At 41.0% G+C, this 72089-nt stretch overlaps 1 protein-coding gene and 1 pseudogene across 4 annotated transcripts; one reads left to right on the top strand and one right to left on the bottom strand.

The window, feature by feature from the left end:
* Window positions 1-24446: 24446 nt before the first annotated feature.
* CD1D (CD1d molecule) lies at window positions 24447-32996 on the bottom strand. 4 transcript variants are annotated; one of them, XM_023214149.2, is made up of 7 exons: window positions 30667-30884; window positions 29664-30007; window positions 29104-29370; window positions 28515-28793; window positions 27720-27998; window positions 26833-26938; window positions 24447-26739 (listed from the first exon to the last, which is right to left on the bottom strand). In XM_023214149.2, the coding sequence occupies exons 2-7, from the start codon at window positions 29722-29724 to the stop codon at window positions 26718-26720; spliced, it is 1014 nt and encodes a 337-aa protein (XP_023069917.1). In that variant the 5' UTR covers window positions 29725-30007; window positions 30667-30884; the 3' UTR covers window positions 24447-26717. The 4 variants fall into 4 exon arrangements, with proteins under 4 accessions (XP_023069917.1, XP_023069915.1, XP_023069916.1 ...); XM_023214147.2 differs by lacking the exon at window positions 30667-30884 and adding an exon at window positions 32765-32996 and having other exon boundaries at window positions 25980-26739; window positions 26833-26941; XM_023214148.2 differs by lacking the exon at window positions 30667-30884 and adding an exon at window positions 32765-32993 and having other exon boundaries at window positions 25980-26739.
* On the top strand, window positions 32861-35446 carry LOC111543949 (annotated as a pseudogene).
* The last annotated feature ends 36643 nt before the right edge of the window (window positions 35447-72089 follow it).

Genomic DNA, 72089 nt, shown 5'->3' with positions numbered 1-72089 from the left:
AAAATACATCTCTTAATGAGATGAATGATATTGAAATTATTTTCAGTTAGTCATATATTTATGGATGAATGTTACTTATTGCTAGAATAAGACAGGGTTTGACACCAACTCTTTTCTAATTTTTTAATTTTTATGGAGGAAAGCAGAGAGATATCGTGTTCACATGTTAACATATAGCAATGAAAGCATTTGAAATACAACGTTACATAATTTCTTGAATTCCACCTAAGTCATACCTCAAAATTCACATAATGATGTATCACCAAAAATTATTTTTAATAATTTCACAGATGAAAACTCACTTAGATCTTGTTTCAGTTTTTTAAATTGAGAAAAGGAACTCCAATTAATTTGAAAAGGGGTTTATTATCTAGCTAACAGAAGAAACTACTTTTTCATCCCCATCAGCAATGTTTCAAATTGTTCTTTTGTTTAGAACCCCTGAAGTTTAGTATCATTCCTTGACAATACACCAGAATAAGATCCTTAGGGATAAGCTATATGCTTTTCCTCATGCGAAACCAATTATGAAAAGGGTCAAGGGAAGTTAGAAGCATCAAGAAAATTACCCAAGCATGTCAATTTTGGTGAAGAGTACGTATAAAATTTGGAAATTGATCCCCTTAAAACTATCCATCCCTATACCCTCTTTCAAAGTTTTTATGTACCTACTAGGTATATATAAAGTCTTTATATACCTACTAGAATATACTTTGGCAGAGCAACGATTTGTAGGCCTATGAAGATCCACAGAGGAGTATCATGCAAAATGGAGAATTCATCTGGTTCTTGTCCATGTACATTTATGGTATCTCCTTGTTCTAGACACTGAAAGAATCTACCTATATTTTTCTAATGAGCTCTGCTATGGTCTTTGTGCTTGAGTTGACTCCTTCCATGAAACTTCAATCTGCCTTCTACCACCTCATGCTCTTAAGAGATTCACAAGAATCTACAAACTAGCCTGGACCCAATGGGCTTCTATCACTTGAGATTGGCTTCCAAATATTCCATATAAAAGATTTTAGACTTCTATCAATAACATAAATGACTAGAATACTTAGTTTATACACAATAACTAAGAAATACCTTTTGAGAAAATGATAAAGGAGATATTCCCAACCAGAAATCTAGATTATCCTTATCCATTTAAGGGGTGAAAGTGTCACAGGATCTTTGGGGTGTCAATTTTCTGGCTGGAATCTTCTGTGGCCAATGGTACCTTTGTCCAACTTTTGCTCAGAGACTGCTGGGCTCATTCCACCCACTTGATCTGGCAGGCTGTATTTGGCTCACACTACCAGTCTGGATCCCACACCTGCCAAGGGCGAGCCAGGTGCAGAGTGACAAGGGGTATGTGAGAGAGTGTGGGATCCAGCCACTGTACACAGTCAGACATGCCAGCTGCTGCCATGGGGTGGGCAACTCCAGGTACTGGCATGGATGCCGGCTTTCTGCAAGGCTGCGACTGGATCAGACACACTACAAGCAGCTTCCCTGGCTAGCACCAGGGAATGCAGTGGCACCTAGAAGGTTTGAGACACCAGGAACTGCAGGACCCCAAAAAGTAATCCACACTCCTGGCATGGGAAGTTCTCAGGTCTGGGCTCCTGAAGAGCCACAGCTCTTCTCTCCTTCTCTTCACCCACAATGTGGCAAGTAAGTGGCATGTCTCAGCTCCATTTGTGTTACAGCTCTTTTAGCCTTGCCATTTGGTGGGTACTGAGTTTTTGTCCTACAATCAGGAAGAATGAGATATGCAGACAAGTGGAGGATGAACAAGATGAAGATGAGCTTTACTGAGCAATAGAACAGCTCAAAGGAGGGCAGCTCCTCTCCATAGCCAGTGTGTGCCAAAGGTGTTTTCACCTCCCAGCAGGGGGTATCTCCTCTCTGCTGGGTAGGTCATCCCCACAAGTGTCCAGCTCTCAGCAGAGAGGGTAGTTTATCTCTGCAGCTGGTCGTCTCATCATCTCCTCAGCTCTCAGCAGAAAGGAGACCCTGGGGTGGGCAGCTCCTCTCTGCAGCTGGTCATCTCATCATCTCCTCAGCTCTCAGCAGAGAGGAGACCCTGGGGTGGGCAGCTCCTCTCTGCAGCTGGTCATCCTGTCCTGCCATCTCCCCATCATCTCTACATCCTCTCCCAGAATCTGGCTGAGTCCAGGGTTTTTACCGACCTCAAAGGGAAGGAAGTGCATGCTGATTGGTCCATAGGTGGCCATGAGCACGCCCAGGGAAAAGCACCACGAGTTCCCCCTCTGGTCTGTAGAACTGGCAGACCATCCCCCAAGCTTCAGGCCTTCTGTTGCTTGAAGGTGGGGCTTCAATGGGGACCCACCCCCTTCTGCCCAGGAGCCTGTCTGCCTCCTGCTGCCATTCATGGGACCCAGGCTATTTATGCCAAGAGGCACCCAAAGGCCAGCACCAGCCTGTCCTCAGCTCTCCCTTAGCCTCCCTCCCATGTTTGTCAGAGCCCAAAGTCCAGAGGAAGATGAGGCAGCAGGGGGCTGGTATGTCAGGGTGACCTGAGCATGTGCACCCTTGGCCAGGCTGTGACAATGTCTGGGCTCAGAGCCACATTGCTCTGAGATCAGAGCAGGCACTTACAGCAGGGAAAATGCAGGCAGAAGGAGCAGGCACTTCTGAGCCTGCAAGGGCTGGGGGACCTTCCCAGGACCCCAGGAGTGCAGAGATGCCTGGGTCCACAGATGCAGTTTGGGCAGCTGTAGTTATGCCCAGGAGGGTAGGGCTGTTGCCTGCTCCTGGCTCCTGCCAGCTCTGTGGAGTGCTACATCACTGCAGACCCAGCTCCACCTCAGGGCTCCTCTCTGCCTGCTCCTCTGCAGCCAACCACGTTGCTCCCCTGCTGGTGGGTAACTCTGCCCAGTACCGTGGCAGTGGTTCCCAGGGCAGAGGGCTTCATGAGAGGCTCCTAGGGATGGGCCCCAGGGACTGTCTGCCTCCTCCCCATGCCCTCCCCACAGCGGTGGTGGGCGAGAGCAGTGACGGGGTGCCAGGATCCAGAGTGGTAGAGCCTCCGGGCCTGGGAGCATGTCCCGCCTGGTTGCACAAAGATGAGGGTGGCACAGTCGGCCATCACTGGGATACAGGCACAGGGAACCCACCACCGTAATTGCTGCTCCTGCAGCCGCTCTTGCTGCCACCAATCATGCCTCCCCACTGCAGCTGGCATGATGGCAGTGGCCGCTCCAGGCAACCCTCCACTGCCATCAAAAGGTTATGAAAATGACTTTCCATAAGTAACATGTTGCTAGCTACTCAGCGGCACAGCCAAAATCAGCTCATCAAAAATTTGAGGATAAATGTCATACATTACATAAACAAAATTAAAAACAAAAATCATACAATCACCTCAATAGATGCAGAAAAAGCATTTGACAAAATCCAGCATCCCTTTATGATGGAAAACCCTTGACAAAACTGACATGTAAGGGACATAAAGTAATAAAAGTCATCTATGACAAGCCCACAGCCAACATCATACTGAATGGGGAAAAGTTGAAAGCATTCCCCTTGAGAACTGGAACAAGACAAGGATGCCCACTTTCACCACTTCTATTCAACATAGTACTGAAAGTCCTAGCCAGAGCAGTCACATGAGAGAAAGAAATAAAGGGCATCCAAAACAGAAACAGGAAGTCAAACTGTCACTGTTCACCAATTATATGATCATAGACCTAGAAAATCCTAAAGACTCATCCAAAAAGCTTCTAGATTTGATAAACGAATACACTATAGTCTCAGAATACAAAATCATTGTACACAAATCAGTAGCACTATTATATACCAACAATGACCAAGCTGAGAACCAAATAAAAAATTCAATCACTTTTATATCAGCTACAAAAAAATAAAATACTTAGAAATATGTTTAGCAAAGGAGGTGAAAGATCTCTGCGAGGAAGACTACAAAACACTGCTGAAAGAAATCACAAATGACACAGACAAATGGTAACACATCCCAGGCTCATGAATGGGTAGAATCAATATTGTGAAAATGACCATGCTACCAAAAGGAATCTACAGACTCAATGCAATTCCCATCAAAGTACCATCATCACTCTTCACAGAGCTAGAAAAAAAAATCCTAAAATTCATATGGAACTAAAAATGAGCCTGCGTAGAAAAAAAGCAATACCAAGCAAAAAGAACAAATTTGGGGCCATCACGTTACCTGACTTCAAATTATACTACAAGACTATATCTATAGTTACCAAAACAGCATGGTACCAGTATAAAAATAGGCATGTAGACTGATGGCACAGAATAGAGAACCCAGAAACAAAGCCAAATACTACCAACTGATCTTCGACAAAGCATACAAAAACATAAAGCAGGGAAAGGACACCCTATTGAAGAAATGGTGCTAGAATACCTGGCAAACCACATGTAGAAGAATAAAATTGGATCCTCATCTCTCACCTTATACAAAAATCAACTCAAAATGGATCAAAGTCTGAAATAAAAGACCTGAAACCATAAAAACTCTATAAGATAAAATCAGAAAAACTCTAAAAGATAAAATCAGACATTGGCTTAAGCAAAGAATTCATGACTAAGAAGCTAAAATCAAATGCAACAAAAACAATAATAAATAGAAGGGATATACTTAAGCTTAAAAGCTTCTGCACAACAAAAGAAATGATCAGCAGAGTAAACAGACAACCCACAAAGTGGGAGAAAATATCCATGGATTATGCATCTGACAAAGGACTAACACCCAGAATCTACAAAGAATGCAAACAAATCAAGAAAGAAAACAAATAATCCCATCAAAAAGTGGGCAATGGACATGAATAGACAATTATCAGAAGAAGATATAAAAACAGCCAATAAGCATATGAAAAAAATACTCAACATCACCAATGATCAGGGAAATGCAAATTAAAATCACAATAAGATACCACCTTACTCCTGTAAGAATGACCATAATTTTAAAATTAAAAAAAATCAGATGTCAGCATGGATGTGCTGAAAAGGGTACACTTTTACACTGCTGGGCGGAATGTAAGTTAGTACAACCACTATGGAAAACAGTATGGAGATTTCTTAAAGAACTAAAAGTAGAAATACCATTCAATCCAGCAATCCCACTACTGGATATCTGCCCAAGGGAAATAAATCATTATGGGAAAAAGACACATACATGCACGGGTTTATAGCAGCACAATTCTCAATTGAAAAAAACATGAAACCAACCTAAATACCCATCAACCAATGAGTAGATAAAGAAAATGTGGTATATATGCACCATGGAGTACTACTCAGTCATAAAATAAAATGATATAATGGCCTTTGCACTAACCTTGATGGCGTTGGAGGCCATTATTCTAAGTGAAGTAACTCAGGAATGAAAAACCAAATATTGTATGTTCTCACTTATAAGTGGGAGCTAAACTATGAGGATGAAAAGGCATTAGAATGATATGATGGACTTTGGGAACTTGAGGGGAAGGGTGGGAGCAGGGTGAGGGATAAAAGACCACATAATGCATACCGTGTACACTGTTCAGGTGACAGGTGCACCAAAATCTCAGAAATCACCATTAAAGAATTTATTCATGTAACCAAAAACCACCTATTACCCAAAAACTATTGAAATAAAATAAGATAAAATGTGAGAATATTTAATGAGAGTTACAGAAAAACTATAAAGGAAAAACCAAATGAAAATATATAAGAATATAAAAAAGTATGAATATACAAGGACCAAAATGTTATTCTTAACGGAATATATGTCTTAGCTAGTACAGCAGATTTCTCTTTCTTTGCCTCTACTCTACCAACAAATTCCCATATGAAAGCTGAAGAACCATAGTTCAATATGTTTGGTCACACAAATTCTGAATTCTTCCACTACACATTCTCTCTCCCTCTCCCTCTCACTTTCTACCTCCTTCATTCGCTTTCCTTTTCACATATGAATTCCAATCTTCATCCACAATGAAATAGCAGTTACCTGTATATAAATATCCATCACTGGACAGGGATGAGAAATTCACATTTCTTTGGATGCATGAGCACAACAATCACTGAAGCCATCATAAAGCCCAATGGCATATTTCCCCTTAATTGAGAGGACAAATATATACATATATATCTTTAAAGACTCAAACCACAAGAGGTTAGTATCACATGGCTAAGAAAAAAGAGAATTTAAAAGCTACAGAAAAGATAAAAATAGTTGCTTTTAAGGCCGGGCGCGGTGGCTCAAGCCTGTAATCCCAGCACTTTGGGAGGCCGAGACGGGCGGATCACGAGGTCAGGAGATCGAGACCATCCTGGCTAACACGGTGAAACCCCGTCTCTACTAAAAATACAAAAACTAGCCGGGCGAGGTGGCGGGCGCCTGTAGTCCCAGCTACTCCGGAGGCTGAGGCAGGAGAATGGTGTAAACCCGGGAGGCAGAGCTTGCAGTGAGCTGAGATCCGGCCACTGCACTCCAGCCCAGGCGACAGAGCAAGACTCCCTCTCAAAAAAAAAAAAAAAAAAGTTGCTTTTAAAAAGAAAGGATTTTTTGGCCACCAATTACTCTTGTAGAGTTTATGCAGAATTCTGCTAACAGCCATGATGAACTAATTAGACCTGGACTTAACTTCCCACTATAAACAACTAGGAAATGACAAAAAAAAAAAAAAAAATGAAACAACTGTTTTCAGATGTTAACTAATAGTCAGTGTAAGACCATGATCCATTAGCGAATAGAAACAAACAAAATCAGCCATGTGACAGCTGTAGTTTAATGCATAGACGCACTTTCCAGATGACTATGTTGGAGGACAAAGAGTTTCAAAGAGAGCATGACATGCGTGCTGAGTTAAGGAGATAGAGAGGGAGTTTGGGGAGGCTGTGGTGACTGTAATTTGTAAAACAATGTACTGGAAAAGGGGCACTTACGTACACAAAGACTGCATAGGACTTCCCTTGACTCTGTTGATAAATACAAAGCTGTCCACACATACTACAAAATTCCACTCAGTAGAGTGGTGTTATCAAGCTGGTCGCCACTATGGAAAACTGGATCTGACCTCACTGGAATCCTCTCATGAGCAAAGAAGATCTTGCCTTAGAATTGTACACCTGAGGGATATGAGAGGAACACAAAGCCCTGACTCCCGTCTCCTAAGAGTCACGGATTGCCCATTGGGTCTTAATTCCCCCACACTCGCGGTTTTTAGCATTCATAAATGCTAAGTAGCTTCTCACAGGTGTCCCAACCACATTGTGAATAAAGACTTAGTGCAAAAAAGCAGGGGATATGCAGTGAGCTGAGCTGAGGTTCTGTAACCAAGCGCTTCACCAAGGGCTGGAGGAAAACAAATGGGCTGAGGTGTAAGGCAGGGTACAAGAGATGTCTGCTACTATCATGTTTTAAGGTCAAACAAAAAATATATAGACACAAAATAAAAATCAAATTGTTTTCCCTAGGAAAACTTCAATACGCCACAGCCTGTTCAATAACTGTTTAACTTTCAGTGCCACCTAGTGGTGACATTCACAAACTTCATGTCACAGCTCTTTAATGGTTTCAAGGGAAAATTCTCGTAATATTTTATGTGGCTCAACTTCACTCTATTATGAGTTGAAAATCCCGTGCCTGATGTAGAACACTCACCTGCAGCAACAGCTGTTCATCTGTTGGGACCCTTATCTTAACTCACCACTTTCAGAAAGGCAGACAAACTCAATTTGGTGCTTGTAAGTAAACTATATTGATGTGGGGAGCTTTGTAGATAAGACCTTAACTGTATACGAAGGATTTCAGCTGCCACTGGGCTACTTTCCCCCTATTTTATCTCAAAGTTACAGTCATTGTTAAATGAGATCTCCATATTGCATTTGTAATCTCAAAATCCTAATTTCTCTAGCCTCCTGGAGTCACCGTTTACTTAAATCTCCAAATTAAAGTAAAGCAAATAATTCCATTAAGCCAAGTTAATTCTATTATTCGAAAACCACAATTAAATAATTTCTGTTTTTCTCATTTTATCTTTGTTGTATTAAAAGTATATTCATTAGCATCAACTCTTTTTCATATGAAAAAATTATTCATGGTAAAAAAACACTAATTGGTGAATCAAATATGAATTTCACCTATACAAAGGGTTTGCATTTGTCAGTTTTCTTTTGTACCCATTATTTCTTAAAAATTCAATTTTTCCAGATTTCCAAATTGATTTAAATGCTTGTATATGCTATTTTATCCATTATAATCCATTATAAATCATAGTTTGTGTTGGTTTTGCTGCTATTCATATTTATTTAAAGTTTTAGATAAAGCGAAGGCAGCTTGTTAACTCATTAATGCATTTCTAATCAAATTTCTATGATTGTCCTTTGTCCTGAATTGGTTTGCCATATTGCTAATTTGGTTCTCTTACCAACTTTGCAAATTGTATACTAACTATGCAGGCTAGGGACCAAGTAAAAAGCATAGAATGGAATTAAATGTTCTTTGTTGTATAGAGAATGATTATGTCACCTACAAATAAATGAAGTAAACTTATTATTTTCCAGTTTATGACTTTAACTTCTTGCCTTTGCCTAATTAATTCTTAACTAATGAGATTGGGACATCCAGGACAGTGCTGAATAGACATGCAGAGCACATTCTTGCCTTGTTCCCAAGATAAGAAAAGTGTATAATATCACCATTAAGTGTTATGTTAGCTATAACTTTTTGTTGCTGCTTTTTGTCAAATTGAGGAAATTCCTTTTTATTTCTAGTTTACTAGTAGCTTTTTGTCATAAACAGATGTTGAATGGTTCAAAACTTCTATTTATCTGTTCAAGTAAACATACGATTATTTTCCTATAATTCTCTATATTCTCCTATGTTTTGAATATAGGAATTATGTAGGAACAAAATATAGGAGAATATAGGAATAAAGTATAGGTGAATTATTGAGATTAATTACACTTTAATTTTCAAATATTAAGCCAATCTTTCTTTTCTGTGATAGACCCCATATAATCATGATTTAATAACTTTTTATATATTGCTAAATTTTATTAAACTTTTTAAAGATGTGTGTGTTTAACTTTATGAGTAATATTATTTCGAATTTTCTTTTTTTGTAATTTATTTATAAAGTTTCAGTATTAGGAATATGCTATCTACCTAAAGTAAGATTTTAAGTAAGGTTGATTTTTTTTTCTTCTTTAAATGTTTGATAGAATTCACTAAGCCTTCTGGGTGATGATTTTTCTTTATGAGAGGAGTTTTTAAAACAAAATGTTATTTTTTATTATTTATTATTTTATTTTTATTTTATCTTACTTATTATTTATTTACTATTTATTTGTTATTTTAATAGCAAATTATCATCATAGAGCTATTCAAATGTTCTTTCTGTCTCACTTTTAGTGAATTGAGTTCATTAAGGAATTTTTTCACTTAAAAGTACATTTTCAAATATATTGGTATAAATTGTTTCATTAAATTTTCAACCTATCTCTTTAATAATAGGATTTGTGGTAATATTCTTTTTTTATTATTATACTGGTAATTTGTTATTTTTCTCTTTTTTCTTGATCATTCTTGCTAGGAAGCTATCAATTTTATTAATCTCAAAACTAAACATTTGGTGTTATTGATTTTCTCTATTGTTTGTTTTCTGTTTTATTGATTTATTGTTTATCTTTATTATTATCTCCTATTTATGTTGGGTTTACTTTGCTCTTTTTGTTCTTGCTTTGTAAGGTTAGCTCACTGATATTAAACATTTCTTCTTGCTGTTGTATAACATGAATATTTGAAGCTCTGAAGTTCCTGTTTGCACCATGTTTAAAGTATAATTCGATATGTTGTGTCTTTATTATCATTTAATTTAAAATGTTTTCTAATTTCTTTTTTGAATTCTTTACTAACCCATGAAATATTTAGAATTGTGTTGCTTAATTTTTAAATATTTGGGTATTTTTTAGATTTCTTATTGTTATTGATTCTAAATTCAATTCCACTGTGATCAGAGAACATACTCAATGATTTCAGTCCTTTCATATTTATTTAGACATTTTTATGACTCAGCATGTGGTCTACCTTGGTAAATGTTCTATGTGTGCAGGAAAAGACAGATATATTCAGAAGTTATCAGATGTAATGTTTAATAGGTGTATATCAGGCCATATTGATTGGTAGTATCGTTGAAATCTTCTATATCTTTATTGATTTTTGTTCAGTCTATCAGTTGCTGAAAGAAGGTGTGTTAAAAATCTCCAACCATGTTTGTGATTTAATTTTTACTTTGTTTCTATTAATCTTCTTATCATTAATTTTGAAATACTAAGTGCACTGACATTTATAATTTTTATTTCTCCTTTGTGAACTGATTAATTTATTATAAAATATTCCACTTATTTACTATTTTCAATTATTTTCCGTCCTTCTTTTATATCTGAATTGATAACTTGTGTTACTTCTCTTCATCCTGAGAGACTTCTTTGAGCATTTCTTAGTAGGTCTACAGGCAACAAATTCCCTGCACTTTCATTTTTATTTTCAAAATGCCTTTATTTCACTTTTATTTGTAGAGGGTATTTTTGCTGGATGTAGAATTCTAAGTTGAAGGATTGTTTCTTCTTAATTGTTTGTTCTTAGCACTTTAAAGATGTGTTTTATTCCCTCATCTCTGGCTTCTATTTCTAATAAGAAGTCAACTGCCATTCTTCCCATTGTTCCCCTGGATGCGCTGTGTCTTTTTTCATGGTTGTTTTTAAAATTGTCTTGTTATCATGGGTTTTCAGCAGCTTATCTATGCTGAAAAGTTTCTCTATGCTTTGCTTGGTCAGCAGTTTGATTATGACATGCCATGGCATAGTTTCTTTGTGTTTATTCTGTTTGAAATTCACTAGGATTTCTGAACTTATAAATTAATATTTTTCAATTTGGGGAAAATTTGGTCATTATTTCTTAAAAGATTATTTCTGTACCAGTCTAATTATTATTTCAAAAAGTTGTAGACACTGTATAGATTTATAAATATTTCAGTATTTTTTTCTCTATATCTTATTTTGAATAATTTCTATTGACCTTTCTTCAAGACAATTGACTCTTCCTTCTGCATTACTTATTCTGCTGTTAAGGCCACCAGGTATGTTTTTGTTTTTCAGAATTCATTCGATGAGTTTATTTTTTCAATTTTTATTTATTTTATAAGATTCTTCATATATTCATCCATTCATTTCATCTTTTACTTATAATTTCCCATATATATTTATAATACTAGTTTTAAAAATCCTTTTCTGCCAGTTCCAATGTCTGGGTTATCTGTGAATTTGTTTCTTTTGATTTGTTGTTTTTTTATGGGTACTATTTTTTTTACGTCTGTGGTCATGTTTTATGGCATACTGAACACAGTATTTACATCTGTGGTCATGTTTTATGGTATACTGAACCTAGTATATGGATAACAGTGAAGACTGAGTTATACAACTCTTTTGCTTTGTTTTTATTTCCAGGCATGCACAATCTCTTCTACATGTGGCTGCTACAGTAGGAAAGTGATTATTCATATTTAACTGAGTATCAGGTTAATCTTGAACTAAGCAGCAATTTTTAAGATTGAATTCATCACTGGTTAGGCTTTCCTCCTGATGCCACAGCTGATTCTACCAAAGCCTAGTGTTTTGTTTGTTTGTTTGTTTTTAAGACGGAGTTTCGCTCTTAGTGCCCAGGCTAGAGTGCAATGGTGGGATCTCATTTCACTGTAACCTCCGCCTCCCAGGTTCAAGCGATTCTCCTGCCTCAGCCTCCTGAGTAGCTGGGATTACAGATGCCTGCTACCACGCCTGGGTAATTTTTGTATTTTTTGGTAGAGAAGGGGTTTCACCATATTGGTGAGGCTGGACTTGAACTCCTGACCTTGTTATCCACCCGCCTCACCTCCCTAAGTGCTGGGATTACAGGCATGAGCCACCACGCCCGGCCTCCAAAGTCTAATTTCTTTTATCTTGTCAATGTTTAATCCTGGAGCCTAGAGTGTCTTGGACCTGAGTTTTGCCTTTTTAATCAGTAGGAGCAGAACTCCGTTCCCAGGCACCACAAGAATATGTAAAACTAGGAAGTTGTTTCTGCTTTTTAGCCCCACCCTCTTCTCCGTAAAATGGGAATGGGACACCAGAAAGCAATTTCTGAGTTAAGTATATTATTGCTGCATTTGGGAGTCTTCTAGACTCCAATGTCCCTGCCTGGCCACCAAAAGTGCCAATAGCTCATCTATCTCAGTCTTTGGAAGGCTTTCTTCTCCACCTTTGCCTCCACAAACTGCCACTGCTAAAAGGTCACTCATAGAGGGCCCACCTCTCTGAAAATCAGTCCTTCTGGACTTTTCTTGCAACTACCAATCTTCAGTAGTTTCATAAATGAGTATAGTTTTATAACATCTGAGAGGTGGGGTTTTTTTATGTTACCATAGGAGCAAATATGTTTCACATCCTTTCACACCCTACACAGAAAATTGTATATTGTGTTTAAATCATAGCCAAACTGCAGAGAAAATTATGGTTTCTTTGTTTTGTTCATAACTGATCTAATCTTTCTCATAATTATCTCCTACTAGGCTGAAAGGATTATAAAATGTAATTATGTTTAAAATTCCATGTGATCTAAAATTCCATCATTCTATCGTGAGCCCAGGAGCTCCTGCTGCATAAAACATATGCTAATCAATAAATGTGATACATCACATCAACAGAATAAAAAACAAAAAAGTATGATCATCTCCATAGATGCAGAAAAAGCCTTTGATAAAATTCAGTATCCCTTCATAATAAATACTGAAAACAAATTAGGCATAGAAGGAACATATTTCCACATAACAAAGGCCATATGTGACAAACCCATAGCTAACATTATACTGAATGGGGAGAAGCTGAAAGCCTTTCTTCCAAGAACTGGAACAAAACAAATATGCTCTCTGTCACCACTCCTATTCAACACAGTACTAGAAGTTCTATCTAACGCAATCAGGCAAGAGAAAGAAATAAAGGTTTTCCAAATTAGAAAAGAGGAAGTCTAATTGCTCCCTCTTTGAAGATTATATGATCTTATAACTAGAAAAATGTAGAGACTTCACCAAAAACTCACAGAACTGATCAACACAGTAAAGTTGCAAGATACAAAATCAGTCAACATGCAAAAGTCAGAAGCATTTCTATACACCAACAACAAGGTAGCTGAAAAAGAAATCAAGAAAGCAATCCCATGTATAATAGCTACAAAAAATAAAATACCTAGGAATGAATTTAACCTGAGGGGTGAAAGATATCTAAGGAAAACTGCAAAATATTATTGAAAGAAATTGAAGATGACACAAACACATGGAAAAAACATCCCATCTGCAAGGAATGGAAGAATTGTATTGTTAAAATAGCCATACTACCCAAAGCAATATATAGATTCAATGTAACTGCTATCAAAATACCAATGACAGCCTTCACAGAAACAGAGAAAACAATCCTAAAATTGGTATGGAACCACAAAAGACCCCAAATAGCCAAAGCAATACTGAGCAGAAAGAACAAAGTTGGAGGCCCGTCACATCACCTGACTTCAAAATATACTACAAAGCCATAGGAAGCAAACGTCATAGTATTTATATAAAAACAGACACACGAACCAGAACAGAGAACCTAGAAATAAGTCCACATTTACAGCCAACTGATTTTTGACAAAGGCACAAGAACATACATTAGGGACAGGACATTGTGCAGTAAATGGAGCTGGCCTATTACTATTTGGTAGGTCCTTGGGCTCTACTTCGTCCTTTGCATTGAAAACAGTGTGAGATCAATGTGTGTGTATGTGATTTGGTTGTTGGGTTGGCTTTGCTTTTTCATTTTTTATTCTCCTTATTTTAAAAGTACATCTTTTCCTCTCACATTTTACTAAATTAATTTCTGCTTTTGAAAAGTTGGGTCTCAAAGTGTAAAAACTAAGCCTTCATTTCTAATGTGGATGTGAAAGTGATTCAACTTTATTCATGCCTTATCTTACAGCTTTAATATCAAATAGGTTAGGAACGCCCAGGGGAAGTAATGGGGGAAGGGAGAAGGAAAATGTTTCTGAATGAATATATTTTTTGTTGTTTTGCATGTTTAATATACAAATTCCTGGAGAGATCATGGCCTTTGAATATGCATACAACTTTTGAATTGTGCCTACTTAATTTATAGCAGGATGCTTTGGTGTCCAAAAACTTCTGACTTTCTGGGATTATGATAGTAATTCCCAGCCATACTCCAACTTAATTTTGCCAACCATAATTGAACACTATAAATTATATATTAATGTTTTATAGTACTTGTGTAGTCTAACTGTGACTTTAATTATGTTTGCCAATTATCTGTTTGAAATCAGTTTGTATCTGAACAGCTATTGAAACTGTTAAGTTGTACAGATATTATTCATGAGAGTTTGTACTGTGCAAGGTGCTTAATAAAAAAACAAAAGGTTTGACCTTTGTCCAATAAATCACTAAGTAATGTAATAAATCAAGTATAGTATGATGCACTAAAATAAAATAAAATATGGTGCTGTGAAAACTTGCTATCCACATGCAGAAGAATAAGACTAGATTCCTATCTCTCACCATATACAAAAATCCAATCAAAACAGAATAAAGACTTAAATGTAAGACCCGAAACTATAAAATTACCAGAAGAAAACACAGGGGAAATGCTTCAGGACATTGTTTAGGCAAAGATTTTGTGGCTAAGACCCCAAAAGCACAGTCAACAAAAACAAAAATAGACAAAAGGGACTATCTTAAACTAAAAGGCTTTATTTGCTCAGCAAAGGAAACAATCAACAGAGTGAAGTAACAACCTGCAGAATGGGAGAAAATATTTGCAAATTATTCATTTAGTAAGGGCCTAGTATCCACAATATACAAGAAATTCAAACAACAGCCAAAAAAATAGAAGGAAGGAAGGAAGGAAGGAGGGAAGGAGAGAAAGAGAGAGTGGGGGGGAGAGGTAGGGAGGGGGGGAGGGGGAGAGGGGGGGGGAGAGGGGGGGGGGGGGGGGGGGGGGGGGGGGGGGGGGGGGGAGGGAAGGAGAAGGGAGGAGAGGAGAGGTAGCTTTCCAGCCCCAGACCCAGAAGGGAAGGAAAGGAAAGGAGGAAAAAGGAAAGGGAAAAGGGAAGGGGGAAGGAAGGGGGGAAGGGAAGGAGTTTTCCAGCCCCAGACCCAGATCCGGACCCTACAGCTGCCGAGATGTTGATGCCTAAGAACTGGATTCCCATTTATGAACTCCTTTTTTTTTTTTTTTGAGACGGAGTTTCGCTCTGTCCTCCAGGCTGGAGTGCAGTGGCCGGATCTCTGCTCACTGTAAGCTCCGCCTCCCGGGTTTACGCCATTCTCCTGCCTCAGCCTCCCGAGTAGCTGGGACTACAGGCGCCCGCCACCACGCCCTGCTAGTTTTTTGTATTTTTTAGTAGAGAGGGCGTTTCACCGTGTTAGCCAAGGTGGTCTCGATCTCCTGACCTCGTGATCCGCCGTCTCGGCCTCCCAAAGTCCTGGGTATGAACTCCTTTTTAAGGAGGGAGTCATGGTGGCCAAGAAAGATGTCCACATGCCTAAGCACCTGGAACTGGCAGACAAGGATGTGCCCAACCTTCACGTCCTGAAGGCCATGCAGTCTCCCAAGTCCCGAGGCTACATGAAGGAAGTTTGCCTGGAGACATTTCTACTGGTACATTACCGATGAGGGCATCCAGTATCTCCGTGATTACCTTCATCTGCCCCGGAGATTGTGCCTGCCACCCTACGCCGCAGCCATCCAGAGACTGGCAGGCCTCAGTCTAAAGGTCTGAAGGGTGAGCGACCTGCAAGACTCACAAGAGGGGAAGCCGACGGAGATACCTACAGGCGGATTGCTGTGGCCCCTGATGCCAACAAGAAGGCTGAGACTGGGGCTGGGTCAGCAACCGAATTCCAGTTTAGAGGCGGATTTGGTTGTAAAATTGGAGAGGATTATTTTGCGTTAAACTTACAACCCAAAAAAACCTTAAAAAAAATCTCATTAAAAACTGGGCACAGGACATGCATAGAAATTTCTCAAAAGAAGACATGCAAATAAACAACAGGTATATCAAAAAATGTTCAACATTACTAATCATCAAGGAAATGCAAATCAAAACCACAATGAGATATCACCTTACTCCAGTTAAAATGACTACTATCAAAAAAAAAAAAAAAAAAAAAAAACGCTGGTGAAGTTGTGTAGAAAATGGAACTCTGATACACTGTTGATAGGAATGTAAATCAGTATAGCTATTATGGAAAACAATAGCACTAGTCACAATAGCCAAGATATGGAAACTATCTGAATCCATCGATGGATAAATGTATAAAGAAAATGTGGTGTGGCCACACTAATATGTACAAACATATGGTTATATAGAAGGAATAAGTTTGGTGTTCAATACCATAGTAGGGTAACTATAGTTAACATATTGTATATTTCAAAATAACTAGAAGAAAAGATTTGAAATGTTACCAGGCACAAAGAAATGGTAAATGCTTGAGGTGATGAGTATGTTAAACACTCTGATTTGATCATTATGCATGTATACATGTATCAAAATATCCCATGTACCCCATAAATACATACAATTATTATGTATCAACTTAAGAACTTTTTAAAAAGTCAATAGGAGAGGTTATTCTTTAGGAGAGGGACAATGAGAAGTAGAAAGGAAGGGATACTAATTTTCTTTTCTGTAAGCATTTGTTTGAATTTTTAATCATATGTATATTACATGATTTTTGTCAATCAGGACTTATCTGCTAAAGAGGCACAATTTATTTTCTTTGTGTCACTAATGAAACTAGCTATTAATTTTTTTTAAAGAAATGGATAAAGATGTCTAATCAATAGCTTCAGCTTTTATCTTTAAAAGCTAGCAAAAAAAGAACAAACTAAAACCGAATTAAACAGAAGAAAGAAATCAATGAAAAGATTAATAAAACCAATAAACCTCTAGCCTGACTAATCTGTGGAGAAAAAAAGAGGAACAATACAAATTATCAATATCAGAAAAAGTTATTCAGGTTATCTATTTTTTTTTTTTTTATTTTTTTTTTTTTTTTGAGACGGAATCCCACTTTGTCACTCAGGCTGGAATGCAGTGGCGCCATCTTGGCTCACTGCAACCTCCGCCCCACAGGTCCAAGTGATTCTCCTGCCTCAGCCTCCCTTGCAGCTGGGACTACAGATGCCAGCCACTGCGACTGGCTAATTTTTATATTTTTAGTAGAGACAGCATTTCACCATGTTGGCCACGCTGGTCTTGAACTCCTGACTTCATGATCCACCCGCCTCAGCCTCCCAAAGTGTTGGAATTACAGGTGTGAGCCACCACCCCTGACCATCTGTTTCTTTTTGAGTGAACTTTGGTAGTCTGTGTTTTTCAAGGTGTTTATTCATTGAATCAGATTTGTTGAATAACTCTGTATCTATTAAAGAAAGTGCATTTGTAGTTAAAAACCTGGCTAAAAATGTCCCAAGAGTGCATCTAAATATTAAAACCAAATATATATCCAAAACTGAAAATGAAAAGTAGTCTGAGAAATGTGGTTTTACCTTCCCAGTTTCAGCAAACCGATTCATAGCATCCACGACCCTGTATTTTAGATGAAGTATTTCTTCACCTAGATTCCAATAATTTGGAAAAGAAAAGAGAAAATGGCATCTCCACAAAATAAACTATTTTTCCTCCATTTTGAAAAGCCCTTGAGTGACCCACAATTGATTAACAGATTTTGGAGCAAGACAGCCAGCACACTGATCAGGGGAGCTAACAAAGAATTGATAGATTCCAGGAGGGTGAGGAGTAGAGCCCAAAAAATGGTCTCCAGGGACTTAGATACCAAGAATCAGGAAGATGTGCTATGGTAGTACAAAGCCATGCATTAAGATTTTGCCTATCGGCCGGGCACGGTGACTCACACCTGTAATCCCAGCACTTTGGGAGGCCAGGAGTTTAAGACCAGCCTGGCCAACATAGCCAAACCCCATCTCTATTTAAAAAAATACAAAAATTAGCCGGGTGTGGTGGTGGGCGCCTGTAATCCCAGCTACCAGGGAGGCTGAGACAGGAGAATCACTTGAACCTTGAACCTAGGAGACAGAAGTTGCAGTGGGCCGAGATTGCACCACTGCACTCCAGCCTTGGGGGACAGAGTGAGACTCCGTCTCCAAAAAACAAAAAAAAACGATTTTACCTATTCTTTTGAGGTGATAACCAAGAGTAAAAATTTTGTAAAATTTTAGGAAAGTAAAGGAAGTTATTATCAGAGTCATATGGTATCTATTGTCGTAATGTTGTATCATACTTTCATATTAATTTAAATTATGATATTGTATTTCATCATGCTAAGATGTTGCCAACTGTAATTATGCAAATATTTTATGTACCACTAAGAAAAGAAAAAAACTGTCAATTAAACCAACACAGTATTTTTTACCTCTTTGTGTTTTAACTTTTCTTTTTAGGTGGTCTTTTGAACTTTTTTAAACAAACATATTAATTATGTGTAATTTTTGTGAATAAACAAAGAAAAATGTAAGAGAAATAAACTGGTTACAGATTCTCAAAACTTAGTAAAGTTGTTCTAGTTCTTTCAAGTCTAAGTTAATATATCTAACTCATTTCTTTCAGTGACTGCCCATTGTTCCATGGTTTGCCTGTAACAGAAACTGCAAATTGCCTCATCAAATTCATTAACAACAAAACCTGATTTTTAGTTAGGCATATTCTCACTAATGCTAGATATCCCAGCCTCACTGGCATGTAGGTGTGGTCGCATGAATGCTTCTTATCAAGACAGTAGCAGAAGGCTTGTGTTCATGTCTCCTACTTCTGTTAATTCACTTTAAAAGTGGGGATAAAGGTGTTGTCCTTTTTTCTTCCTCCATCCTGCTACCCAGAAAACTCTTATGATGGATCACACTTTAGCATTTAGCATGGAGCATAATAACGAGTAACAGAGCAACGAGCTCGACAAAGCCGAGTTCCTATTAACCTCAGGAAGCTAGCCTTTGAGTGCTTACGTCTGGACTTCTATTCTGTAAGAGAATAGAAGTCTTATTGAAGACTTTTACTTGTTTAAGCCTCTTTTTTTGGGGGGGGGGGGTGTTTTTGCCTTTAGCAACTGCACCTAGTCCTAATTAATATCTATTTTCAGTTTTTGCCCACTACTATATATATATATATACACACACACACACACACACACACACACACGAAGGACTGCAACTGTCATCTTGTACATACATCCTCAAACAATGGTGCTTTCATTTTAATAAAATATGTTCCCAGGAGTAGGATTTTTGAGTTCAGGGGCCCATTACTTTTTCATGTAAAGAGATTTTTGCCAAAAAGCTTTCAAAAAGCTGTTAAAAAATAATATATTATCCTCCTTCATTGTTATCAATTTGATAAGTTAGAATGGATATCTCATGATTCTTCTGTGACTACTAATGAGAATGGTTATCTTTGTTATGTTGGCAATGTTAAATTTTTCTTCATGAGTTATCTTTTCATAGTCCTTACCCATTTATTATCTGAGTGTTGAACTTATTCTTATAAATTCATGAGTGACTACACTCATTTTTAATGCTAACTAACACTATCTGTCATTTGTAATACAGATATTTTCCCAATTTATAGTTGGTTTATGCCATCTATTGCCTTAAAAACTTTTTATTTGTTAATATATCTATATTTTATTTTATAGTTTCTGTATTTCTGCTTTGATTAAAAATATTCAAACCTTCCATGTCTTTAATACATCTGGAGTTTATTTATGGTTATTCTATGAGGCAAAGTTCCAATTACTTTTTTTCTACATGAATAGGAGGTCCATCCATTAATTATTCTTTGCAGTAATATGAAATGACATCTCATACATAGATTAATTTCCTTATGTATTGAAATCTATTTCTTAGCTTTCTACTCTTTTCCTCTATTCATCTATTTGTCAACTTCTATTTTATTATCATGATGTTTTGATGACATTGGCTCTGAGTTTTAATATCTATTATGGCAGATTCCCCATTTTTACTATTTTTTATATGTTGGGGTCATTTTAATACTACTTAGAATTGTATTTAATTTACAAATTTGAAGAGATAATTAATATTTAACTCTATTAAATGTTCTAAACTAAGACTATAGCACGGCTTTTCATAAATTCAGAACATGTTTATTGTCCTTCAGAGGACTCTATACTTTTCTTCATATGGGTCCACAATATCCCTGTGAAAGGTATTTGAAAGGTATTCTTAAGTCTTTAAAAATCTTGTTTTTTCAATGGGCTATTAATAGACTATTATTTCCCATTTACATTTCTACTTGGTTATTGTTAACAGGAAAAACTTGTTTTGATTTTCATATATTCATCTTTTTTACCTGTTGAAATTCCCTTATAAATTCTACTATTTGTTTTTCCAAATAAGGTTGCTTGGGTTTTCCAGGTATATGGTAACATCATCAGTGAAAAGAGCTAAATGTATCTATTCCTTTTCCATGCGTGGGTGACATGATGGTCCCTTTGCCTTAACAGCCAGCTCTCAGGCCCAATAGAAGGCTGCTTTTGCTTGACTCCCCAAAGGCTGCAAAGTCAGTAGGCTATTTCAACCACCACATTTTTGAACTCTCTCACTTGGTCTAGGATTATACCACCAACATTACATTAACTGTGTCAGGTTTCTTTTGATCATGGTGGTGAGAAAACCACTTCACTTCTGTTTCTGCTTTACGAGCTTCAGTTCTTTGAAGGTCTATTAGGCAATATGATTTTACACCTACCCAAAACTGTTCCCTATGAGCCAGATTCACATTTTTCAGCTGAAATTTCTCCCGGCCCGTGCCCATCTCTTACCAAGAAGCTGATGTTGCTGTAGTAACTGTGTTACTATTGTTACTATTGTTGAAATGTAGAGTCTGAAATACAGGCCATATATGTAATTTTCCACTTTCCTTCATTTCTAGTTATTTTTCTGAAACTGACAGAATTTAAACTTCTCAGAAAATTCTAACAAGACTGGTTTTACCTTGTTTTTTTCATCTTCTAACCACCGCATGTCCACTATGGGCTATAGATCATTTTATAGTCATCTTACAGTGTTTCCTATAGTCCACAGAAGTTTCAGGAATCAGTTTTAAATTCTAAGTCCATCTCCAGACTTCAAATAAATGTCCCCATGCAGTCGCAGCAATTGTCTCAAAATGCACTGGCTCCAGTGCTGGAGGTTATGATTTATCCAGGAGATAGACATGTTCTGTAAAATAATTCTTAGTAATCCCACACAAATCCCACAGGTAATACATGTGAATCTTACAATATGTTGGATATCGCTTTATTTTCCATTAGTTAACGTAATTTCTAACTCTGAGCATCATTCGTCCAGTGGTAGAAAACATGTAATTTTAGTTTTTCCTGATTTCTGTCCCCAATACAGAACTCTAACTCTTATACTCACTGCCACTCATTTGTTAAGCCATACTGATTATCCCTGAAATAAACATATCACTTTCTGCACAGCCTTTTAAGACACAGTAGCCTTTCTGAGATTTCTATGCCACAATTATAAGTATGGGTGTTTTGCTAAGGCTACTCATGACCTGTTGTCCAGCAGAACGTCATAGTCATTCTCTCTGGGTTTTTGTCCCCTCCCTGATAGTGCTGCTGGAAATAACACAGAATGACTGGGAAACTATTTCTGTTTTCTATCTTGCCACATTCTTCCCCTGAGGCAGAGAAATGTGTAAATATCTTACATAGACAAGGAGGAGAAAAGAGGAAACATGTAAGAAAAGAAATAAATGCATATATTAAAATGTCAAAATATTATCCAGCTACATAACTTTAGGATTTTTGAAAAGAAAGTGTATTAAAAACTAAATAAAAATGCCCCAAGAAAGCCAAACCAGGCCTGGAACAGTAGCTCATGCATGTACTCCCAACCCTTTGGGAAGCTGAGGCAGGAGGACTGCTCAAGGCCAAAAAAATGAAGACCAGCCTGGGCAATGTAGTGAGACCCTCCCATCTCTAAAAAAGAAAAATAGCTTAGCCAGGAATGGTGGCGTGCTCCTGTAATCCCAGCTATTTAGGAGGCTGAAGCAGAGGGATCTCTTGAGCCCAGGAGTTCGAGGCTGCCATGAGCTATGATTCCGCCACTGTACTCTAGCCTGAGTAACAGAGCAAGACCCTATCTCCAGAAAAAGAGAGAGAGAGAGAGAAAGAAAGATTTTTCTACAACAAAAAACAGGTAGAAACTCATGAAAATATATTAAACAAGTGTTTTCAGACATTGAGAAAAACAGAAAGTGAGTGTTGTGATACTGAGTATGGGAAAATAATCCAGGTGAGCCTTTAATTACTCCCTGCCTTTCCACTTAGAGGCCATTTTCAAATCATATCACAGGGAGTGGGAAGTGAGAAGACATATGTGGCCTGAGAATAGGGTCCAGGCCACAAAGGAAGAAGAACCAGTTTAAGCAACTACACAGCACAAATAGAATGAGCAAAGTTTGTCTGAGCCAGTCTCAGTTTACACCTATCATCCTGCTTAATGATTACGAGCACCCTCTCTCAATTATAGTTACCCTAAGCAACAGAGACCCCAGGGAATGAGAGGAGAGGATACACTATGAGTGAGGCAGCATCAACTCCAGATTGGATAAAGAAAATGTGGTACATATACACCATGGAATACTAGGCAACCATTAAAAAGACTGAAATCACGTCCTTTGCAGCAACATGGAGACAGCTGGAGGCCATTATCCTAAACGAAATAACATGGGAACAAAAAACTAAGTATCACACATTCTCACTTATAAGTGGGAGCTAAACATTGAGGACACATGGACATAAAGATGAGAACAATAGACACTGCGGAGCACAAGAGTCGGGAGGGAGGAAGTGGGGCAAGGGCTGAAAAGCTACCTATTGGATACTATGCTCACTATCTGGGAGAGGGATTCATTTGTGCTCCAAACCTCAGCGTCACACAATATACCTTTGTGACAAAACTAAATATGTACCCATTGAACCTGTAATAAATGTTGAGGCTGGGTGCGGTGGCTCATGCCTGCAATCCCAGTACTATGGGAGGCCGAGACAGGTGGATCACGAGGTCAGGAGTTCAAGACCAGCCTGGCCAACATGGTGAAACCTCATCTCTACTAAAAATACAAAAATTAGCCAAGTGTGGTGGTGTGCGCCTGTAATCCCAGCTACTTGGGACGCTGAGGCAGGAGAATCACTTGAACCCGGGAGGTGGAGGTTGCAGTGAGCCGAGATCACGCCACTGCATTCCAACCTGGGTGACAGAGCAAGACTCCATCTAAAATAAATAAATAAATAAATAAATAAATAAATAAATAAATAAATAAACAAACAAACAAACAAACAAATAATTGAAGGAAAAAAAAGTGGAACAGGTACTTCCAAGGATGGTTTTGGCAAAAAAGAACATCCATTCTCAACTCTTAAAGAAAGAGCTACGCCGCAAAGCAAAGTGGGCCAACTCCATGCCATAGACTCATAAGCAAAAGTAAATTCAAGTAGTAGCTTTGGAAAGTTCACAGATTTCTGTGTATAGCTGAGAAGACACATGTATCCTACTGAGTCCAATCAGGAAATGGAAACTCCACTGTGAGTTAAGCAGAGGAAGTTTAACAGAATTATTGAACATAATAAGAAAACAATTATAATATATAAGAAAACTCAACAAAAAACCCTAGGGTGGAAGGAGAATATCCAAAGAAGAGCAACTCAGAAGTGTGACTCCTCCCCAAGGCGGGAGCGCAGATCTTATTGAAGAAGGCATGGTTCAGTCCCATACCTTGGGTAGCAGAGACATTCACAGGTTTACCCAGGCCAAGCTGGCCTGAAGTAGTTAGACAAGCTGGAAGAAACCATCCTGGCTTGAGGCAGGGGCTTGCAGAGGAAGTACTGCTCAGTGGAAACTCCCAGGCAGGGGGCGGATTAAGCACAGGTGATGTGAGGGTCTGCAGATAGAATGGTGTACTGGGAGGGGCAGGGACCACAAGCAGTGCCACACAGGATGTCTTCACAGCCCCTTCATTGAACCACCATGTAGTAGCTGGAAGCTGCAGGAGAGCCCTTTCCTCCTGCTGTGTCCCTCCAGGGCCCTGTACTGATAAAGCTTAACAATGTGCTGACTTTAAAGAAGAAAGTCATTGTGCTGACTTTAAAGGAACTCTGTTCATTATCACTGTGCCTATTATGAAGAATGAATTTGGAGCAGAGTGATAATAAATTGACAATCAGCACAACACTCAAGAAGAAACATGATATTCATAAAAAGAGTATTAACATGTTCTAAGATGAATTCTCAGGATTTTCTGAGATATTTGGAACTCAGTATTTATTTGAAGGAAGAAAAAATTGCCTGCAGAGATAAGCCTTTATTTTCTAAATAAATTAAAATTGTTTAAAGATGAGTCAGAGCTACCATAAATTCATGCAGAGGCATTTCCAAAAGGACATCAGTAGAGACTTTAACACACGAGCCCTTAGAATGCAGAAAGGCCAGTGGGGTTGGTTCACAAACTTGACACTGCTAGAGGAACCTAAGCTGAAGAGCGCCACCTGAGGGCGATGTGGTACCAAACACAGCAACAGCCTCCACATCTTTTAAGGCAAAACACACTTGAACTCCACAAGTCTAGGAGACAATCAAGACAGACATTATTACCCTCCTTTGGCACAGGAGGAAACTGGTTCAGTGGCTAGAACTCCAGTCCCCTCAGCCAGTGCACTTGCTGGGTCACCTCACTGCCTTTGTTTTTCAAAACCCTGCTTCAAATTCCCCTCCCTCCAGGACGCCTTCCCTGACTGACGCCAGGCCAGTCTCCTTTTCACTTAGCATTTTGAGGAAGCTGTTGTATAACACTGCACAATGCCTAAGAACAGTGGTTCTCCAACTTTAGCTAAGCATCAGAATCACCAGGGGGCTTGACTATTGAGTCCGCTCCCAGACCCAGAGTTTCTCATTCAGCGGGTATAGGATGAGGCCCAAAACAATTTGCATTTCTAACAAGTTCCCAGGTCCTGCTGAGGCTGCTGGTCAGGTTACTACAATTTGGGAACCATTGATTTAGAAGCTAGCACAATTTTTTTTTTTTTTTTTTTGAGACAGAGGTCTCCCTTTGTCACCCTCAGAGTGCAGTGGCACAATCATAGCTCACACTAACCTGGAATTCATGGGCTCAAGGGATCCTCCCACCTCAGCCTCCAGAGTAGCTAGGACTACAGGCGCTCACCACCATGACTGGCTAATTTTTTAATTTTTTGTAGAGACAGGATCTCACTATGCTGCCCAGGCTGATTTCAAATGCCTGGCCTTAAGCAATCCTCCGACCTCAGCCTCCCAAAGCATTTGGATTATAGGCATGTCCAAGTGCTTTGGGATATGTTGAAGCTAGCAGAATCTTCTCCCACATCCTAAATTCATATGTGCAAGTCTAGTATAGAGAGTGTGAAATGTTACTTTTCTCAAACAAACACTCTCCAACAGTTAAGTCTCACTTATTTTTTCTGGGTGTTCAGGGACCCTGACTGCCAGGAGATTACCTCCCAGCAAGGCAAACATGATTTTGGTCTCCTTATTTCTTTGGCATCAGAAAGGTCTGCTGTTCCTGTAAGTTTCCTGCTCTGTCCTCTCTAAGATAACACAGAATAGCTGGGTTACCATCACCATCATCGCTGCAGCTCACGCTTGCCCAAGTGGTGTTGGCCCTTTCCCTCCATTGTCTCTTTTAATAGCTATAAGTAAAGGAGACTGCTATTGCTGCTGTTGTTGTTGTTTTGGGAAGGAAGGGATGCCTTCATGACAATCTTCTTCCAAGGAAAAAAAGTGACGACCATTTGAGAGAAATATCCCTACTCAGAGTAATTTTTTTCAACATAATACACATACACTATGATTTCTCTTCATTTATTAATTACACCAAGTAAAAATGTGAGACACCTCTGTTTCTTATAATCTAACTTTCTTTGAAAGAGGAAATGTCCTTCTTCAGTCGTAAATCCAAATTTACAATAGAAACTGTGTCCTCCAACTGCCAATATGACATCCAGGGCAAACTTTTTATAAAAGAGACACAAACTCCTGGGTTTGTCATCAGTCAGCAGGTATGTATTTGGGTATCCCACATAATATTTTGTAAAAACTTGAGTCAACCTTTTAAAATTAGGCATGTTTGCACGAAAATCCAGATTTCCAGTTTTCTTGAAAAATGGTTAAAGCCAAGCCAGGTCCTGCTGACTTTATACTTGACAACAAGCAGGTGCAGCTGATTCCTTTGGATAGGACATGTGCGTTCCAGTTCATTGCAGATCCCATCACACACACTCACATCCCAGCTCTTACCTGCTTGTCCCTGGTAGGTCTTCAGATATAAGTTTGCAGGCGTCTGCACTTCTGATTTCACAGAGCCATTTGGGCTTATAAACTTGACGTGTAATTTTTTTTAAAGAATTTAAATTCTTCTAGATAAGTGTTAAAAGGGTGTGATGAAAGCTGCCTTATGACTGTTCTCTACTTTTTCAAGGTATCTCTCCTTTCATCTTCAATTCCCGAGCAGACCAGGGCTGAAGTCCTAGGAACCTGAGGTCCAGAGACCCTGGGTTCCAGAGACACAGATGTGGCAAGGCAAGTCACAGGATGCCCTGATAGGAACTGTGAGAGAATAGAAAGGGAAAGACCATTAAGGAAAAGGGGAGCCAGGAATGAAGCGGAGAGAGGTTGAGGAAAGGGAAAAGGGAGACTTACGTTTGCCTCTTAAACCAGGAGGTAAAGCCTACAATGAGTGCAAGGAGGAACAGCAAACATGCCAGGACTGCCAAGGCGACCAAGCCCACGGAGGTGTGGCTCCCACCTGCTTTGGAGGAACATAGGCTGTCTCTTAGCACAGGACCCCTCCCTCTCTATATCCAGTCCCCTGGTCTAGGCATGTATGAGGGTACCAGGTGCTTCTTATTTCCTCCTCCACTTAAAACATCGATTTCTATTTCTCATAAGTTTAGATTCCCCATCTTGTTTTCAGTGCCTGGGCATCCCAAATTCAGCCCACTTTGGCATTTGCTAGTGTAGCATGGAGGGAAAGGGCAACAGCTGTGTAGCAAGGCAGACCTGAATCTAAATTCAGCCCATCCACTTTCTATGTGGCTCTGGGCAGTTAACCTATCTCAGCCTCCATTTCCTCATCTATAAAATGAGAAGAGCAGTACTTGCTTCAAAGAAAACTGAATGATGAGATGAGATACTATAGGCAGATTCATCGGCCCTTACACAGGGATCACTCAACCAACCAAGCTATCTTTGCTAACTTGCCTTCCCAAACGCCTGGCTCCCTTTCTGCCAAGGAATGAATCCTCCTGGAATTGTTTATTTGCTGCCTACTTCTGGATCCTTGAATTTTGTAGTCTTGTTTCTTCTTGTATACAGAACACTTCATCTCAATCCTTTTTAACTTTCAGGTCTTTATTTCCCTCCTTCCTGTATCTGGAACCCCTCTCTCTGTCCCTCTTATTGGGGGCCTCATCTCCTAAACTCTTCTAACCTGGGTGTATCAAGCCACATCCTTCCCCAGTGCCTGCCTCCCTCTATGCCTGAGGACCACCTCCTGCCATTTCCAGTGGGGCCCAGCTCTTTCTCACCCCAGTAGAGGATGATGTCCTGGCCTTCTAGACTGCTGTGCTTCACCCGACAGGACAGGCCAGCTGCCTCCCCAGCGGCCACCTCCAGGGTTGCTTGGAGATACCATGTCTCGTCAGCATTGGGCAGGATGTCCCCTCTCTGAGTGCCCTGCTGCTCCTGCTCACCCCGCATCCACATCACCCACACGGGCTTTGGGTAGAATCCTGAGACATGGCACACCAGCAGCAGACGGCCAGGGCCAGGACTGGGGCCACGGGACAGCCAGGCCTTGGGCTTCACTGTATCCAAAAAGGGAATGGGGAGATCTTAAAGTGAAAATTGCATTAGAGGCTCCAGGCCTCATACCAGGCTCATGCCCCGATATGTTCACTTCTGGAAATGAAGTCTCTCACAACTTTCAATCCATTTGTCCCATCTTCTTCAGGGTGCCTGTCCTGATACTTTTTCTCCTCTGGTCTCAGCCTCCTATAAATGCCCCTTGTCTGTTTTCTATAACACGCTTTGTTTGGAAGTAACATTTGTAGCCTATTTCAAACATTGCATTAACATCCCCCCACCAAGTAGGGATCCTACCTGCCTGACACCTTTCACCCCCAGTTGTTCCTTAACTGAATTCATGGAACCCAAGAGGTGCTTAGTTGATGTCTGTGAAATGAATAAATACCCTCACCCCTTATCCAGCCCCTCTTGGGCCTTCCTCTTCTTTGAATGCTCAAAGGAATGAGAACCCTGGAATGGAAAAGCCGGTTTGGAGCCCTGAAGTGGAGTGCAGGGAGTAAGGAAGACAGGCTGACCTTGCTTCTCCAGCTCCGACTTCCCTGACTCAAGGAGGCCACTGACAAATTGGGGGCAGGTGTCATTAAGGAGCCACTGCAGTGTTTCCCTCGTCCACTTGTCCTGATTGAGCACTTGGATGGTCAAGTTTACCCAAAGTGGGGCCTCTTGGGCTGGCTCCCAAGAAGTTCCTTGGAAACTCAGGATATCTATTCCTTGAAACGCTACACGGAAGAAGTTATGTGAGGCGTTTCCAGAGTGCACCTCACAGCCAGCGGACACCTGGAGCTCCATGGGATCTGTGGAGAGGAAGGGAAAGAGATCAAAGAAGGGTTTGAAAGACTGGGAGAGACGAAAGAGAAGAAATTGAAGTGCAGGTTATAATGGGGACCCAAACTTCAGGGAAAGGAGAGTAAGTGACCCGGAGTAGGCAGGAACGAGGGACACTTTGAAGAGTCAAAGACTGGGACATCTCCAGGTAGAAGGGAAATCAGAAGAGGGTGGACAGAGCAGAGAATCTCATCAGGTGGTGCCACAGTCTCCCAGTTGAGCTTCTGTGGCCATTCTCTCCACTTGGGTACCGGCCCAGGATCCTATCCCTCAGCTCACAGGCTAAGCGCAGCATTTTGGCGAATTCCTTCACGTCCCTGGTGAAGCTGCTTCGATAAACCCGAAATATACGCTGCAGCGTCTCCCACTGCTGGTCGCTGAACGTGCCCTGGGACCAAGGCTTCAGAGAGCGGATGGTGTCGGAGTCGTTGCTCCAGCTGTGCGTCTGCAGCTCCCCCAGCCACGCCAAAACATCGGTGCGCGTCCAGTTGCTATTGGCGAAGGACGAGATCTGGAGGAAGCGGAGGGGGAAAAGCCTTTGCGGGCCTGGGAGAGAATGAACATTGAAGGCGCGTTGCAAGTGGCCGGGAGAGCAGCCAGCATAAAGAGAAAGAAGAAGGAAAGAAACAACAGGAGATGAGCTTCAGGAGAGGGCTGATGCCAGCGAACTCTGTGCCGCGCTGCCTCTCCCCTGAGCCAGGGAGTAGCTAGTTTTGTATCTGGATCGCGCCAGTGCGTCCCGGATCTCACCCGTCCCCACCAGGTGGTGCCCTCAGTCCCTACCAGCTCCCTCTCTCCTCCCTCCCGCGAGCGCACCCAGTCGCCCTCGTTCCACTCACCTTCAGGGCTTCCCCAAGCCTGGAGGAGCGCCCAGAGCAGCAGAAACAGCAGGCACCCCATATCGCCGGGCGTGGGGACCTCGCGGAGTTCCGCCGCGCCCCGCCCTCTGACCTGCGTACTCTTCTCGCCTCCCGCTCTGCTCACGTCCCTTTCCGCTGGGTGCCAGCCAATTCCCAAGCCCGGAACCCGGCAGCCCTCCTCCCTCGGCTTGTCAGCGATTTGCTGCTTCTGCTGAAGTGTGTCCTCGCCCTTAGCTGTGCGAGCTGCAAAGAGGTCGGGGTCCCAAGAGTCCTGGCGCCGCCGCTCACTTCAGTAGGTTTCGCAACTGGCGTGTCTCAGTCTCCTGTTCCAACGGAGACTTTGGGTCAACGTGTGGGACGCTTTACAACCATTATTTATGTTTTGGAATCAGGACATAAGGTTGTGTCTATGTTACAATTCCAACCATGGTAAAAATGCAAAAGGAAAAAAGGAACGAAGTCCTTGCTTTAGCAGTAGATGTTTCTAGGTAGAAGGACTGTGAGTGATCTTAATTTGCTTTACATCTTTCTGTTTTCCAAAATTTCTCAAGTGCAAGTATCACATTTACAATAAAGTAAAAGCATGAAAATTAATTTCCTCAGTTGCACATTGAGAGGATTGGATTAGGTTGGCTACAATTCTTTACAACTACCATATCCCAGGATTCCTCCACCTCAGTGTTCCCTAGCCTCTCTTTCCCCCTGTCATGGTTCTTGTTCTCCCCTCCCCCACCTCTGCGTTGTCTTCCCTGACTCCTTTTCGGGGGTGTACCCCCAGACTCTGTTCTTCCTCCTCTCCTTCCTGGCCTCTGTTGGCTTACCTTCTCCTCTGGCTCCTCACTCATTCACTCTCCAAATATGCGCCTCTGTTTTAAAGAATAAGTGTAAGAGGACAGTGTGTACCTGGACAGCCAACTCCCCACTTCTCACACTGAAAATAAGAAAAAGTGACCAAAAATCGTGGTTCCAAGGCTTAGCTCACCTTGAGCAAAAGACTCCTCTTTGGCAACTCAGAACCTGGGCTGCAGCCTGACACCTCCCTCTCCCTCACTCTTTTTAATCCAATCTATCGCCAACTCATCTCTATTTCACTTCTTTTTAAATACCTCTTGAATAAGTTCCTTTTTCTACATTTCCACTGTCACCATCACCCTAACCTTTTGCCTGATATCCTAAAGTAGCATTCTTAGGGTAGAAAACAAAATCATTAGCACAGCCTGCAAGATTATGCGCCCTCTAGCCCTGGTGTCTACCTTTTGACATCACCTCACACTCCAGCATCATTTGCTCTGTATTTTAGCCTGGCTGTTAGCTTTCAGTTCCTCCACTCTGCAAAACCTCTTCCTGCCTAAACTCTCCCCACAAAGTTCCCTTTGCATGAAAGCTCTTGACCTTCTCCTCACCTCACCCCCTCCCAATGCCTAGTTATTTCCACTAAGATATCAGTTCCTAGGTCACTTTCTCAGGGAAGTCTTTCCAGATCTGCCAGACTGTGTGACCCTAGGAAGGAGAAGTAGGGCAGTCCCCACCTCCACTGCTTGTACACTAACTGCTTTTGAGAACCTATCCTCTCAGCACGTAGCAGAGCTTATAATTATAGAAATGGCGATATGTCTGTCTCCCTCTGTGTCCTCTTTTAAAGCACCTGGAGAGGTGCCGGAATGCAAGGATCATGTCTCCACAATCTGGTTCCTCCCATTCTGCTAATGTTGATGTTTCCCTTCTCCCATATCCTGTTGCAGCAAGAGTCCTAGAGAAAATAGGCTACTGTACCACACTCTAGGCTGGGATCTTGTGGACAGCCCTAACCCAGCCTATCTAATTATGTGTAATTTGCCCAGAAAAGCTTAAAATAACATAGCAACGTGTTCTTGTAACAAATAAGGTGTTAAATGATTAAATTTGGATACAAAATTGCCTAAATAATGGATAGCAGGGAAGCTATGAGGATGGAAGTAAAAAGAATAATTATAAGAATCAGGGGGCAATATTTTTAACTTTACGTTCTTCAAATTTCAAGCTCCCTTTAAAAACTTGAACGGTTCTGTTTAGTTTATGTGGATCTTAAAATTGTTAAGTGCTAACATTCTTGCACACTTAAAGACAAGAAGCTGGTTTGTGTGTGTATGGTTTTTTGTTTTTGTTTGTTTATCAACAGAAGCCAGGCAGTATCACCTTCAGAAGTTAGGGCTATCTGGAGTTATACCAATGTTTTTTCCCAAAGGTCAGTTGAGTTAGACACTTTTTGGCTATTGAAACTTTCACTGCTTTTTTTCTGGGAAAGAAACCATTGAATTATGAAATGTTTTGCAATATGTTGCCTAAACAAAATCTTTTATAACAAGACTGACTCAGAATACCCTAGCACGAAGAGATGGTGATTTACTCAAAGCCTCAAAATAAGCCCATGGTGGGTACTACATGATCTCACTTATATGTGGACTCCAAAATAGTAAAATTTATGGAAACAGAGTTAGGGTAGTGGTTTCCAGGAGCTAGAGGGAAGGGGCAAATGGGTTAATTTTGATCGAAGGATTTCAGCCTCTCAATTTTGAGAGACTAACCAATACCTTGGATTCTGTCACGATGATAAGGGACTTACTGGGTTTCAGTTCAGAATTCACAATTCACAGTGTCAAATTAGTTGGCATCTTATGTGCTTTCTTCATGTTTTTGTTATCTTAACCATAAGGAGACCATTTAATATACAAAGGATAGCTGCATATGAGAATTTAAGACTCTTGAGAGGATGCATCAGGGAAACTTTCATAATAGCTATCAGCAGGATAATACCAACGAACTAAAGAACTCTTCTTAATAGGACTTTCCACAAGCCAAACTGATCAAAATCAAACAATTCAAAGTTCAGTCAATAAAGAAATTTCAACGGTATTCAAGTGCAATTGGTCATAGTCTTTGTTCAGAGCATAATGGTGATCAAGGACCATAGTTTGCTGTAAAATGGCCTGATTTAAAGAGGTATTCATTTTTGTAAGTAGCCTGATAATACAAAGCATAGTAACCTGGAGATCTACCAAAAGAAACATAAGGATTAGAAAACCCTGTAATAGCTTTCTTACCTCTCGGACGTCGGGTCCCAGGAGCAAAACTCCAGCGACTTTGGGCCCCGCCCCCGTGAGAGTGGAGGGCGGCCGGTTCTGAAGGGAATGAGACCAATGAGACGAGCCCGGGGCGGGGCGCGGGGCCGGAGGGTGGGGCTGGTGGTAGCTGCGGCAGTCCGAGGTCTGGCTCCGCGCAGTATGTGGCAGTGCGTCAGCAGCGGGATGGCTCTAGCAGTGGCGGCGGCTGCAGAAGTCCAAGCAACCGGGGCCGCAGTGGAGGCTAGAGCTGGAGCCGCGGCGGCGGCGGCGGCACCGCGGAGAGTTTAAGATGGCGGCGGCGGGGCAGCGGGCCTGCGGGAGGAGCAGCGCTGTCGTGCGGACGGCTGGGGCAGGATGACATCCCTGTACTGCATGTGAAGCTCACCGAGACGGCGATCCGGGCGATCGAGACTTACCAGAGCCACAAGAATTTAATTCCTTTTCGACCTTCAATTCAGTTCCAAGGACTCCACGTGCTTGTCAAAATACCCAAAAAATGATCTCCTCAATGAAGTTCATAACTTTAACTTTTATTCGTCAAATGTGAGCAAAGACAACCCTCAGGGCAGCTTTGAATTCATCCAGCAAACATTCTCCAGCTCTGGAGCCTCCCAGCCCAACTGCCTGAGATTTATACAAGATAAAATTACAGTGTGTGCAACAAACGACTCGGATCAGATGGCACGAGAAAGAATGACCCAGGCAGAGGAGGAATCCCGCAACCGAAGTGCAAAAGTTATCAAACTCGGTGTACCATATGTAGGGAAAAGAGTGCCAATTCGGAAAGCACCTCAAGCTGTTTCAGATACAGTTCCTGAGAGGAAACTGTCAACCCCATGAACCCTGCAAATACAATTTGAGAGACACACAGCAGCAGCAGCAGCGTCTCTCAGAGGCCATACAAGGACAGGGTGATTCACTTACTGGCCCTGAAGACCTACAAGAAACCGGAGCCACTTGCTAGACTCCAGGAAGATGGTGTCAATCAAAAAGACAACAACTCCCTGGGAGCAATTCTGCAACAGGTAGCCAATCTGAATCCTAAAGACCTCTCATATACCTTAAAGGATTATGTTTTTAGAGCTTCAAAGAGACTGGCCTGGATACAGTGAAATAGACAGACGGTCATTGGAGTCAGGGCTCTCTAGAAAACTAAATCCATTTCAGAATGCTGCAGGCACCAGCCGTTCAGAATCTCCTGTATGTTCTAGTAGAGACGCTGTATCTTCTCCTCAGAAACGGCTTTTAGATTCAGACTTTATTGATCCTTTAATGAAAAGAAAAGCCCGAATATCTCACCTGATGAACAGAGTACCACCAACACTAAATGATCATTTGAATCCCACCAGTGAAAAATCTGCTGCAGGCCTCCCACTGCCCCCTGCGGCTGCTGCCATCCCCACCCCTCCACCGCTGCCTTCAACCCATCTGCCCGTCTCACATCCTCCCCAGATTGTAAATTCTAACTCCAATTCCCCTAGCATTCCAGAAGGCCGGGGGACCCAAGACCTACCTGTTGACAGTTTGAGTCAAAACGATAGTATCTATGAGGACCAGCAAGACAAATATACCTCTAGGACTTCTCTGGAAACCTTACCCCCTGGTTCAGTTCTACTAAAGTGTCCAAAGCCTATGGAAGAAAACCATTCAATGTCTCACAAAAAGTTCAAAAAGAATTCTAAAAAACATAAGGAAAAGGACCAAATAAAAAAGCACGACATTGAGACTATTGAGGAAAAGGAGGAAGATCTTAAGAGAAAAGAGGAAATTGCCAAACTAAATAACTCCAGTCCAAATTCCAGTGGAGGAGTTAAAGAGGATTGCACTGCCTCCATGGAACCTTCAGCAATTGAACTCCCAGATTATTTGATAAAATGTATCGCTATCATCTCCTATGAGCAACGCCAGAATTATAAGGATGACTTCAATGCAGAGTATGATGAGTACAGAGCTTTGCATGCCAGGATGGAGACTGTAGCTAGAAGATTTATCAAACTAGATGCACAAAGAAAGCACCTTTCTCCAGGCTCAAAAGAGTATCAGAATGTTCATGAAGAAGTCTTACAAAAATATCAGAAGATAAAGCAGTCTAGTCCCAATTACCATGAAGAAAAATACAGATGTGAATATCTTCGTAACAAGCTGGCTCACATCAAAAAGCTAATAGGTGAATTTGACCAACAGCAAGCAGAGAATAACGGCCCTAGAACTCTGCTTGGACCAGAAGATGCGAATAAACTTAAGCTTACTTATTTAAAATTCCAAAGGAGTTGCTCTAGATTCTAAAAAGGTGAAACTTTGGCTGTTGAAAGTTTCAGTATTAGTAAACTTGAGTTACTTTTTCTTTTCCATTTTACTTTGCTTCCCTGCATTTCGAAGCTGCTCTTTCTGGTCCTCCCCACCACTCCACTCCCAAGACTTGTGCTTATTAATAGAAATAATTTTTTTAGGTTTTGGGGATCCATTGTCCACATTTCAAGTCAGTTTTTTTTTTTCCTCAAAAACTTGTGTTTGTTATTAGAAATGATTTTCTAGATATTGGGGATCCAGTGTCCAAACTTAAAAGTTGTGTGTGTTTAAAAAACAACAGTAGACCGGGTGCGGTGGCTCAAGCCTGTAATCCCAGCACTTTGGGAGGCCAAGACGGGCGGATCACGAGGTCAGGAGATGGAGACCATCCTGGCTAACATGGTGAAACCCCGTCTCTACTAAAAAATACAAAAAACTAGCCCGGCGAGGTGGCGGACGCTTGTAGTCCCAGCTACTCGGGAGGCTGAGGCAGGAGAATGGCGGGAACCCGGGAGGCGGAGCTTGCAGTGAGCTGAGATCCAGCCACTGCACTCCAGCCTGGGTGACAGAGCAAGACTCCGTCTAAAAAACATAAATAAATAAAATAAAATAAAAATAAAAAACAACAGTAATGTGCAAGGTGAAATGCTTTTGGATAAACGTAAGCCTGTTTTCTGACCTTTCTTAATGCAAACTCTTTGCCTTAAATGGTAGAATATTTAAAATTTGCACAAAATTTAAAAAATAAACATTATCTTAGAGTGTTAAAAAATAGAAAGATTTATGTGTATAGATTCACATACACATATGTATATACAGGCTGACTTGATCTAGAACATTAAATCCACCCTGCAAGTTAACTCCCCATTGCAATGGTTGCCTTAAGGTGTTTGCTAGTCCTGTACGTAGTGTGGTTAATCATTAGCTACACTGCTTGCCACTTGATTAGAGCAACGGGAAGCATATTGTGGCTTACCAGCATCTGGAAGGGTGTGCTTGATCTGTATGTATGCAGAGGTGGTGTGGATGTGAGCGTACATGAAGGAAAAAAAGCTGCTACTCCTAGTAGGCCAAACGCTCAGGTTAAACAACTGACGAGTGTTACTGTAGGGTGTTTTTGTTTTGTTTTGTTTTTTCTATCAAATTGCAACTTTTGTTGTGGAAGACAAAAGCATTTCCATTTCAACAAGTTTGTCAACTTTATTAATGTTGGGCAAAAATTGGTATGACATGAAAATGAAACAGATCTATAGTTTTGGGACAAAATTATAAAATTAAATGTATAGGTAACCCATTTATGTACTGCTATAAAGTATTTTTTGAAGAGAGATATGCAAAGAAGCTATTACCTACATAAGACGTACATTTAAAGATTTTTTTTTCATCCTGGTGCCAGGAATATAAAAAACAGTGGATATATTTAACCGTAACATACTGTGATTTATCAAACAGCACAAACTTTGATTTCATGGAGTTTATCTGTTGACGTTGATTTAAACTGTCACTTGTTTTATCATGTGGGAACATAAGTTATGTGGTCAAAAATATAAGGATTTTGAACTAATGTTGATTCAAGTTGTATTGTCTTACTGTATTGTCTTTTCAAAGTGCTGCCAGTTGAAAAGGGAAGCATTATGTTTACAAATCTGTTTTGAAATTTTTGCCAAACTTTTGATAGTGTCTTTAATAAAGATGTTTGTCTGCAGCATCCAGAAAAATAAAAAAATAACTTTGTTGTAAAAAAAAAGAAAAAGAAAAAGAAAACCTTGTAATAGCCAAGTTTGCCATCCACTATGCAGGATGCCTGCAAACCAATTGTTAGCTGCTCCTGTATACACATTATGTGTCTTTCCCCTAAAAAAAAAAAAAAAAAAAAAAAATTCCTTAATGTATTTGGTGGCAGCATCTAGAGGAACAGCAATATTAGCTACCTTTTTAAGTAAGTGTCAGATAGCAGTAAAATCAGAGAAAAGATAAGTGCAACATTCAGTTTTGTTCAGCACCACATACAACGCCCAACAGGGGCAAAAGGGAGATCTAAGGCTGTAAGATGTTTCATTAAGTGTTTTAGTTAAACAAAAATGTTTTAGAAAGTGTCTTCGACCCTGGAGGTCTCATTGGCTCCAAATTCAAGACTTTTCCTCAATTTAAACAGATTGGTTTCAAACTCCGTATGACTAGTACCCCACTGCTGCCAACAGTGAGCCACCAGGAACTTTATTGGAACCTTTTCTCAATAGAAAATAACTGATCTTCATCTGTGTTGAGGTTGGTTCTAATTTCAGTTATTGACCTCTTTGGCCTGTGAGTACCCTGGGAAATTTCAGGCAGAGCTTTTTGGAAGGCAGGAGTGGGCAAGACCAAACAGAAAGATCCAAACCAACAAGGAGGCACAACAGAGTACGCAAATTCTCCACAGACCCAATATAGGATCTCAGGGACTGAAAATGAGGTGAAAAATACCTACTGGTGTTTGAGCAGAGGTCAAGTTATTAATAAATTTATCTGCCCATAAGTCAGCATAGCTCCTGAACAAGGTCCAGTCGGAAACTGACCCTTTTGTGGTCCTTTCATAGCATACTATAAGGGTACATAACCACATTTAGTGGAAAGACACCTCACTACATTGAATCTAGCAAAATCACACAAGCAATTACTCTTACCCACATAGGTAGTCCCCAGGTCTTGAGTTTGCAATACCTGGAGGCACAATATCCCTTCTGCAGGCATCACTTGGATAAATTTCATATACTTGGTAGTGATTAGGTTAATTATTGGAAAGGTTATGGTATTGTTTCCATTGAAGGCAGGAAGCCAAATAGCATTGATGCTAGAATATCAGGGGTAGCTTTCCATTCTTCCTTTGAGATTTCAGGTGGACTGTCATTGGGAAAACAAAGAGGCATTGGCATTAATGGAATTGTTTTATCATTTGGGAACATTAGTCTACAGGCCCCAAAATTGCTCCGGTTTCTTGCTAGAACATAAGCCTTCACTAAAGCCATTCATAGATTATGGTTCCACGGATTTTCCTGTAGGAAAAGAGAAGAGATTAGAATGACAAGAAACACAGTAAAAAAGATAAGACTTTTGTGATACCAGAGAAGTCTTGATCATCAATCTCGGGAAAGCTGTCCACATCTAGAATGCCATCTGCTTATAGCCAAATCTTCTGTAGTCAGCTTCACCTTAAGATCTCTAATAGGTATAGTTTCAGGAGTCTCGAGGGCCCATTTTGAGTTAAGAGATGTAGATCCAAGACTTAAGGCCCTGAAGTTTGCTGCAGAAAACTTGGTATTGTCCCCTTTCACTAGAGTTCAAGAGCAGTCTTTCCCAGGTGTCACCTCCAAAAGACCCATTTTCTGAGTTTTAAATGGTGAAAGATCTGATTATCATCATTTGACGGGCCACAACAGGCTTCTTTAAGCTGGTGAAAATATGCTTTGGGATAATGCATTAAAGCCTGGCACTACTGAGCCATGTCAGAGTTTATAAGAGGGGTCAATACCTGAGTTTCCATTATTAAAGACATAGGTATTTCAGTAACTATTTTATAAGAGATCAATGTATGTTTTCCAGTGGTAGTGGATCTAATTGCCATCAACTGGTAACACCTTTGAATAAAGTAATTCAATCAATTCGGTGAGCCGTACCTAATAACATTGTGTTTGAAATATCTGATTTGACCGACTTATAATTTGATCAGTAAAGTGGATTCCTCTGTTGCTGGATATTTTTCCAGGGATGCTCCATAAAGGGAACACATTTTCTAATCATTTCTTTTTTTCTTTATTTTTCTTTGGTTTTTAGACAGGGGGTTTGGTTCTGCTGCCCAGGCTTGAGTGTAGTGGCACAATCATAGCTCACTGCTGCACTGAACTCCTGGGCTCAGCCTCAGGCAAACTCCCACCTCAGTCACCACAGTATCTGGGACTGCAGGTCATGCTACCATGCCTGACTAATTTTGTTGTTGTTGTTGTTGTAGAGATGAGATCTCAGTATGTTGTTTTAAACTAGAATGGTTTGTTGTTCTAAAATGAGAAGAGTAAAAGTATAGGACAAAAAGTGAATGAATGAAAAAGTTGTAGAAGGTTTGTGAAAGATGAATCTTGTGAAAGGAATTTTATGTGTGATCAAGCTGGCGAAAATTAGAAAAGAATTAGTTATATTTTTGCTCAGGCTGCAAGTTGATCTTAAACTCCTGGCCTCAAGTAATCTTCCTGCTTCAGCCTCCCAAAGTGCTGGGATTATGGGTATGAGCTAACATGCCCATGCTAGCCATGAGCTAACATGCCCAGTTAAGTTATTACTTCTTAACTATCATCATAGCATCAGCTTTTCTACATGGGAAAGCTTTTATACAATCAGAAAACATGCAAAGTATTACAAGAACATTATGACACCTCATTGAGGGTAGAAATTGAAATTCACAGTCTATCTGTGAAAGTTCAAGTGATCATGCAAATGGTAAAAATACACCACCTAAAGTTTGATTGTCTTATCAGAATTATGGGTTTGACAAGCCAAACATTTAGCACTTTTAGAAGAGTCGCCCCACCAATATTTTTTCACAATTTGGGTCCTTTTATCTCTTCCATGGTAAGTCGTGGAGTGCAGAGCTTTTGATAATGGAAGCTTTAAGAACTCAGGAAGAAGCAGGTAGCCATTCAGGCTCTCCATGAGTCTATGCTTACCATTGGATTTACATCCTCTTAAATGTCAATTTTGTTTCTCCAATTCAGGTGCATAGCATTGTTTGTTAAATATGTTATCACAGCTAATACGACTTAACTCAGTCTTATGGGAGTTCATTCAAATTGCATATCTTAATAATTTCAGCACTGGCTGACTTAGTAGGAAAATCTGCCAGGTCATTTCCTTGGTATTTAATTAATTCTTGTTCTGCCTGATGTTGGGTTAGGAGTTTTGTGAACCAGTCACTTACTCCACTAAAGTTCTGGGAGTTCTTGCCTGGTCCAATGGTATGATCTTGAAATTATCAGAAACCTGTACTTGTTAGAGTATTTTTCATTAATCTCCCTGAAGATGAAACACTTCAGGCTTATAGTTACTCAGGAAAGTATCAGAGTAAACAATTAACCACCTGTGAATGACAAGACCTGAAATGGCCATGGTTAAAGATATGATGACAGTTTATTACAATAATAATTCAATTGACAAAGTGTTTTGGTTATTTCTGTTGCATAAAACATTTTAAGATAATAACTAGAATTACAACTGTTGGAGTTATACTGGGACTGTTAGATTTCTATAAACTTTATACAGTTTCTGAAACACATAACAACATATCTATGCAAATAGGGCTCAAAGAAAATTTGGCATTACTTTTATAACTTGACAATGCTGCCCATGTACTTGAATATGTCAAATAAGCCCAGTTATTTCAGTATATCTCTTTTTATCAGGAGAGGTATTCCTTTGAAAAGTTCCAAAAGTTCATCTTGAAAATACCGAAGTTTATTTGAGGTCCAGAAAGACTTAATTTAGAATTTGATTTTAGAAGTTTATCAAAAATATCAAATAGTTAAAATATTTGATCAAAATAGGATCACAGGTCACTGTGAACAATTCATTTATTTAACCAAGGTAATATTAAAAGACTTCAAAGACAAATATAGAAAGTTACATAGTTATAGAAAAACCTGAGCTCTTTTAGTAGAGAAGGCTCAGTGTTCTTAAGTAATCAAAAACCTGAAAAGGACAAATAAAGCAAAGGAAATTATCTTGGTAAAACATGGAATCTTTGTTTTTTGGGCCAGTTACCCAAAAGGTAAAGAAACACCTTTCCCAATTTCCTATTTAGAGCAGATAAATACTCCAAAATAGATGTGTTGTTTTTACAGGATGACCAAGTTCTAGTTTTGCATCAATGTATTTTTATATTAATGCTCAATTTTTAGAAAAACATATAAATAATTCCATTCAGATAAATAAACATATAGACAGAAAAAGACGTTAGAGTTTTTATTCAAAAATTTTAGCCATGTGCCATGTACAATAATGCAAGCTCACTAATTTATTAAAGAGTATCTGTGCTCAAGTTGTTTTTCTAGTCCATAGAACAAGATTTCCAGCACAGATGGCTAAAGCTTTTGACTAATAATTATTAAAAAGACTTTTAAGATTTGTTTTCATTTGGCCGAGTGCAGTGGCTCAAGCTTGTAATCCCAACACTTTGGGAGTCCGAGACGGGCAGATCACGAGGTCAGGAGATCGAGACCATCCTGACTAACACGGTGAAACCCCGTCTCTACTAAAAAAAAAAATTACAGAAAAAATAGCCGGGCGAGGTGGCGGGCGCCTGTAGTCCCAGCTACTCAGGAGGCTGAGGCAGGAGAATGGCATAAACCCGGGAGGCAGAACTTGCAGTGAGCCGAGATCTGGCCACTGCACCACTCCAGCCTGGGCATCAGAGCGAGACTCCGTCTCAAAAAAAATAAATAAATAAATAAATAAAAGATTTGTTTTCATTTGCCTTTTGTAAGGAACCTTTTAAAGAGGCAGACTTTGATTTAATTTAAATGTTTAGATACTTATATGTACCAATTAAAGAATGTATCACCTTTCTTTTTTGGCATTTTGGATCCCTTCTTTTCTAATGCACCTCATAAGTGAATATTTTTAACTAGTTTAAAACTTCCACATTGTGGTGACTGTAATTCTAAGTTGTTCTTAGTTAAGTTAACCAGCTTTTCCAAAAATGCACAGGTTCTGGGCTCATAATTTTTGTACAAAACATTAGCTATTGTCCCAGAAAATGGAGTCCTAGTCTTCTTAGATTTGGAAGAACTCATTTCAAAAGGTACTTACCCAAGGTCTCTAACTGGAACCAATCCAGTTAGTTATCAGATACAGTCTGATCCTGGATCCAGTTCAGTAAAAATTCCTCAAATAAAGTTGAAGAGCACACAACACAATTCCATGGAGGTTGAATCTGGGAAAGAACTTACCCAGATCCCAGTTGCTATGAGATCAATGGGCACACTGAACGCTAGTAAGTACCTTTACTTGGTAACTCAGTGCTCCTGTGGGTTACTAGAGGTCAGCTTCAGATCCCACTTCTCACAGCAATCTATTAAAAGAAAAACTTTAGACAAATTAAATTTAGCAGAGTTTATTTGAGCAAGGAAATGATTCATGAATTGGGCAGCACCCTGAGCCAGTGAAGATTGAGAGAGCTCCACCCAGCAACATTGACAGGCGTATTTATAGAAAGTAAAAGGAAATTACATACATAAATAGCCTGATTGGTTACAGCTCTGCATTTGCCTTATTTCGACATGTTTGAACAGTTTGCAGCCTATAATTGGCTGCTATGATTGGCTGAGGCTTGGTTACTTGTTTGCTTGTTTGGAGTTTTTTGTTTGTTTGTTTTTTCTGAGACAGAGTCTTGATCTGTCACCTAAGCTGGAGTACAGTGCCACAACCTCAGCTCACTGCAACCTCCCCCTACCAGGTTCAAGCAATTCTCCTGCTTCAGCCTCCCAGGTAGCTGAGACTACAAGCATGCACCACCATGCCCAGTTAACTTTTTGTTGTATTCTTTTAGTAGAGATGGGGTTTCACCATATTGTCTAGGATGGTCTAGAACTCCTGACCACAGGTGATCCACTCGTCTCAGCCTCCCAAAGTGCTGGAATAACAGGCATGAGCCACCACGCCCTGCTGGTTACCTGTCATAAGAATATACTCTTAAGTTATGTTGCAGTTTGTTTACATATTAAGTTAGGTTATACTTCACAACATACAGAGGCAGCTTTAGGTCAAATTTAATTTAACACAATGTATACAAATATCAAAATACCAAATTCTATGCCTTAAACATATATAATTTGTATATGTTAATGATATCTCAATAAAGCTGTTTAAAACATTAAAAAAAAAAAAAAAAAAAAAAAAGCCCAGGGTGGGAGCAAAGTCAATCCACTGTACTTTCTGCTTTTCCCAGGGACTGGCTGTGATCTATGCCCGCAGACTAATCACTTCCTTCACTTTTAAAGTAGTTTTAGTTTCCAAAGACCTTTCACATATGCCATTGTGTTTAATCCCCACAGCAACTATGAGAGATAGGGATTACTATTCTTAATTTGTAAATGAGGAAACTAAATCAAAGAGAAACTAAATCAAACTAAATCTAACTAATTCCAAAGCAGCACACAGTTAATGATTTGGGGATGGAACTGGAATTTTGATCTTCTAACTCCTGGCCCAGCATATTTTATTTCTCATAGCTGCATTCTGAGGTTGCACCTTCCCCTCTGAGGAGGTGTTTAAGTGATATGACTGGTGTGGTTTCTTTTCTTTTGATATTCTATAATCCTGGGCCATCACAACTGGAGGATAGCATAAGAATTTCTTGGATGGGAAGAAGACAGAACTAGAATCAATTACAAATGATTTAAGTAAAAATAGCTACAGATACAATTGGTCATTGAATATTTAAGGTATAAGAAGCCCAAGTAATAGGAGGGCAGTGTATTATTTTTTTTTTCATTTTATTAGTGAAAGGAATAATGGGTGCAACCTACTTACTCCTGATTAGCTGTCTGGCATCAAAGTCTCCTGTCTCTCTAGATTGTATTCTGATTGGTTCTGATTGCCATATGTTGATTTGCTTAGTTCTCTTGTAACAACCAGCATTACATTTTTATTCTTTTTTTACTCCTAGCCATACTGTTCAGTTGGCTGGCTTGATTTAAGTTTCTAAAATAAAACTTTCCCATTGATCTCCAAGCTACTTTTTGTTTGCTCTCACTGATTTATGTGAATTATACACACATATCACTATCTGAAATTAAGTGGCTCATTTATGTCGTGAGTTTATTTACTGATCTCTTGCCTCTGGTCTTACTTAATACTCTGTCCCCTGTGCCTACTACACTGGTTAGAGCATTATAGATAGTCAGCTGGGTATGGTGCCTCACGCCTATAATCCCAGCACTTTGGGAGGCTGAGGTGGGCGGATCACGAGGTCAGGAGATTGAGACCATCCTGGCTAACATGGTGAAACCCTGTCTCTACTACAAATACAAAAAAAATTGCCGGGCGTGGTGGCAGGCGCCTGTAGTCCCAGCTACTCCGGAGGCTGAGGCAGGAGAATGGCGTGAACCCGGGAGGCGGAGCTTGCAGTGAGCCGAGATCGCGCCACTGCACTCCAGCCTGGGCGACAGAGCGAGACTCCGTCTCATAAAAAAAAAAAAAAAAAAAAAAAAAGACTCTACAAGAAACTTTCTTGGTTTTATTCACTGAGGTCTTCGGCACTAAAATAGTTCCTGGGAGAATGTAGGCACTCAATAAATATTTTTGAGATGAAGGAAGTAGGATAGAGTGAGGGAAAGCACAGCTTCAGACCTGAAGCAACAGGAAGCTTCCTTTCCTGGGAGAATCAAATCTAAAACATATAGACAGTGAGTGCAAGTATGTTTGTAGGGGGAGGATATGTGGAGAATGTTTCTGCATGTGGACACAGTATTCGGGTTAACATAACAATATCAAAAGCATAGCAAGCATTGCTGGATAAAATAGAAGCCTAAGGAGCTATGAACACTGGAGATATACTCTTTATGTGTTCAACAGGTAACCAAAGAAGAAATGTGCCATATAGGCTAAGGTCGTATAGCAGAGTCAGAGAATCTAAAATTGGATCCAAAGAGTCTCACACCACTTCTGTAGACCCACAGTGGATAGAGACCTACCATACACCATACATTGAAGTAGAAACTATATATATCAAAAAGCAATCTAGTCTAGATTTGACCTAGCAATTTCACACCTCTGATTTTATTTATTTGGGTATTTTCTTTTTCTCATAGTCTAGCTAAAGTTTTGTCAATTTTGTTTTAACGTTTTAAAAGAAATAATTTTTCATTTCATTGATTTTTGTACTATTTTTAGTCTCAATTTCATTTATTTCTGCTGTGATTATTAGTATTTCTTTCCTTCCACTAATTTTGACTTTGGTTTGTTCTTGCTTTTCTAGTTCTCTAAGGTGCATCATTAGATTGTTTATTTGAAGTCTGACCTAGCAATTCCACTCCTGAGTACGTACATAAATGCATGTCTATGTGTGTCAGGAGATATGCATAAGAATGTTCATAACTACCTTGTTTGTAATGACCCCAGCCAAAAATGTTTTCATATATTAACCCAAGAGTAGTTGTACTTTTTAGAATTAAATCCCAATATTTTCTTTAGTTTTGGGATTTTCTCATTATTTTAATGGTTGTTTCACCATCTTATCCTCTATATCTCTTTAGCTTCACTGTGTGATTTCCTTCCGTTTATCTCTGCTATGGCTTGACCCCACCAAAACTCATGTTGAGACTTGGTCCCCAATGTGTCAGTGTTTTGAGGGTAGCACCTTTAAGACATGATTTTAGAATTATAAAATCATTAAGATGGATTCATGTCTTTCTGATGAGACTAGATTAGTTCTCATGGAAATAGATTAGTTCCTGCAAGAGGAGGTTCATATAAAGCAAGGTTGCCAATCATGTTTTGCCCATTTTTGTACATGCCCAGTTCCCCTTCCATTTCTCTACCATATTTTGACCCAGCACAAAGCACTCACCAGAAGCTCAGATGCAGCCACCCAATCTTGAACTTCCCAGACTGTAGAGCAGTGAGCTAAATAAACCTCTTTTCTGTATAAATTAGACAGTCTCAAGCATTTTGTCATAGCAACAAAAAATGGACTGGGATAATCACTCAATGCATTTCTGAGTAGTTTCTTCAGAGCTATCTTTTACTTTGTTAAATTTACCATCAACTATCCCTGACCTGTTATTTATTTATTTTTAACTTGTCCATTGATTTGTTAATATTTTTCACTTCTTGTAAATATAATTTTTTAAATATCTTTCTGTTCTTTTTATCATACTGTCTTCTTTTTCACTATGGTTTATGTTCCTTCCTTTTGGTCAATAAACATTTTAAGCATACTTACCTCTTTCATATTGCTTTATTACCATTAATTATTGGGATGTGAATTATCTTATTGTATCTGTTGACTCTTTTCCCAATGTAACTTGTGCTTTCTATTGTGTCCTCATCTTCATAGATATTTTTATTAATGTTTTATCATTGTCTTTCCTTGTGGAAGTACCATCTTTTAGGTTATGAAAAAGTCCATGTAGAACTATTTTGCAATTGCTTCTGCCAGGGCCCTAGGAATGACAATGGCTCTGGACCAGTTCTTGTGTTTCGCAGCTTTTGGTTCATGCCTTATGAAAACAACAAAATACTGAGACCCCCAAACCAGTGCATATCGCAGGCCTGGGGTTTTCATTTCTCCAAGATCCTTTTTTTTTTTTCTTCATTAACCCAGAGCCCTAGCAATATTTCTCATCACTTCCCAGGACCAGTGGGCAAAGATTTTTTTGTCCCTTTGTTACAGACTTTACACTTATTAGAGGATCTAGTTTTAGGGGACCTGTTTTGCAGAGTGTCACCTCCCACTATCCCAAGGTAAAGTCTTCTGTCCCTGCATGGACATTAGAAATTCAGTCCCCAGCACCTAGGCAAAACCAGTACCAAAATACCATGAGCTGATGCTCTGTCCGCTCACTGTTTAATACTTCTCTTTGTTATGGGAAGGCTCCCTTGAGCTCAGCTGTGTTGTTTTAAATCTTTAGATTACATTTCACTCAGTATTTACAAGTTTTTGAAGTATGCATTGGGATGGGTGGGCAGTCTCTATTATCTTACTCTGCCTTGTTGCCAGGAATTGTCCACTATAATATTTCATGTTGTATTGTTTTGAGCACTTTGATTGAAGAAGAACATTTACATTTACAACTTTCCTAGAAGAGGTCCTACAGAATGAGGAAAGGTCTTAAATCATCAAAAGGAAGAACAATTTAAAGGACTAGCCAGTATTTAAAGGTCTGTCAGGAAGAAATGAGAACTCACTTTTCAGTTGCTTTGGCTGGTGACATTAATCTCAATGTGTGAAAGTTACCAAAAGGCAAACTTTAGTGGAACTGAAAATTGTATAGCTGTTAGACTTACCCAATAAAGGATGGTCTGATTTTTGTGAACTCTACCATACTGGACCTGGATGATTATCTGCCAAATGCTGTTGAAGAGATTACTGCATGGAGGTGGTCTTCCAATTCTGAGGTTCTTCCACTTTTTAAAAAAAGCTTAATTTCATGGGCTCACCTTTCATAATCTATGGTTCAAGAAAGATAGAAATCTAAGACGTATCAGAAGGATAATAACCACAGTGAAATGGAACAAAGTCCATAGAGAAGCCAAAAGATGGAGCAAAACTCATTTTAATGGGTGCTTTCTCAGAATCTACAATTTTTATCACAAGGAGAGAAAGGAAGCACTTGTCATTTTGTCAACTTCCTTTTCCTACACCTTGACTCACAGATTTACAAACCAAATGCCTCTGAAGAGTAAGTTTCATGTAACAGACACCTAGCTACACCTGCAGAGATTTTTTTAAAACCATATGTTGCCTTATCTCTTGGATCTTTCATTCCTCTGGACTCCTTCTCCCCCATCATACTCTTATCCTCCTCCTCCTCTTCCTCCTCCTCCTTCTCTTCTCTCTCCCTATCCCTCTTCCACTCTCATTTACCTATCTCATTCTTCTCTCTTTCTATCTGCCCTTCATCTGCATCTGTATCCAGCCAGGTCATCCCATTTCTCCTTCCCCCTCCACGTTTTTTCCCTCCACTTTTTTACCTCATTGCCTCATCCCTCTCTCAACTCTTGACTAGGTAGTCACCCACATCTCAAACGGAAATGTGCCTATAGTATTCCACAGTGGCATCAAAACTGAGTTTCTATCTACCTGGCTTCTCTGGCAGAGCCCTGGCCGTGACCCCTGTGGTCAGTTTCTGTTTCATCCACAGCCTACAACCGCAGTGTAGGCTTCAGAGAAGATGAAATGTCAACCAAGGTTCAAATCAATTAGTGAAACTTGAGTTTAGGGAAGTGAACTTGCCTGTTAGTATAACACTTTAATTGCTGATATTTCTTGAGCAGTTTCTATGTGCCAGCAATACATTAAGCACTTTAATTTTTCTCTTTTGATTCTCACAACAGCCTGACAAGTTACGCACCATTATTCATCATATTTTTAAAAACACATCTTAGAAGTGCAAAGAAACAGAGAATGATAGCCATGGGATTGTAGCCTGGAGCCAAGTTCTTAACTCTGAAACAATAATCTTCCCACTAGGGGAGGGAAATGTGGAGAAGACGTCTCACAGCTCTTCTGTTCTATCTAGTGGTGTACTTGCAGCAGAAAAGGTCCGGATTATCCAAAGTGAGGCCAGACATCCCTGCAAACAATAATGACAGAGTTTTATTTTTCATAGTGACACTAAGAGAAATTGGGTGAGAAGATTAGCTTTAACTATATCCTTTTTAAAAGTGGAGACACTGTGGACTAAAAGAGCCTAAAAGAGGACTTTAAAACATGGGGTTTTTTTTTCTACTTTATGGGCAAGCCATTTAATCTCTTTGAGCCTCAGCTTTCTTATTTATGAAATCAGAATCTCATGTATGAGATTAGATAATGTGTATAAATCACCTGGAACATAGTAGATACTTGGTATTTTTTAGCTGAATCTTAATCCAATTTTTCTTAGTAACACACTCCAGCTTCTCCAACCTACCCATTCCTATCTGCGGCTAATTCCAAGACACTCATCAGTCTCATTCCATTTAATCCAGGAACCTCTCTCATCAACCCCACTCCTCACCCAATCTGAGCTAAGTGATAGTTCTGTTTTTCCACAGAATCATGTGCATGCCTCTATTACAGCTCTCATCACACTGCCACTATCTACCAGCCTGTCTCCCTAACTAGTCTGTGAGTTCCTGGAGTATGGAGACTTCTCTGTTTATCTTAATATCTTCAGTGCTAAGCACAGGGTCAGGCACATCTCAAGTACTCAGTAAATGTTTTCTTAATTAAGCCCTACTTTCAAAATATGTTAAACTGTGGACCTAATACACTTTGGCTTCAATGGAAGTATGAGAGGAGTTGCCCAGATGAGTCAACAGTGAGCCAAAGACTCAGTCACACAGTTCTCACTTAGGTTAGAAATCCTCAGAATGCAAATACTCCCTTAAAAATATTCCAGGCTTGGTCCATATTCTTCTTGGTTTTATACACTAATCATCTGTGCCCTCATTTTTCTTAGTATTCATCTTTAGAGGCTAAAAATTCAAAATCTTTTAAGTCTATGCTCAGCAGGTCAATTCCTTTTATCTAGCTCCCCAAATAAATATATAAAAATTCCCTCCCCTTCTTTTAGGGCTATTCAATCTTCTACCAAGATCCTGCCTCCTTTCTCTTTCTAGCTCTGCTATCCTTGCTTTGTTTAAGCATGGATTTGCCCAATAATAAAACTATGTTTATTGTTTGGCTTTCAAGATGTGTAATTCCTAATGGTTTCTGGCATTGTTTCAGCTGTAGTAGCGTAAAATTAAGTGTCTCCAGAAACTCAGCTGTAATGAATCTGAGATTCATTCCCATCCTGGTATGTGGCTGGTAACTTTGAACAAGGTAGCCTGTGTAACTTTGAGTCCATACTTTAAAATGGTATGACTTCATAGATTACAGCTATAATCTTGTCTATGTACAATTAGCCTCTGGAGATTTTTTTTAAATGTGGAGACTTTTGATTTTTAACTATTGTTTTTAGTACTTCGTGTTTTTTAATCTAATGTTAACAACAGCTGGCATTATTTTTTTCCAAATTATGTTACCTTTATATTTCTCTATTTAAAGGCTTGCTTTGCACTATAACTTACTTTAACCTATCAAATTTTGTAAGAATTTTCTTCTGTTTGAAACTCCTCTTTTTTCTAACTGAATACTGGAAGAATTTAATGTAATCTATGAACTTGGGGCACCTGGCAAAATTATTGAAGAAGCACTGACACAACACCAATGCCTTCTGTGTCATGACTTGCCCTGCATGTTTTTTGCTACTTCTTTCAAAGAAGGGGAAAGATCACAGAACTAATCTGTATTGAAAATCCTGTATTCTTATGACTACTAGGAGCACACAAAAATTTTCCATTCAAAAAAGTATTCGTTTATCCCCACTCTATATTTGGTATCTTTAAACAGCTCCCTCACACTATAACACAACTAGCCTCCAATGTTTCTACAATTCAACCTTTCAGCAGTCTTTGATAAAAAATTCTGTTTAAGTACTTCATAAAACAAAAATTTGTATAAAATAAGTTCTCTGGGCATGAAGAAAAAAATAAACTTTTTAAAATGCAATAAATACTTAATGAACACTGAGTAGATCTTAAGTTCTATTTTCCACTGAGTAGATCTTAAGTTCTTTTTCCCCTAGGAAGAGGAAGTGCTTAGCCTGAGCGCTACCCCAGAGGCTGGGGCCCTTCCATCCTGTCTCACCCCCAGAACTCTCATTTTAACTGCCTCCCTGTCCCTCACCATTTCTTTAAACTTTCCACCACAGAATCCCAACCACAGTCAAATAAGTCCTCTTCTTTCCCCGGACTTACCTGTTCTTGACTCTAAACTTTGTCACTGGGCCCATGTCTCCTCACTAGTCTTCATGAAGGCAGAGATGTTTTACCAGTTTTGTCCACTGCTATATCTTCCAACACTCAGAATAGTGCCTAGCATTATTGAATGAAGGAACGGTTGAATGCAATTATTACTTGATATTTAAGACCAAGTAATAATGTAATTATTGGTCTCAAACTCCAAGTAATAATTGCATTCAACTATTCATAAGTCAAAAATTGCACAAGTTTATCTCATTGAGTAAAGAGTATATCTCAGGAAGTTCAGTGAAGATTAACCTAATGAATATCAAATGTTAGTTTCAGATTCACATTGCTATTTCAGGCTATTCTAGCTTGCCTTTCACATTCACCTCCAATTGCAAAGTTTTATTTTCTCTTTGGGTTGTGTTACCTTATTGCTTCTCTGCCAAGTTCTTAACTATCTGGTAGCAAATACTTTTCTGTAAAGAAAAAATTCCATATACAAAAAAACCTAGTGATTCATCTTTTTCTATAGTTAAGAATTATCACCTAATATAATTGTTTGGTAACTGCCTGATTTTTTAAGCTTTATATTCTCAAGTTAAATCTATGAGAAGCTAAAATGATCATAAAGATAGCACCCTCATTCAAAGCTCAGACCCAGCAAAATTGCTATATGAATAAAATATGTATACAAACTAATCTTTTTAAAAAACTTTTCCCAAGGCTGTATATGAATATAAAAACCCAGATTTGAATTATACATGCAAACTGTAAAAGCAGAGACACATGCTCCTTATTAAGTCTGTGTTCTAAAATATCCAGTTACCAATCAAGAAACCCCAATAGATTCCAAAGAAGCATAGTCTGTAAGAAACCATGACAAGGTAAAAGATTATTGTCTGGCAAGTGGTGCCTAGAATCAGGTCTGAGGGGGCCAGAAGGGACTATGAATCACAGCGTGAGAAAAGATAATTGGCAGCAAATTGGTAAGATATGTGGGAGGAGCTAAAGTGGTTAGGTCTGCTGGGCGAGGTGGCTCACGCCTGTAATCCCAGCACTTTGGGAGGCCAAGGCGGGTGAGTCACCTGGGGTCAGGAGTTCTAGTCCAGCCTGACCAACATGCCAAAACCCCATCTCTACTAAATATACAAAATTAGCCAGGCATGGTGGTGGGTACCTGTAATCCCAGCTACTAGGGAGGCTGAAGCAGGAGAATCGCTTGAATCCGGGAGACGGAGGTTGTAGTGAGCTGAGATCACGCCATTGCACTCCAGCCTGGGCAACAAGAGTGAAACTCCATCTCCAGATAAATAAATAAATAAATAAATAAATAAATAAGTAAAATAAAGTAGTTAGGTCAGGTCATGAGCAATAAGAGGACATTAGAGGCCTGTTTGTCTGGTTGTGTTGCTTTATTGTGGTGCTATCAACTGTGAAAAGCTGAGGCTTTTCTCACAAGCCTGACAACTTGTGAGAACTGCAGAACCAGCCAGTAAGTCCTTGTTTCAGCACCAAATCTAATTTATACTGGCTATGTTAACTTGCACAAGACCCTTACCTTCCTGAATCTGAATTTCCTTATGGGAAAATGGAGTCCATTAATGTCCCCTCACAGAACTGTGGTGCTTGGATTGATCACAGTAGTGTACATATTTCCTACATTATCATGTGCTGGACAGGAGCCAGGCCCACCCTATACTAGTTTTCTCTTCTTAATCACTGACACCTCCTTTCCTACAGTCGTTGAGGCAAAAAGCAGAATCTTTCTGTCCTCCTTTCTTTTCTCCAGCTCACATCCATCCCGTGAGGAAATCTATCAACTCCACCGTTAAAATATATCCAACAGCATTCTACCACTGCTCACCACCTTTACTACAACTACCTGGGCCCCTATCACCAGGTTTATTTTTTCTTGTTTTCACTTAGGCTATTACAGGAGCTTCCTCACTGATATCCCTCTCTGCCCTACCTTTGCATCCTATAGTTCTTAATCTTAACACAGAGAGAGCCCTTTAAAATATGTCAGGACACACACAGGGTTCATGCCTGTAATCTTAGCATTTTGGGAGGCTGAGCGGGAGGATCACTTGAGCCCAGCAGTTCAAAACCAGCCTGGGTAACAAAGCAAAACACTGACTCTACAAAAAAGTTTAAAAATTAGCTGGGCATGGTGATGTGTGTCTTTGTTCCCAGCTACTCAGGAGGCTGAGGCAAGAGGATTGTTTAATCTGGATAGATTGAGGCTGCAGTGAGCTGTGACCATGTCACTACCCTCCAGTCTGGGTGACAGAGTGAGACCTTGTCTCAAAAATAAATAAATAAATAAATAAATAAAACTAAATGTGTCACATCACAGTATTCATACGCTGAGGCCCTTCCAGTGGCTCAGATCTCACTGAGAGCCCTTACAATGACCCACAAGGCCTGTGGGATAGGGTTCCCTGCCATACCTCCCTGACCCAAATCTCCTCTTCACTAACATGGTAACAGTCATATTGAGATAAGAGTTCAGAAAGGCTTACTTTTTAAGACACAGGTCACAATGACCCCACTGATAAAACAAGATACAGTAAAGAAGCCAGCCAAAACCAGCCAGAACCAAGATGGTGATGAAAGCGGCCTCTGGTGGTCCTCACTCCTCATTATATGTTAATTATAATGTATCAGCATGCTAAAAGACACTCCCACCAGCTGCCAAGACAGTTTACAAATGCCAGGCAACATCCCAAAGTTATGGTGGAAAGATATGGTCGAAAAACAGAAGGAACCCTCGGTTCCAGGGATTCCTTGCCCCTTTCCCAGAAAATTCATAAAGAGTCCACCCCTTGTTCAGCTGTGATCAAAAATAACCATGGAAATAGCCAACCAGCAGCTCTCAGGGCTATTCTGCCTGTGGGGTAGCCACCCTTTTGATTCCATTACTTTTGAATAAATTTGCTTTCACTTTACTCTGTTGGCTCAATCTTGAATTCTTTTCTGTGTGAAGCCAAGAATCCATGTGGCCTCCCAGGCTGAGCCCCACTTTTGAGGTTCACCCTGTGACAACATGTCCTACTGATGCCTTCATTTTAGCACAATGAGACTCATTTCAGACTTCTCACCTCCAGAACTGTAAATTTGAGAAATTTCATTGTTTTAAGCCATTCAGTTTGTGCCTGCCATCAACACCGTCTCAAATTATTTATTCCTACACATTATGGTCCTTTGTAAATCCTAAGCCTATGAACTCAGAAAATCTTAGACAAGTCTCAGTTAATTTAGAAAGCTTATTTTGCCAAGGTTGAGGACACATGCCCATAACACAGCCTCAGGAAGTCCTGATGACATGTGCCCAAAATGGTCAGGGCACAGCTTGGTTTTATACATTTTAGGGAGACATAAGACATCAATCAATATGTGTAAGAAGTACATTGGTTCGGTCTGGAAAGGTGAAGCAAAGTCTTTAAGCAAAGACTTTAAGCAAAGTCAGGAAGACTGACATCGGGAAGGAACTTCCAGGTCACAGATAAGTGAGACACAGTTACATTTTGAGTTTCTGATTAGCCTTTCCAGAGGAGGCAAATCAGATATGCATCTATCTCAGTAGCAGAGGGGTGACTTTGAATAGAATGGGAGGTGGATTTGCCCTAAGCAGCTTCCAGCTTGCGTTTCCCTTACTGATTTTGGGGGCCCAAAATATTTTCCTTTCCCAAGCACAACTCATGCTTCCTACTTTGGCAGCACATTAAAAGATATGCAACATCTTTACATGATTCACAACCTTAGTGCCAAACCACTTACACTGTCCCTTTTTCCACTACAAACTTCAACTTTCTTTAGACCTGCACTACCCAATATCGTAGCCATTAGCCACTTGTACAACTTTCTCCAGATCTGCATTATCAAATATGGCTGCCATTGGCACCAGGAATATGGCTAGTCTGCATTGAGATATGTTGTAAGTGTAGAATACATACCAGATTTTGAAAACTTACATATATAAAGTAATGTAAGACATCTCATTAATAATTTTTTTTTTTGAAATGGAGTCTTGCTCTTGATATCCAGGCTGGAGTGCAGTGGCGTGATCTCCACTCACTGCAACCTTTGCCTCCTGGATTCAAGAGATTCTTCTGCCTCAGCCTCCTGAGCAGCTGGGACTACAGGCGCATGCCACCATGAGCGGCTAATTTTTTTTTGTATTTTTAGTAGAGACAGGGTTTCACCATATTAGTCAGGCTGATCTTGAACTCCTGACCTTGTGATCTGCCTGCCTCAGCCTCCCTAAGTGCTGGGATTATAGGTTTTAGCTACCGCTCCTGGCCCTCATTAACAATTTTTAAACTACCGATTACATGTAGAAATTAGTTTGGATATACTGGGTTAAATATATTATTAAAATTAATTATTGCCAGGCACAGTGGCTCATACCTGTAATCCCAGAATTTTGCGAGGCTGAGGCAACTATTACTTGAGCCTGGGTCCAGGAGTTTGAAACCAGCCTAGGCAACCCAGTGAGATCCTGTCTAAAAAATAAAAATAAAATGGTACCTCATTCTTTTTGCCTTTTTAATATAGTTACCAGAAGATTTTCAATTACACACATGGCTTGCATTATATTTCTATTAGATAGTGCTATATATTCTGCAGCCAATCTAACTTCTAAATTTGGGACTAATCATATTGTGCATAGCCTCACTCAACCCTCAGGCCTGATGCAACAATGTCTGGCTTCATTCCTTGACTGCTGCTGCCCACCCTGTGCCTGATCGGTAAGACACTCCCATCAGCCACCCAGCAAAAGGTGCAGGAAACATAACCATGGACAACAGTGCTGCCTTAAGGCAATTGTGCTCTACTTACTGAAACTCTACTATTTTATCTATAGTGTAGCATTACAATTTTTACAACCCTGTTTTATCAGTCCCATTTGATGTTCAGTGTTTTATAAGAATAAAAACACTAAAAGAAGACAACTGTTAGGAAAACTTTGGTTCCTTCTCCCCAGCCTTGTTTAAACTTTTTAAGTTACATCTTATTAGATGTAGCTGTATATATTAATACGCTTTTATATGTGTGCAGATAAAACTATTGGAAGGGAAATTTCTAAAACGTTAACAGTGTTTTCTCTAGGTAAAGGTAAAAAAACAGGTGACTTTTGTTTCATAATTTTATGATTTTTCTGAAATGTCTATAATATACATATATTGCTGTCATAATCCAAGGGTAAGAGACCTCAATTTATAATCAATCAGCCAAGCCTGATAAAGCAGAGCAAGCAAGTCCGTTCCACATCGCTATGAAGACAAGAGAAAGAGTGGGTTTCCTGTGGGGTTTGCTAACCCAAGAACCAAATGAAACAAGTCAAGCTGTTGGCTGATTCTCTTTAACCATCTCCAGCAGACTGTCTGCAAAGACTCTTAGTGGAAAGAGAAGGAGGTAGTCCAGGATATTGAGGATGAAAATATAGATTCAGTGAAGGTGAAGGGGATATTTCCTGAGTAAATCTGCCTGCATCAAGTAGCAGATGAAGTCATAGGTTCCAGAACACAATATCCCATCCTATTTAGGTACCAGCCACCTCAGCCCAAACACACACATGATCAGACAAAAATGGGTTACTTGAGGAAAGGCAGCAGAATCCCCAAAGACACCCAAGGACTAAGATCATTTCCCACTCTGCCCAAATATGCGTCCCTTGCCTCGATGTCTTTCCATGCTGTCAAGGTGCTGTAGTGTGAGTATGTAACCACTGGTATGTCTGACTGAGTGATCAAGGGTCACAACATAAGAAGAAAAAGGACAGGAGACAGAAGTATAAGGTGTCCTCATTTAGCATGTCCATGTTCACATCTGCCTCCCAACAACCCCTCCCTACTAATGCGAACTCCGGGAATGTACCAGAAATGTCAGTGACTCCACCCTACCCTAACCCCACAACCAAACTGCCTTAGCCAACAGAACATAAGGAAAAGAGTAAGAGCCTTTTAGTCAAACAGCGCTCAAACCTTGGTTCTTTCATCTCCTCTGTCACTAACAGCAGTGAGATTTTGAGCAAGTTATTTGTTTCACAATCTATAAAATTGTGGCCAAAGTGCCTCCAGTGGGAGGGAGACCAGTCAGGATCCCTTTCCTAACAGGCAACTTTGTACACTTCAGTAATGCTCCCCAGGTACAGGAAATACATAGTCCAGGTAACATGGACCTCCTTGTAGTCCCTTCTACCTCTCCCTCACCCTCCCTTATTCCTTTCCTCTCTAGACTCTCCTAATGGACAAAACATCCTCCTCATATCTATTTTGACAGGAAAAAAAAAGGGAACCAAAGCTGACCTTCTACATCTCCCCCTGCACACTGCTTCCAACACACACACACCCCTTCCCCTGCCAAAGCTTGTTCACAACAATCCTGATCATATTCTTGCACCTTGTCAGGATTCTCTGCACATCTTATGTTTCAAATGGACACATCATCTAGGAAAAGTTTTCACTGGGCCTAGAAAGAATCTTTAGACTCAAAAGACAGGAAAAAAATGAATGCACAATTGGCAAAAGGAAAAATGTGTGCTTGACTTCATAGCATCTCTGAAAAGAAAACTAAACTCAGAAGTATCATTTTGAGTAAAATTGTTCTTCCCTTTCTTGCTTCCCCTTCTGCTGTACAGTTTCTTTTCCCAACAATCTTTTCCTCAAATAGGGTTGTATGAGCCACCTGGGGAGAGTCAAAGGAAGGTTGGTGTGTAACCCCAGGGAATTCCCAATATGAGGAATTTCAAGTGAAAATGAAATGAACAGAGGGAGACTATTTAGTGACAAAGAATCTAAATTCCAGCTTCTGAATCCCAGAGCCATTTTTCAGACATGAATGTGAAAAGAGAAAATACTGGCAATATTGAGGCCATTGTAAAGAGTATGCTTTTACAATGAATTAGGCAGATGAACAAGGAGTGGTTTTTTGGTGTGCCTTGCTCCAGGGCACCTACATCTATCCAGGAAGACATGCCATAATTAATATACCTGAAAGGGTGGCAGAAATTGAACAGGCAGTGAAATGAAGAAGATTTCTAGTGCCTCCTAAATGGGGACTTCACACTGTAGTGTCATATGCTAGGAAGTAGTATGAATTCCCAACATTAAATATAATCAAATGAAAACACTACTCCCAAACTAAAGAAAGATGAGCCTCTTCACAAGTCTATTCTCTTCGCAGGATGTAAGGATGACTCAGAGTTGCTCATCCTTACAAAAATGGCCTACAGCTCAATATCAGCAACAAGCAAGAAATTATTCTGCCAGAGAAATTCCATTTTCAAGTGATACAAACTCAAGACCTATACGGTCTTCATATTTATTTTAATTTCATAAAATAAGCCTAAGGCTGGAAGAAAAAGATATAGACACTTCTGACAGATTTTGATACTAAAAGCAACCATCCACATCCAGTACCTTTCCATGTAGCCAGTGACAAGCAGGCTGGGTTTAACTAGGCAAAATGTATGAACATAAATGGTGGGGGAAAAACTCAGATCTGTGGGAAAATGATGGGGACTAATGGGGAATGGGAAGCTCAGAGCTGTGGAAAAATGATGGGGAAGAGGGAAGCAAGAAGGTTTAAAGGGTTTTAACAAAAACAAGAGCTTCACATTCACTCATCTATTCTTTCAACGAGTATTTACGGAGCACTGACTGTATACCAGGTACTAGGAACACAATGCTGAATAGGACATAGTCCATGTCTGCATGGAGATTACGACTAGTAAGGTGGATAGAAACCTAAGCCTGACATAATACAGCATAATTAAGTACTAAAGTTGGGGCAAACAAACTTGAGGAAAGGCCCCTCAACCCACGCTGGGATGTGAAGGGTCAAGAAAAGCTTCCCAGAGTAAAGAAGGTCAGAAGCCAAAGCAAATGCCAAGGTGAAAGGCATTATGAACAAATCTCCTTTCCTCTTCATCTAATGTCTTTTTTGCTTTAACTTATGGCAAAAGGCGATGATTTAAAAAGGTGGGTAAAATGGACCAGAGGATGAAACCAGCTGAGACCATGATGTTATAATCACACATAAAACTATGTGAAAATTTGAGAATACAGGAGGGAGAGTGTAACTCTGAGACTGACAGAGGTGAAGTTTAGGCCAAATAGTGGAGGTTGGCTAAAAAAAAAAAATTGCAAGAGAATCGTAGCGAGAGATAGTGACAGAGTATTCATGGCTGATTGATTTCATCAGCTCAAACAAAACTGTCACCTAGAGTCCACTGCTCAAATTGGCTCCTTCTTTTTCTTCCTGGTAAACTAGCCGACATCTGTGGAGTATGTTCAATTGCCCTTTCTAGAAGGCCTTTAAAAAGTATTTTTTTCTCTCTTCAATATTTTATTTGATGTTTCTGTTAGACTGTCTTATCCCTAAGCAATGGCAGAAAAATACGTTTGCCAATATACAATCAACTCTGAGAGTCAAATGAAAACTGTCCTTCTTTACATGTATAGGTTTCTCCAGTGCTGCATGAGAGTGCAGTTGTGCTTAACTTTTTCTCAAACTCAGTACATTTATAGATTTCTTCATCATTGAGGATTTTGGTGTTGGATGAAATGAAGGCACTGAAAGATGCTTCACAGCATTGGACATAATATATGGGACTTCTCCTTCAACATGGATTCTCTTGATGCTGAGGAAGGACGGCACACTAAGTGAAGCTCTTCCCACTTACTGTCTGCACAGACCCACTCCCCTGAAGAATGCTTCTGTGGGACAATCACATCTTAGGGGAAATCACTGACACATTCTTCTTGGTGAGTTGCCGTCTTTACCTTTCACTGTCTTCCTGTTGCTGAACATTTTACAGATTGGAGGATGTGCAGCATTTACGGACCTTTCTTGTAACATTTCAGTATACTGTGATACCCTGGAAATGTCCTGCTAACCAAACCTGAGTAAAAAAAGAAAAAAAAATGCATACCTCAAATGTATATTATTATTATGGGAATCCAACATTTTTGAGAATTCAAAACAAAGCAAGAAAACCAAAATGAGGTACAGTCAACTTTCTTTTTTCTTTCTTTCTTTCTTTCTTTCTTTCTTTCTTTCTTTCTTTCTTTCTTTCTCTCTCTCTCTCTTTCTTTCTTTTTCTTTCTTCTTTCTTCTTCTTTTTTTTTTTTTTTTTGTGGTGCTATTTCACTCTGTTCCCGAGGCCAGAGTGCAGTGGCACGATTGTGGCTCTCTGCAGTCTTGACCTCCCAGGCTCAAGCGATCCTCCCATCTCAGCCTCCCAAGTAGCTGGGACCACAGGTCCAGTCACCACCGTGCCTGGCTAGTTTTTGTATTTGTTGTGTAGATAGGGTTTCACCATTTTGCCCAGGCTGGTCTCAAACTCCTGGGTTTTGGTCAACTTTCATTCATCCATTGTCACTCTCCACTTTCAACCATCACTTTACATATTTTTTAAATGAAAAAGAGTATTGGTTTTATTGCATATTTCATGCTATGAAGGAGATAATAAGCAGATTCTGGAAGTTCTTTGAAAATACAACCAAGGTGTTTTTGAAAGCTAGACTAAAATATGACTTTAATATGATATACAAAAGAAATAGCTTGGGTCAGAATGAGGGGGAAAGGGGCCTTAAAAATGGGAAGAGGAGTATATAACAGAGAAAGATGTGAAGAGGCAAAATACTTCGGAATTAGCTAGGGGAGATATGGGAAGGAGCAGAAGCACACACAGAAAGGCAAAAGAAAAATTGATGTCATTCTGCAATGTTGCTCACCCGTATATCTGTGTTCTCTATGACTAAACTCCCAGCATCTAGGATTCTAACGAACGCATCCCCACCACAGAGCTCACAGACCCCTACACACAGCCAGAATAAAAGAGTTTTTGAAGGTACAAGAAGTTTTACTCTCTCTTCCCTCTCTTTCACTATATATCTCCCTGATGACTTCTTCAAACCTAGTACATCAGTTTCCTCTCTTTTTCCAGTTTCTTTCACTTCCCACTCTCTGACCCAGAAGTCAACCCAGGGGTGGGTACTCTGTTAAATGACAAGCTCTGGAGGCCAGAGACAAAATGGCAGGTCTGAGGGTTACTGTCTACCCCACCAGACTTAAAAGAAGCAGAGGCTACAGAGAGGTAGAACATAGAGGTGGAACCAGAAGAGACAAGGATCAGAAGAGAAGCAGAAATAAGTGAAATGAAGTAGGATGGTTCAGATCTGCTTGTGCCTACAAACGTTTACTGTGGGATCCTTTTCTTGGGGTCGTTGGTATGACTCCTGGGGCAAGGGCAGAGTGTTAGAGGAGCTCTGTCTAGGACAAAAGCAAGAAAAGGTACTCAGGAGGGAGAGAAGGATGACGATTCCAGGAACCACGTGTGAGAAAGAGGACTGAAACAGAGTATTTAATAATCGGAGCCCGTATGGAATAATAAAGGGAATCTGTAGGTGGCAGGGGTTTTATAGAGGGAAGCCAAAGATGTGGGAGGAACTGAGCGTTAACGAAGACAAGGCAGAAAGTGACCCTAGAAATGCTCTCCAGTTTCCAGTCCCTGCTCACACTTCATTCAATGTATCATCCAAAAGAGAAACCGCAGAATTAAGCCACACCCACGCAGCTAGTCCACACTCGATTCCCCCATGCAAGTAACTTTTTCTCAAAAATCTTCGTGACTCATCTGGTCGCAAAGATTTCCTCTCAAAAGAACCAACTGCTACCACCCTGCAAAAACTACAACACCCATAGTGCCCCGCGCACAGGACGAGTGACCCATCCTCTTCCGATTCCCACTAGCTAATGGTCTTAGCCAATTTCCTCTGCCGGGAAATGATTTGGAGCACATGCGCACCTCCGCTCCTTGTAGTGGGCTGGCCTCCAACTTGGAACGCAGCGAACCGCCTGATCTCCTCTGGCAGCCTCGTCCTGGGACGCATGCGCACATGGAGACGCCCCGACAGCAGGGCGCGGGTCTCTAGTTATATATTTTGTTATGCTCCAGGCTATGCATTTGGAACAGTGCTTTCCTTTTTATCTTTATTTTGTTTCTTTGGTTATCTTCGAGATGCAGCAATGAAGTGTTATTAAAAGAGCCCTAAAGCTGAGGGTGAAATTTGGACTCTGTTACAAACCAGCTGTGGGGTCTTAAGCAAGTCACTTAAACGTGGGGACCTCGGCCTCCAAACCAGATGACACTCAAGGCACAGCCTGCCTCCTATCGCTGCTGGAAAGACTGTGGAAATGGTACTGTTGGTGCCCATAGACCTCCAGACCCCCATGGGACAGCAGCTGGATGTTCCTCCACCGTTGAATGAAGTGTGAGCAGGGACTGGAAACCGGACAGCATTTCTAGGGTCAGCTGGAAGGAGAGGTAGGGAAAGAGAAGCTTCCTTAGCCTTTCCCTCGAGCCCACGTCTCATCAGTAAGCAACTCCTGACAATTCTCCACCTACATATCTTCCCACTTTTCTCCATCCACACTGCCATTTCTCTATCCCCACTGCCATACCAATTTCTCTTGCTTAAATGATTTCGCTGTTTCTAGTCCCTACCCTACCTGCTGTGGGATCATTCTAAGATGCAAATTTGATCATTAAAATATTTCATGGCTTCTCTTGGGCCTCAGAATAAAGTCCAAACACCTTAAAACGGCTCTAAGACACTCATTGCCTGACTTCTTCCTAGTCTTCCAGACTTCCTTCTCTCCCTCTCTGTTCCAGTCATCTTCAGAAACTATCAGTTTAACAAATCAGGCTGCCTCTTACTTCAAAGGCTTTTTGCATATAGAAACAATTTAGTGAACATTCTAAACTCTGCTGAACATATTCTCAATGAGGTTTTAACCAATGCCTTCAACCATACTCTCAGTTCTTCCAGCCCTGACAGATTCTGTAGTTTTTTTTTGTTTACTTAATTATTACTAGTCCAGTCTAATGCAGTCCACTTAAAATTTTAAATCTCATTTCAAGGTTTGCAATGAAATTTGCAAAACTTCCTTCCTTCCCCTCAGCACCAGCCAGACTTCAGCAGTGGAACTTGGTTTGGCGAAGTGGTGTATTCTGTCCTTTAATAGAAGTCTGCCTTTCCCCAAAATACTTACTGTGTTGGAACCCTGAGGAAAAATCAGGGAGGGCTGGGGAATGAGGGCCAAAAGTCATTTTGCCTGACTGGGCATTAAATTGCAATTGTCTGTTGGTTCTCTCTGCCTCTCAGTTGAAGGCTGATTGGTCACGAATACCTTCCATTTGGAAGGCACCCAAATGCTAGTTCTTAATAGGCACATGGGTTAGTTCCCTGGGAGCTCTCCCCAGTACACAATTCTTTGATGGGAAATCTGCTGCAGCTTAAAACTGTTACTAGTAGGGTCTTGACTGGAAGTTGTCCAGATTTCTTGGCGTTTTCAACAAAGGATTGGACAAAACGCACAGCAAAGCAAGGAAAGAAGGAAGCAACAAAAGCAGAGATTTATTGAAAGTGCAAGTACACTCCACAGTGTGGGAGCAGGCGGAGCAGAGGCTCAAGGGCCCTGATACAGAATTTTCTTGGGTCCCAATACCTGCTACAGGTTTCCCATTGGCCACTTGGTGTTCACCCCATGTAAATGAAGTGGTGGCCCACAATCAGTCTGATTGGTTACGGAAAACAACCAATCAGAGACTGAAGTGAAGCTAAACAGTTACACTCCTATGCAAACATCTGATTGGTTGCAAAAAAGCAACCAATCAGAGGTACTTTCAGTTTCCCATCTGCTGTGCAGAAATGGTGGGAGTTTATTTAAAAGGCAATAGCTTCTGGTCCTTTTGTTACTTAGGCCTGGAAAGTTAAGGCTTTCGTTTCAATTTTGTTCTAGGAAGTCAGCATGAAACCGCCTTAGGTTTCTTGCCTTCAGACCCTATTCTGCCTCATAACTGTTTCCCACAACCCCTCAGCCCTGCTCTTGGTGGTATAACTAGGTTTCCTGGGTTGGCAGCCAATTCTCTTGGAAGAAGAACCGGCAAGATGGCCCAAACCCTATTGAGTGTTCATTTAACATACAGTAAACTCACACCGATTTCTACACTGTTCATTTGACTCACATCCTTGCTAAACCAAGTGGTAAAAGAGATAGCTCTTTCCCTGTCATCTTTCTCTCCCTGCTCTAGTGATCAGAGTACAGATCAGCAAGCTCATCAGCAGATATCCAACCAGGGATTGAGATATCAGTCTCTTCTTCTTGCCAGCCCACCAATTTCTATGAGTGATTCTCTTGGAGACGCCTCACTTGGAGGAGGTGAGAACAAAAGTCACAGCACTCATTTCCATGGCTGGGTACACATGACTCCATCAGTGCCCTTTCTCTTTTTACCTCCATATTATCTTCTAGGGGATGGTTTTAAATCTAGGAGAGGTTAAGAATGGGGTGCTGTAGTATGGTCCGGGGTAGCAGAACTAACTTTCCTCTTTTAATGGCACCTCTAGGATGTTAACGCAGGACAATATATTCCAAGGGACCTTGGACAAACCCAGTTCTCCTCTCTTTCTTGCTTGTAATTCTCAAGAAAAACCGTAAAATGTGCTGGGAATACAATATCCTGAGAAAGGAAGGAACCGCTTGAAATAGACTGGGCCTCCTTGTTCCTGTCCCTCCTGGGGAATGTAACATCTGGAGTTAGAGAGGAACTGCCAGGGACAGTCCAGGCTTTGTACCTCTCTCCCCTGGAAGCAGGATGCCCTTCCCAGCTTTGTCCAATGAGTCACATGACTCCTGAGGTGTATAACTCATAGTGGGCTGCTTTTTGGGGCCTCTCACTTGTGGTGCACATGGGGCATGTACAGACAACACTCAATCCTGTCCAGGAAGCTTATTGAGCCTTGACGACCACTTCACAATGGATCCTAGCCTTCTTTTGTCCCTTGCTGCCTGCCTATAAGTAATAATCCAACCTCTGCCTATAAGTAATAATCCCACCTCGCAAAATTTGTTGCATGTGAGCGTATCTCCAGCCGACGCTGGTAGACCTTCAGGCCAGGATGTAGTGGGTGGAAGTGTGTGGACTCCTATTTCTGGCAATTGGCATAGTGTCAATCTCTGCTGTCCTGCTTGTAGTGGGAGTCTTCTCTTGGGATTGGTTATTAGTGAACCTGCCTCACAAAATTGGTGCTGTGAACAGGGTGTGGTCTGGTGAAGTGGGACAGTGATATCCCCCGGTACCTGGCCCAGGGCAGAGATGTCAGCCTGGGCATTCAGGAACTGACTGGACATGCAGCTGGATGAGTCATGGGGACGGAAGGATGATAAGTGAAACATACTCTCCCCACCTCCGCTGCAGATGGGAGTGAGCTGGCTGCATAGACCGAGGAAAGAGTACAGAATATAGAAACAGGATAGAGCAGCGTACAATCCCCTGGGTGTTGGGCACTTACGTAATCGCTCATTCCCAGGCCAGAGAGCTCGGGAACCGGGTATTCTGATGGACCCTGAGGCACTTGAGAGAGAACGGGAAAAGATCCTCAGACCATCCCTGGAACATCTGAGAGGGAACCAACACACATAGGGTGGGCCTTCAAAGATGGGGAGACCCCCTATCTAAAGGATGGATGTGGAGGAAGGCCAAGGAAGTCTTACGCAGCCTAGGCAGTGTGTTTGTTTGATAAAGGACGTTGCAGACCCAAATGTCTCAGACATTGGTGCAGTTAGAAATGGGGCCAGGGTCTCTGGGTCCCCACTGTGTGCCAATGGCTCCATTCTCCTGTTAGGATAAAAAGGAGAAGGAAAAGGATTCGGACTTTTCTGGGGTTCTTATTGCCCTGGGGCCCACATTGCAATATTTCCAGGTCCCCTTAGGGGAAAAAAGATTAAAGTGATGACATCAGGAGGTTTGGAAGTGAATATGGAAGATTATGGTGCCTATTTGCTTGTGGTGCTTATCTGCTTGTGGGTGGGGCCCTTTGGGCCATTTCAGGGGCCAGTGATCATGGTTCCCATCACTAAGTGTATTGTAGGCCTTGACATTTTGGCTGCTTGTGGAACAAAATATCACCACTGCCTGAGGGGGTATGTCCTTTCACAGGTAAGAATTCGAGCCATTAACAGTGGGGTATAGCCACTCCTGCCTGCCACCTAAGCTACTCAGGACCCATTGGGTTACTAAAAAAAAAAAGCAGTATTACATATTAAATGGAGAAGAGGACATTACTTGGCTAATTCAAAACTTGCTGCAAATGAAAATGTTATAAGTTACCCTTTCACAGTGTAACTGCCCAGTTTGGCCAGTCAAACATGCCTTTGGGGCATGGAGACTTACAGTGGACTGTCTCAGGCTGAACGCCAAGGCCATCTGGGCTGGAAGCCAAAGAAGTATCCCAGATAAAGTCAAGCAAAAATGTTTAACCCTGATAGTATCCACTAATAAAAAGGAGGCTCAACAACTCAACCTCTTTGGATACTGACAACAGTACGTACCTTACCTGAGTGTCCTTCTGGCCTCCTTAGTCAAAGTGACCAACAAAGTCCCCACTTTGAACAAAGAGCCCTTTGCAATGGCAGGCCTTGGAAGCCATTCAACAAGTTGTGGCACATTCACTAACTTTAAAACCCTGACAGCCTGCTAGCTTAATGGAGTTAGAAGTCCACAACCCCCATGCCTGCTGACAGGAGTCTGTGCCAACAGAAAACTGCTGCTGGGTCATACTAGCCTCTCATTTTAAACACTTAAGTTGTGGCTGGACACGGTGGCTTATGCCTGTAATCCCAGCACTTTGGGAGGCCGAGGCGGGCAGATCACGAGGTCAGGAGATCGAGACCATCCTGGCCAACATGGTGAAACCCTGTCTTTACTAAAAATACAAAAATTAGCCGGGTGTGGTGGTGGGCACCTGTAGTCCCAGCTACTCAGGCGGCTGAGGCAGGAGAATCAGTTGAACCCAGGAGGCACAGGTTGCGGTGAGCCAAGATCACACCACTGCACTCCAGCCTGGGCGACAGAGCGAGACTTTGTCTCAAACAAACAAACAAACAAACAAACACATAAGTTGCCTGAGGCAACCACCAGATATGTCTCTTCTGAATTCAACTCCTTGCTTGCTATTGGGCATTCTCGGGGACTGAGCATTTTACAGCCTGAAAGCAACATGTGACACTGTAACCTGAACTAGCCATTCCCACTTGAGCGCTCACAAACCCCAACTACAAAATTGAATGGGCTTGACAGACATCAGTTATCAAACTGAAATGGTACATTCAAAATTGAGCCCAGCCAGGAGCCCAGGGAACCAATATGCTCCATAAACAAATGGCTAGCTCATCAGAAGGAGCCAAGCTAGCCATACTGAATGCTCCAGAATGGCTGGCTTGGCTCCCTCTGAGGCGGTCCATGGCGCAAGACTCAGGGACCTGCCTACTGATGGCATGGCAGGTTTACTAATGGAGCTGCAAAACAACAAGCAGACAGGTCCACGAGGTTGTGACCACCATCTGGCCAAGGGATGGTCATACATTGACTGTGACTGAACATGAATGTTCTGCCCAATGGGTCAAACTACAGGAAATTATGATGGCCATCCAGGCCACCTCTACCATCATATCTTGCTATATTTTCATGAATTTATGGGCTGTTGTCAACAACCTAGCCATTCAGTCAGAGGAATGGCAACTAAGTGACTGGACTATTAATTGATTCCTTGTATGGGGAATAGGACTATGGCAGCAGCTTGCTGCCTGGAAGGGAGACATGTATGTCACTCATGTGGATGCTTGGACTACCATAGACCCCCTTGAGAAGAAGTTATGTCATACTTTTGGACACTTCATGGGACTTTACTCTGACCAAGGAACATCCTTCACTGCCCAGGGAACATGACGGGCACACTCTCAGGGAATATGATGGACTTTCCATACACCCTGTTATGTGCAGGTGAATGGAGCTATTGAACAATGGAATAGCTAGCTGGCTCAGACAGCAACAGAAAAAGGATATTAAGACAGCCTGCTGGTATGGTATACCCGCATCTAACCAAGGCAGTATGGACACTGAATTCTGTACTCCAGTGCAAAAGAAACATGGCACTGCAGCACATGTTTTGAAAACACTGAGCTTGGTGGAGATGGAGGTGAACCAGGCAGCCACTTGATTAGGCTATGCCTGGAAAATCCTAATCTCAGTATCCCAACCATTCTTTTTCTGTTTTCCCTTAAGAGTGCATATTCTGGAGGTAAGTTCGAGATTCAGGCCATTACAGCACCCTGAACAGGGCCTCTCTAACTCTAATCTGCAGGTGATACTTCCCCTGGTGTCTCCTTTCTATGGGATACCACAGGGATGGGAGAGAGAACCAAGGAGTACCAGGGTGTTAGGGTTCCTCTAGTGGCACTGGGGACGTCAGATCTTTCCAGTCAGGTGGGTAGTGTTATCAGATGTCAAATTTGTACCTGACATAATTTCCCTACATGGGCTAGACAACTGAGGCTGCAAACCCTGGGTCAAGCAACAAGGGTAATGGGTGCCTACAGAGGTGGTAGCCTGGGGACTGGGACAGACTGGGTCACTACACCACCTCAGCCCAACTCCTATCTGTTAGGCAGGAACTACCTGTACCGTAGGGGAAGGGAAGGGGAAGGGGAAGTAACCTGTCAATCTACTTTTTCCATGAGGCAGTAGAAGGCTGGAGCATAACACTTTCATTAGGCATTCCCAAGCTGTGATCACTGCAGGCTGCCTGACTAAGTACTGGATCATCCATCCCAGACTTTGTTCTGTTACAGACCACAGAGACCCTCTCATCCTGCCAATGGTAAAGTACACCAGCATTCCTAAGGCCACAATGTACATTAACAGAATCCAAGCCCCGGTTACTGAGTGAGGATCTGGCACTTGCCACTTGAGAGGGGGCTAGAGGGGCCTGTTACAACTTAACTAACTCAAAGTGTCACAACCACACCTAACAAAACCTTGGTGGGCTGATGCTTTGATTCAACATGGTCCTTTGACTACTTGGATCAGAAATGTCCCAGCAGTGACAACAAAAACAAGGACTAAACAAATGCTAGTCCTCTGCATAGGAGCTTCATGAGCATCATCGAATGGAGGAAACTGAGCTCATGCAACTATGCGATTAATGAGGCCTAGCTGGTGAATGCCAATGCCTCCATACTATTAACAGGTCGCTGAACAATAAAATGGGGGAATGGATGCTGCGTGCATCCAAGGGCTACATCTTTCTCTGAGGGCAGTTGGAGGTGACCTAAGTATGAGAGGGGCAATGTCATGCCCAAAAAGCTGATGGATGAGGGGATCCATACATTGGGCCTGCTGGAGGTGCCGCTAGACAGCACTCCTTGGGGTGAGGTGCGCTGTTGGGCCAGCAGCCTAAACCTGTACACCAGTCTACCTCGGGACCTGCTAGGAGGAGGAGGCGACTCTGGAATTATGTCCTTTATGAGAGCTTTGGTACCATACACAGGAGTCAGAGCTGAAAAAAAAAAAGAATCTGTCCCTGACCATGAAAGATATTGTTTCTTCCACTGCCCCTGCTGTAGCAGCCCAGCAGATATCCTCCAAGTTCTTAAAGTCGTTTTGGGCAACAGAATTCTTCTAGGCTCCCTTTTAGACCAGTTGGGAGGAATGTCGTTGCCAACACTTCCTGCTCTATCTAGATAAACACCTCAGGCATTGTGGAGCTACAGGTGGAGGAGATCCAAATGTAGCCCCCCGCCCTGCTGTAGACAGTGGGGACATCTGAAGAATCCTTCTTTGGTCTCTTTAATGAATTCTTATCTGTATCACTGGAACCTTGGGTAGGTCACTGATCAGGCAGGTACAGCCACCCTGCTTGTGGTTATAATACTCCTGGGCCTAATGAAATGTACTCTGGCTCACTCAGTGATGTTGCACGAAGATTGTGTCAGTGAAGGTGTCACACTGACTTGACAAGGCAAACCTCTACCTCCAGATCTGGGGAAGTCTGTGGACATATGAAATGCACTAGCTTTGCTAAGAGGGATATCTGGGTTGGCGGGGGGGTGACTACAGGACAGTCCTCCAGGGGACCTTGCACTGACCTAATTCTCACCCTCTTTCTTGCTTGTAGTTTTCAAAAAAAAACTGTAGAATATGCTGAAAACATAATACCCAAAATAGCCCCAGCACGGTGGTTCATGCCTGTAACCCTAGCACTTTGGGAGGCAGAGGTGGGCGGATCACTTGACATCAGGAGTTCAAGACCAGCCTGGCCAATGTGGTAAAACCCCATCTCTACTAAAAATACAAAAATTAGCCAAGTATGGTGGCGGGTACCTGTAATCCCAGCTACTCAGGAGGCTGAGGCAGGAGAATAGCTTGAACCTGGGAGGCGGAGGTTGCAGTGAGCTGAGATCATACCATTGCACTCCAGCCTAGGCAACAGAGCAAGACTCTTTGTCAAACAAACAAACAAACCCAAAATAGGCAGTAACTGCCTGAAACAGCCCAAGCCTCGTTTCTGTCCCTCCTAGAAAATGTAACATCTGGAGCTAGAGAGAGGCTGCCCGGGCCAGCCCAGGCTTTATTCCTCTCTCCTCTGGAAGCAGGATGCCCTTCCCAGCTTTGCCCAGTGAGTCACATTACCCCTGAGATATGTAACTCAAGGGGAGTTGCCTTTCAGGGTCTCTCAGCTGTAGTGTGTGGGGGGCATGTACACTCAAGACTCCATCCTTCCCAGGCAGCTGTCTTGAGCCTTGAGGACTGCCTCACAATGGATCCTAGGCCTCTTTTGTCCTTTGCTGCCTACCTGTATTATAATAAAACCACTTCACATTACATGCTGCATGTGAGCGTGTCTCCAGCAGACACTGGTAGCACTTCAGGCCAGGATGCAGTGGGCAGAAGGGTGTGGATTCCTATTCCTAGCAGTTAGCATAGTGACGATCTCTGCTGTCCTGCCCATGGTAGCATTGGTGATTAGTCCTGCTTCATAGTTATGTGAATGCTCCTGTTTGTCCTTAGTTTGAGGTCATAACTGATAATTCCCGGGTTCTAGATACATAACATTCTGCTACACACATGCTGTTTCCTTTGCCCAGCACATCTGTCACCCACCTCAACCCTTTCTCTCTTTTCCCCATCTTTCTGTGGGTAGCTCCTCCTCATTCTTTAGGTCTCAGGGTAGACAGCACCACCATCAGGAAGGAGTCCTGACACTGCCAGGCCTAAGGCAGGAGACTAATCTTCTGCTTCCAAAGCTCCCTGTGCCTCCCTCATCACAGTGCTTCCCAATTATGTTTCAAATAAGTCTGTCTTCCCCGACTAGACAAAGCATCACAAAGCTGAGACAGTGTGAGCCCATTTTGTTCATGTTTGCACACAAAGTGCCTTGTGTACAAAAGGCACATGATATTAGTTAACTAAACATGTGAACAAATTTTTTTTTTTTTATGGTTTTGAGGAAGAGGGAGCTTGTGTGTGTTTAGAAAAAGCCTGGACTCCTATTGATACACCACCATCCATGCAGCCCACTCCTCGAGAGCTACTGCCCTTTATTCCTGCTGCACATATAAGATTATGTTTGCAGAAAAATCTTTGAAATATCTAAAGGGCTGTATTTGAATCTGCACTTCTATAAATCAGATTTATTTGGTCAACCCTATCCCGTGAAGGCTTGCAAAAGAGAAAACTATGAGACAGCTAAGGATGGGATATTATCCTGAACTTTTTGCTCCATTCCTCACAAGGCTTTTCTTGGTTAATTAAAACCCTGACTCGGGAGGGCACGGTGGCTCACACCTGGAATCCCAGCACTTTGGGAGGCCAAGGCGAGCAGATCGCAAGGTCAAGAGATTGAGACCATCCTGGCTAACATAGTGAAACCCTGTTTCTACTAAAAATACAAAAATTAGCTGGGCGTAGTGGTGCACACCTGTAGTCCCAGCTACTTGGGAGGCTGCGGCAGGAGAATCCCTTGAACCTGGGAGGCGGAGATTGCAGTGAGTGGAGATCGTGCCACTGCACTCCAGCCTGGTGACACAGCAAGACTCCATCTTAGAAGAAAAAAAAAAAGCCTGACTCAGCCAGTAGGAGCTCCCTTCCCACCAATTGACTATAATGAAAGGGAAATTATGGCTTCCTCTACTACTACACAATAGCCTTTGGATGCAACATTTCACCATTTATTTGTTCAACAAAATAATATTAATGTTAACTGACCTTGAAGGGCTGATAGGGCTTTAATGTACATCTAGCTGGGGCCCTTCATGCTACTAGGGACACAGTGAGTGATGAAAGCTTCCCCAAAGTAAGGATATTCCTATGCTTGGACACTCAGGTAGAGTTCTCAGGGGCTAGGGCCTGTCCTTCATTCTCTTTCTCTTCCTCTCCACACCTCCACAATAGAACAGAAAGCAACAGTTGTGCCCCAGAAAAAAATGCCCCTTGGCCTTCACACCCCTGGGGTGACACAGAATATCATTCCCAGGAAGTAGCTCCAGACATAAAATTCTCCCCATATTATCTGCCCTGGATAATCTATTTTGTTCTTTAAAATAGGGGCAGCAATTTTGTCTAAAAAACATGTTCCTAGATTAA

The sequence above is a fragment of the Piliocolobus tephrosceles genome, chromosome 1, assembly GCF_002776525.5.
Source record: "Piliocolobus tephrosceles isolate RC106 chromosome 1, ASM277652v3, whole genome shotgun sequence".
NCBI classification, from domain to species: Eukaryota; Metazoa; Chordata; class Mammalia; order Primates; family Cercopithecidae; genus Piliocolobus; species Piliocolobus tephrosceles.
The sequence above is the reverse complement of the archived record's forward strand: the minus strand, read 5'-3'. Positions and strand labels throughout refer to the sequence as shown.

Coding starts and splice junctions, on each gene's coding strand:
- CD1D (XM_023214147.2), bottom strand. CDS start 29,724: ATGGGGTGCCTGCTGTTTCTGCTGCTCTGGGCGCTCCTCCAGGCTTGG. Junction 27,999..28,514: donor GTCGGAGCTGGAGAAGCAAG/GTCAGCCTGTCT, acceptor TTTTGGATACAG/TGAAGCCCAAGGCCTGGCTG. Junction 26,740..26,832: donor TCCTGGTTTAAGAGGCAAAC/GTAAGTCTCCCT, acceptor ATTCTCTCACAG/TTCCTATCAGGGCATCCTGT.